The 72,089-nt window shown below is 43.9% G+C and overlaps 1 protein-coding gene and 1 pseudogene across 1 annotated transcript; one reads left to right on the top strand and one right to left on the bottom strand.

The window, feature by feature from the left end:
- The first annotated feature begins 45,741 nt into the window (after positions 1-45,741).
- LOC118604420 lies at positions 45,742-45,841 on the top strand (annotated as a pseudogene).
- An 11,533-nt stretch (positions 45,842-57,374) lies between these two features.
- Positions 57,375-71,250, bottom strand: PIRT (phosphoinositide interacting regulator of transient receptor potential channels). Its single transcript, XM_036223136.1, has 2 exons — positions 71,137-71,250; positions 57,375-59,942 (listed from the first exon to the last, which is right to left on the bottom strand). The coding sequence occupies exon 2, from the start codon at positions 59,793-59,795 to the stop codon at positions 59,388-59,390; it is 408 nt and encodes a 135-aa protein (XP_036079029.1). The 5' UTR covers positions 59,796-59,942; positions 71,137-71,250; the 3' UTR covers positions 57,375-59,387.
- Positions 71,251-72,089: the final 839 nt, after the last annotated feature.

Below are 72,089 nucleotides of genomic sequence, written 5' to 3'. Positions count from 1 at the left end.
TTACTAGGTTTTCTTCTTCTGTCTTAAAAAGGAAAACCTTGAAGAAAATTGTTTGAAACTATTAGAGCGAAAACCTCATGCTCTTAATTTCTTAAGGAAACAACTCTGTGTGACTGTTAACAAAGTATCTAAAATCTCGACCTCATGTCATTTCCACACCTGCTTGCTTATCACACTCCAAGCCCTCCACAGCATCAGTGTCCAGTAAATGAAAGTGAGTCACGGTGTAACTGCACATTTTCTACTAACGACATTTCTAAAAGTAAAGCAACACAAATGAAGTTAATTTTAATAATGTATTTAATTAACCCAGTATATCCTAAACAACGTCATTTCAACGCGTAATAACATTTTTTAAAGTATTAATTTTTCACATTTTTTTCATACTAGATCTTTGAAATCTGATGTATAGTTCATACTTACAGCACATCTAAATTTGGAAGCTAAATTTTCACCAGAAATACTTGATCTGTATTCAGATTTCATAAATTTACAGTTAAAAAGTCCATTTTTAAACTCCGAATTGTTTCAAACATCACAAAGGTTTTCTTTCTGAGCCATAGAGCAAACACGTTTTAATTAAATCACAAAGATAAAAATCTCTGGTTCACTCTTTAAATCCAGCAGAAAGTATGCCAGAGAGGACAATTTTCCCAGGGAGAAGAACCTGGTAAGAAGTTTGTAGATTAGAACACCAGCAGGAGTGGGGAGGAGAGGAAAGGGGAGGGGGGTAGGAATGGTCATCTTCGTGTCCCCTATTAAGTCTCTTGCAGAGAAAAGAATTCTCACCTCCCAGGTTATGTTTGAAACTTGGAATGATTGTGTCAGTTGGCTGATCTTCCTCTAAAGTAGGAATTATAGAAATTAAAATGGGGGATGGGGTAGGGAAGCCACTAGAGGGAGTGGAATGCTAGAGATATTACAGATGCTGCCATAAATGCATGACTGTCAGCTCTTCTCTTACAGGTCCCTATGGTGAAAGCCACGCCCCGAGTCCTCCGATTTCTAGTCATTTTTATGCTTCCAGCCAAGGGTATACTCCTTCCTGAAGATTGGAGCCTCAGTTTTGCCATGTCCTTGCTGCGTGCCCCTGGATAAGTTACCTAACCTCTCTGAGCCTGGTTCCTCAACCATAAAACAGAGATCATAGTCAACCTTACCTTTCAGAGTTGCTGTGAGAAATAAGTAAGGCTGTCCAAGATGACTTTCTTCCTTTCCTCCTTCTTTTCCACCTGGAGGCCCTGCTCTCCCTCCTAGCAGCCCTCTTGACTGGGTACAGAGCCCAGTTTTCTGCTGCCTGGGAGAGGACTTCAGAATAGCCACTACAGAATCCAGCCCTTTCGGATGTAATGCAAGATCTTCCTGTTCCTTCCTCCATCATCTTCCCACAGGTCAAGGCTGAAACATCATTGAGCCCCCTGTAGAATGGAGCTCTGTTGGCCTCTGCCCGCCAGATCCTGAGCCCTTATGAAATCTAGGTCTCATCACCAGCTAGCAGTGTGACTTTATGCAAGTCTCTTAGTTTTTATGAGTCTTGATGTTCTCTTCTATATGAGGGGTGGCAGGGAATCAAATAAAATAATGGCGTAAATTGCCACCCCATACTATCTTCCCATTTCCCACTTCCCTGCAGGTGTTCTCAGGTGCTGTCCAATAGAATCACTTGCGAGCTATAAAAATCTAGTGACGCTATGCGGGTCTCCCCGATCCCTTTCAGACTCAGTAGAGGTCCTGAATAAGACCTGGGCATTGGTATTTTTTCAAAGTTCCCAGGTGATTCTTGCATTGCACCAGGGCTGAGAAGCACTGTGGGCTGCTGAGCCAGCAACGCTGCCCTCTGCTCTGGCTGTTGTCACCCGTCCAGCTTCACTACCACCCCCAATTCCTCTCACCTCTTAGAGATGTGCTAGACATCTTGTAATTTCCCAAAGAGAAGACACTCTCTCTGGCCTCTCTGCCTTTACATACCCTTTCCCTCCACCCCCAGAACTCTTACATCCTCTCCTATTCCTCCTTCTTGAGCCCCATCTCCTCCCAGGAGCCTCTCCTAGACCCTCTCTCAGGGATGGGCACTCTCAACGCCCTTTCTCACTTCCTCCGATCCCATCTTGATGCATATCTCTTGGGGCCATAATTATCCATTATGCATTTGAGGCCCCTCCTAGGTCAGAGCCTGGCGTATGTCTGCTTCTAGCTCTGCCCATCCTGCCCTTCTCACCTCCCTTTTCTTCACCCTTTCCTCTTGATCTCTTTCCCCCAGTGTTTCTCAAGTTTAGCATACATCAGAATCACCTGAAAGGCCTTTTTTGTTGTTGTTGTTGTTTTCCTCCCAGCTTTACCTGAGATAATTGACAAAATTCGTATATATTTAAGGTATACATCTTGACGGTTTGATACATGTCTACACTGTGAAATAGTGCCACAATCAAGCTAATTAACATGTCCACTTCATATAGTCACCATTTTCTCTCATTTTTTTTTTTTTTTTGGTGATGAGAACACTTAAGGTCCACCTTCTGAGCAAATTGCAAGTATACAATATAATATTGGTAACTATATTCATATTATTAGATCTCTAGAATTTATAAGGGGTTAATATCCAAATATATAAGGAACTCATTCAATTCAATAGCCAAAAAAAAAAAAAATCCCTAAATAATTTAATTAAAAATGGGCAAAGGACATAAATAGGCATTTCTTCAAAGAAGACAGAAGACATACAAATGGCCAACAGGTAGATGAAAAGGTGCTCAACTTTACTCTCATTGGAGAAATGCAAATTAAAACCACAATGAGTAATTACTCCATACCTGTTAGAATGGCTATTTGTCAGAAAGAGGAAAAATAACAAGCTGGTGAGGATGTGGAAAAAATGGAAGGCTTGTTAAAAGATTTCTAGGTCCCATCCCTATTTTCTGATTCAGCAGGGAGGTGGAAGGGGCCGAAAATGTGCAAGTCTAACAAATTTCCAGAACCATTGCTTTAGAGCAGAGTTTCTCAACTTGGGTACTACTGACACCTAGAGCTGGTAATTCTTTGTCGTTGGGCTATGTGGGAGGCTGTCTCGTGCATTATATGGTGTTTAGCAGCATTGCTGGCCTCTTCTACCCACCAAATGCCTCCAGACATTGTGATAACCAAAAATGTCTCCAGATATTGCCAAATGTTCCCTGAAGGGTGGGGTGGGTGGATTCTGTGAGGGGCTTGCAGATTCACTTCCTCTACTTTCCAGCCCACCACCATTTTTTATAAATAAGGACTAATTGGCACATAGCCCTACCCATCCATTGACATTTTATTTATGCTGCTTTCTTGCTACAATGGCAAAGTTGTGACAGTCTGTCTAGTTTGTAAAATCTAAAATATTTACTATCTGTTCTTTTATAGAAAATGTTTGCCAACTCCTGTTCAGACCCTGAAGGGGTCTGGTAGACTGTGATGAAGTGGAAGGACTCACGCCTGCACCATTTCCCCAACCCCCGAATGTTAAATAAAAAGGGTAGGCACCAACAGGGGGCTTCTGAGCAGACAGCCTGTGACGGTGATGCAGGCCCTCCAGCCTATAGCTGGATCAGGGTGAACTCCTGCTCTGAGCACCCGCTTCCAGAGTTTCCTCTGCCAGCCGAGCATCAAGGCCTGGCAGACGGGACCCAGGCTGGGGATTTTCCACTTCTGCCTGGTTCATGACCAAGCTGTGCTCACCTCACTTTGACCAGACCTGGCCCCTGCTTATCTACTGGGTAAACAAGAGTTCTGCACACAGCCCTGAGGGAAGAAACCAAGATGGCAGATTATGCAGTCAACAGGTCACATAATGTTGTGTATACACAGCATTCGGGTCTGATACTTCAGTGGGAAGAGGGCCATTGGGGCCACTTGCAGAAGGAAGTACCTCTTCATTCATTCATTCAATATTTGTGGAGTACCCTCTGAGTGCTAGGCATCATGTGAAGAGTCTACAGATTTTCGGGAGACAATCAAGGAGGAAATGATTACCCTGGGAAAGCACAGGGAGCACAGAGGAAGCATCTAAGCTGGTCCTGAGGAGAGGGAGGGTCAGAGAGTGCTCCGAGGAGAAATGCCTAATATCTATTTGAGAGCCGTGACTCTACTCTGTCCCCTTACTTGTAACATGACAGCTTCAAAACTCCTCGGATCTGTTTCTAAGTGTTCCAGACATTAATCAGTTCAGATCTGTGCCCTGATCTCCACACCCCCTTGGGCAGAGCCCTCTGCACCTGATTCTCTTGCCCAAGCCATGAGACTGCCAGGCTGACTGTAGTGGTGGAATAGGCCAACAGAGTTGCAGTTTCTGTGAATCGCTCATGCCAGTGCCTCTGTCAAGTCACCACCCACCTCCTTTTTCCCAGCCCTTCTCAATCCAAATCTTCCTTGGAAGGGTGTCGAAGACTCCTTGGTAACCCAGTTCCTGCCCACCTCCCAGGCCTCATTTCTTCTCACTTCCCCCTACTCTTCTGATAGTCTTGTTTCTTTGAGTTCTTTTATATGTTCCATGCTGGGCCTCACTTTGGAGCTTCTACTCACCCATTACCTTCTGCCCAAGTTATCCTCCCTTTTTTCTTTGCCTCTCCTCCCCACCTCATTCTTCAAGACTCAGGTCATCTCCGTGGGTTATGTCAGAGCCTCCTCTGTGCCCTCAGTGCACTTTGGGCATGATGTTGGCATCTGTTTAGTCATCTATGCCAGTGTGGGGACTGCCTGTCTTGGCATCATGTATATTCCCAGACTCAAGCACAGGCCAATTGAATCAGAGTTTGTAAAGGTGGTGTGGCAAATCTGCAATTTTACTTAACCTTCCAGTTGTTTCTTATGCTCATTAACATTAACGTTAGACATTTACTGGTCTGGAGACTGTTCCTCTAAGCTACAGGCTGTGCTATTGATTCATGTACACTCTGTGGTGATAGCTGTCCAACATCTCACCCCCTTTCTATGTTTGGGGATTCTCTGCCATATTGTCCTGATAGGGGACAAAACCCACTTCCTCACATAAGTCAAAAGGTCTAGGTACTGCCTTCACAGCCCTCTGGCATAGTGGACATGGGCATGTGGCTTGGTCTCAGCCATGTTGTCTTATCCACCTGAGACTTTGAATCTGGAGCTGGTGACCCAAAGAAGCAGGCGCAGGGCAGAACATACTTGGGTGGTGGCACCAACAAGATCCAATCCCCAGCACAGCAGAATTAGCTGGGGAACCCAGTACATGAGTGGCAGAAGCCATGTGACCAGCTCTTTGGCATGACTTTGGCTTGGCATTCCTTTTAGCTGCCCCTTTCCAGAACTTGGCTCTCCAGTGTCTGTGACCATTCTGATGCCCACTCGACGTCCTCTCAATGAATTACTTTTTTCCTTAAATCAACCAGAGTTGACTTCTTTTGCTACTTGCATGTACAAACCCACAGACACACCATGCTCTTGCAACCAGTAAATGTGTGCTGATACATGGGATCAATCACTCTGAGACTCAAAGCTGCCATTCCAGATTTTATCTTCATCTCTTTCAAGTCCACTGTTAGACCTCACCCTGAGCACCCAGCAGCCAACCCTTGATCTTGGCCATTGTCCATTCAATGAGGCCTGAGGTTGTCTTCCTTAGGGAGACAGTTAATCAGGATCTGTCTTCAGAGATGGCTGTGGTTAAGGGTGTGACAAGTAGGCATGCTGGTGGAGGTGGCGAGAATATGGCTCCCAGTGGAAAAGGGGTAATGGATTCTGGCTTTCAGTATTTCCATGCAAAGCACAGAAAAGCAGCAATTAGAATGTTCTCTGGCTTTGGCTTGCTAACGAAATGTATCCAATTGTCCTCTTAGGGCAGGGAAAACACATTTTCTCTTTGCTAATGATTGTCTTTCCACTTTTAAAGATCCTAAGCTGAGCGGCTGAGATCAGTGAACAAAACTTAGGGTTCCATCAAAAAGAGAAAGCAAATAGGCCCGGTGAAGCCTATATGGCAGCTGCAAACCACCTTGTGGTAATGATGGGGGATGGTGAAAGGATAACGATGGGAATAACGTTACCATCAGGCTCCGGCAGCAAATGGGAAGCGCCCGCAAATGGAGAGATGAAAGATTGCTTATTGAAGGGACTATTTACCATGTGGACAGCATTAAGATAAACCAGTTAAGAGAGCTGATGATGATGACAATAGTCAGGGGCAAATCCCTATCACCTATAGGCCTAAGGGACAAGGAGATGGAGCTGAAACCAGAAACTAGGGAGTGGCGGTGCTGACAAGAGTTGTGTCCTTCAGTGGTGGGACATCACATGGCAAACAGATAGGGAGAAGGAAGCTAAACACTCTGCCTGACCTCTTTCTCCCACCCTCCTGTTCCCATCAGCACTTCTTGTTGACTGAACCCAACTAGAAGCTAGAGGACGAGAGAGCACTGACGTGGTCCATAAAGGCCAATCTCCTGGAGGACAGAGCTGGGCATAAAAGAGTGGAGAGGGGATTAGGGGGGACAGATAGGAAAAATCCAGCACAGTGGCTTATGTAACACTTCTATGAGCTGTATGAGCACATCGCATATAGAGCAACTCATGTTGCATACATGCAACTCGTGTAATTCTTGGAAGAGGCTAAGGTACTATCATTACACCATTTTTCAGATAAGTAAAGTGAGGTTAAAGAGCTTGTCCAATGTTGGTATAAGAGTAGCAGCAATTCAAACTCAGACGATCTGAATTCAGACTGTGTTCTTAACCCTTATGAACTGTCCAGTAAGGTAGCCACTAGCTACACATGGCTATTTAAATAAGAATTAATTGAAATTAAATATTATTAAAATCCACTAAGTCCCATGAGCCACATTTCAAATGCTCACTACCCACATGTGCCTATTAGCTACCATTTTGGACAGCATAGTTATAGAACGTGTCCATCCTCCCAGAGAGTTCTCCTGGACAGCTGTGCACTAGAACTGGACACTTTGACCTGAACCCCTTCAACCACCTAATTCCCTTTAAAACACACGTACATACACTCCCTTCAGAAGCTGTGGTGTTCCTGGGGTGGAGAGGACAGGTATCAGACTGATTTAGAGATTCTTAGGACATTTTGTTGCCTTTCTGATAGCTGCCAGATAATGTGGTCTCAACCACAGCTCCGAGAGGTCAATCTGAGACAGTTTTATATAGGCCATGCCCTTTTTCACATTCTAAAATCCCTTTACTGTCTTACCTACCTTTACTGTCCTGTCTCCTATTGCAATATCAAGAATATCCCATAATAAGCAGCAGGATATATATCAAATGAGACAGAAGGAATGCCTAGTGTATCAGCACTCTCATCGCCACCCCATTTTGGAGATTTTTTTTTGGGGGGGGGGCTTTTATGAGATGCTGGCATCCTGTGATATACACCATTCTTCTATCAGCCCCCAGGAGACAATCCTCAGTTAGATTTAATGATCCCCAAATCTTGATACCAATATATCATCTCCTAAATGTCCAGCATTAGCAGATGAAATGAATGCGGAAGATGATGTATAAATCCTACCTGTCAAATAGGCCAAAGGTGATGCCTAGCTCTGTCTAGACTGTTGGAACATTGCAAAAAGGAATGTGAGTCAATATCAGATGAACTTCTCTACACATAAGGAGATGCAGGGTCTTAGAAATCTATAAAAGCACTTTTTGGGAGAGGACTCAAAAAGTTATAACTCTAAATCACCTGTAATTCTACCTCTCAGCAAACACTAGTGCTTGCATTCATATATACATTCTCTCACATGTGTCATTATACACTGACATACATGGGGTTATACTGTGTGTGATCTTTGTTTAGTGTATCTGTGAACATATTTGCATCTCACTAAACAACAGTAGAATAGAAATCATTATTATTCTTATTTTACAGATGTGGAAACCAAGGCACAGAGAGATCAAGTGTCTTGTCTAAGGTCACACAGCTAGTTTAGTGGTAGAACTAGGACTTTAACAATTCTGTCTGACCCCCAAACCCATGTCCTTTCTCCCATGACACCATTGTACAATAATGTTTGGCAAACTGATTTAGCTCTGGAATGCATTCTTCAAGGGAGTTCTTCCATAAGCCTTATATGCGAAACAGATAGAAGTGAAGCTGAACTGGTTGAAATGAGGGTGGAAATCCACAGTCTCACCTGTTCGCATCTCCTAGTCCTCTCCCCTTCTTACAATCCTCCCTCCCCCATCACAGGCAACAACCGAAGCAGCTCAAGGAACCCCTGGGACTTGGAAAAGGCCAGTTAGGAAAACACCGCCTACATATCCTTTTATCAAATTGCACAGTATTCGCCTTTACGGATATAGCATCATTAATGCAACCAACTGCCTCCTGCTGTGATAAGCAATCTTGATGATACGTTTTGTATACATACGTCGTTTTTTCCTGGCTAAATTTCTAGAAATAAAATGTTTGGGTCAAACGTGTGCCAGTCTTAACACCACATTCTCCATTGGAAAGATAGTATCACATAAACTTTCATCTGCAGAGCCAGGTTTGGACATTCTTCCCACAACTGGATATTACTATATAAAATTAATTTTTGCTAATGAAAAGATACATTGCAGTTGTTTTAATTTACTTTTTAAAATTTACTAAAAAGTAGACATTTAAAGTTTATTAACTGCTTGCCTGTCTTCTTTTGTGCATGTCATACCCTTTGTTGAATTTTGCAGTTAATATTCTTTTAAATTTTTTCCCTACCAGGGAAGTGCTCTTTTATTATATAGTTATAAAATTTATTTATAATGTAGGTTTATTAATCCTTTTTATGTGATATAGAATGTAGGCTGTCATATATTCATATATGTTATATGTGATAAAGAATATGTCACATTGAATTTTACTTTTTATTTATGGAGTTTTTGGTTTACAGAGTCTTGATTTTTAGACCATGGGGTCAGATAAATATTCTCCTATATCTTTTAATTCTTTAATTTTTTTTAACTGTTGATTCTTTAATCCATCTGAAATTTAATTTAGTATGTAAGGAAGTAGATTAACTTCCTCATATAACTACCTTTATTTCATTTTCTTATCTGATTGTAATGGCTAGAACTTATAGAAAGTGTTAAAATTTAGCTAAATTGTTCTCAATGCTATGTGATTTTCCTGTAGGGAAAATTCGGCAATGTGTGGAGACGTTTTTAGTTGTTACAACTTATGGTAGAGAGGGAGGTGTGTGTGCTATTGGCATCTTGTAGCTAGAGGCCAGGGGTGCTGTTATACATTCTATAATGCACAGAACATCCACCCACAACAAAGAATTTTCTGGCCCCAAAATGTCAATAGTGCTGAGGTGGAGAAACTTCATGTTAAATACTAGTGGAATTAGCCAGTCCCCTTTATTTCTTGTACTTTCCCCACTGCAAACAAGAGCTTCATATATTAACAAGAGCTTGCCTTGATGTCTCTGTAATGATTCCTTTGGCACGCATCTGAAAATTTATTGTCTAGCACAGACAGAGTGATGCAGACAGCGGTATAAAGAATGTAGTTGCCTAAGTCATCAGTGAATAAAGAATAAAGAAAGAAAAGCAATGTGGACAACAAATAGCACATTAACAGAGTATGATGATTTCCTTGTCTTGAGGCATCTATGCTCCCTTGACAAGGATGTGGAAGAGCCTCTTCAGCTCCGCTCCAATTGATTCTCTCCTGGAACTTAAGACCATCATCAGTTAGAGCATCATAAGATGTACTCTGCAGAAACATGAACACTGGAGTCATAAACACCTGGGTTCAAATTCCAGCCCCATCACTGTCTGTGGGCATGAGGCCCTAGGTAAGGTCCTTTCCTCACTTAGTCTCTGAGTCTGTTGCCATATAACATAAACTTACCTTCATAAAGTGTGCATTAGACTTTATATGTAAATATCCTGCTCACTATCTAGAGCATAGTAAGTGCTTATTATTCATCCTTATGGAGTCCCAGGCACATGCAACTGATGCTGGAGATATCTTGCCGCTCAGTTCTGAGAAAGTTATGACAAGTAACCATCGCTCCTGAACAGCCCCTGGGAGCCCAGGAGCCAAGAAAGGAGACCAACCATGAGCATCTGGCCAGGATTTTATGTCAGTTACCTTTCAAATGTTTGCTACAAACCTATGAGATATGTAATTTTATTATTGCCATTTTATAAATAAAGAGATTGAGGCACAGAGAAGTTAATACCTTGTCCAAAGTCACTCAACTAGTAAATGGTAGATCGGGTTTTAGAGTCCTGCGCTTAACCCCTTACTCATGCTGCCCCCACAAGCCCGCTCAGCCCCAGCACCCGCAGCAGCTCAGCTGAAGGACCCTGGTCTGGCCACCTCCACCTCCGAGGTTCTTCCTGTAACTCCTCACAGCAAGGGCACCAAGCCCAGGTGCTTTCAGCTTGAGCCCCAAGGCAGCACTGGATGTTTGGTGAGGAGAGGGGTGTGGCATTTCATCTGCAGTTCTTGCTTAAAGCAGCTGCCGGGGCCCACCAGTTGACAGAAAGAGCTCTCTGCTTCAGTGCCTTCCCCAGAAGGCCTAACACTTCCCTGCATCCCGGAACTGTCCCCGAGGAACCCTGATGGCAGCCTGACTGGCTTCCTGATCTTGGGAAATGCACTTAACCTCTCCAGGCCTCAGCTGGCATCTGGGAGGAGATTCAATTACATGGTAATGAGCCTGGATCCTGCAGGGCCTTCCTCTTAATCACCAGCCGGAAAATGCAACCATCTAAGAAACAGGCAGGCCACCCAGCCACGACCTCATTAACCTAATCCTGTTAAACTCCTCTGCTCTCCTCAGTTCAGCTATAGGACTGCTGGCAAGGGTGACTTTCAGGAACAGAGGGCTCCTAGTCCAGGGATGCTGCATCTGGGTGAACTGTGCCATGGAAATGATGCAGGTGTGGCCCACCCATGGCAGGGGTAGGGCAGAAATTCTCATTGCTGGATTTAGAGAGGGTTTGTGAGACAGCTGTGGGCCCAGGTAGCATGCTGGGCTCAGCCACATCAGAGCTCTGAAACTAGGCACCGTACCCCCAGAACATATTATTTAATCTTCACTACAGTTCTGTACATTCCACATTTTACAACCTAGGGAAACTGAGGCTCAGAGTAGCCAGGTAGCTTTCTCAAAGACACATAGCAGCAGAACTGGATCTAATCTCAAATGGGCTGACTCCAAAACCCATAGTTTCAGAGCTATCTGGGTATATCTATAGTCTGTTCCTGCAAAGTGTCCATTCTTCTAGATTAGAATCTGTATTGTGTGCCAGGGGATTGTTAGAGACTTGAAACCCTTCTCTACCTAGGACAGAAGACACCTCTCAGAACTGAGTGGGGCTCTGGGCTCCTGCAGTGCCTGTGGAAAGAGCGCAGTGCCAAACTCTCTATCTCTTAGGGGACCTGGCTTTAGTGAGACAGTTTGAACAATGGCTGCCCCTTCATGTGTGCATTTGGGTCCCTGCCAGGCAGATAATCACATCGCCTCTTTCTGTGTGGCAGATTGTATTTTCCAGAATGATCACAGCCATTTCCAGTTCCACAAGTGCTTCTAGAACCTTGCCACTCACCCTAATGAGGAGGTGGGGGCTTTTTCTCCTCCCCTTGAAATTACTTCAATGGCTAGAATACAGTGGGAAAGATGTGATATGGCTTCCAACACTGGTCCTAAGAGGCAACACAGTTTCTACCTGGCTCTCTCTCTTGCGATGCTTGGCTTTGGAGCACAGCTGCCATGCAGTGAGGAAGCCCAGGCCACAAGAAGCTACTTGGATGTGTTCTGATAGATGGCTCCTGCTTTGGCCTCAGCCAACATACCCATGTCAGGTGATGCTGGCCCTCTGCCTAAGATGTCCCAACTGATGCAGAGTAGAGCAAAGACAAGCTATCTCAGCTGAGCCCTGCCAAATTTTCGGATCTGTGAAGAAAATAAATGATATTCTGGTTTTAACACTAAGTTTTGGAATGGTTTGTTATGCAACAAACTGGAACATCCTGAACTCACTGCAACCCAGGACAGCCCATTATAATCATATATGGGCTGCCCACTGAAGTGATACATGTTGTGGCCTGTGCAGGCCTGGACTCAGCTCACCAAACCGGCCCTTAGTTCTGGCACAGAGTGCCTTTTTGTGAGTGCTCAACTTTTCCTTTTGCCCACAAAAGCACTCTACAGGCAAGCTGCCTCCCTGCTTCCAGATCTTAAATTCCTGGAACATTTTTTCTTCATTTTGAATGAAGTCTCCACTTCTAAATTTCCATTCATTTGTCCTAATTCTATTGCTTGGGTCCATGTGGAATTAACCTAGTTTCTTTCTGGTGTTTGGATTGTCAAAGTCATCCCTCAATGGCCTCCCTTCTGCCTGTCCAGCTAAAGCTCTCAGTTCTTTTGGCCTTTCCTCTTGGAAGGAAGGATTCTTAGATTCTTCACCATTCTGGTTACCTTCCCTCTTCAGTATCTCTGGCAAAGTCTGCTTACATTTAAATCGGGTATATCTCCTTAGATTGGATCTGGCCCGCATCTGAAATGAGCACTCAGAAGGCTCTGTTATGTTGTTTTCCCAGTTTGCTTGAAAGGTCGGTTTAATCAGGTGTTGACCACTTGCTCTGGGCCTGTGGGCAGAGACTCCTTGCTGCCCAAAGGACACAGACTCACTTTCTGTGACCAGGAGGCCAGGCCCGAATTTGCCTATGACGTCAAACTCTGCAATCAGCTTTGCCACAGCTCTGCAGCCACCAGCTCTATCTAGCTTCAAAATATTTTCATTACCCCAAAAGGAAACCCTGTGCCCATTAGCAGTTTTTCTCCATTCCCTCACCCTCTAACACACTGATGTGCTTTCTGTCTCTATGGATTTGCCTATTCTGAATATTTCATACATATACAATGATAAAATATGTGATTTTTTGTGTGTCTGGCTTCTTTCACTTAACATAAATGTTTCAAGGTTCATTCATTTTGTAGCATCTATTTCTTTCCCTGGTCCAGTCAGAAATGCTGGTCCTGGTCCACTGTTCCTGCTTATCTGCCTTCTGCTCTGGGTAACCCTAGAACTGTTTAGGTCTAGATGTTTGGGTCAGCAAATCTGGATACTGTCAAGAAGGCCAGACCCTAAATCTATTCTTCTGTTCTGGGTGAGGAAGATAAACGAGGAGCGACTTTTCTGATTTCAGAGTCTCCCTTGGCCCTTAGAAGGGATTGATGGGTGTCTTAGCCACTGAGTTAGGGCTTGGGCGAGGTCCCGATAAGAGGCTAGTGTAGGGTGAAATCCTCCCTGGCTTTCCCATCCAGCCTTCTAGGTAAGGTAAAACCCAAACTTTGGAGTCCCAGCTAGATCAGAAAAGACCCTGTAGCCCCTTTGCTTCCTGGGATCTTTGCCTTCCAACACCCAATAGGAAATGGCCCATCAGAAGAAAGGTCAGAGCCTGTGGGACACGTCCAGTTTGGGATGAAGCCAGGTGTCTCCTGGGCAGTGATGAGCATTTTGTGACAATAAAATGGGCAAAGCTTGTGCAGATGTTCTGAAGTATCTGGTGGACCAAAAGAAGAGGCAGAGAGAAGGAGATGGAGAGGCCCTGGAAAGAAGACCAAACATCCATTGGGGGGTTTAACGCTCTCTCTCCTTTGCTGTCCTCTCAGAGATAGACTTCTTTATATTTTTCTTCTTCTCTTTATTTTTCTCTCCTTTTCGTTTCCCCCTTTTCCTCTGCAGCTCTTCTATCTCAGAGAAAAAGCCAAAGGTCTTACAAGGCAGACAAGTCCCTAATGATCTGCTTCCCCTTCCTTCTGAACTCATCTCTTTACTGTTCCTTAAATTCCCTGGGTTCACTGCCACTTTAGGGCCTTTGCATCTACTGTTCTCATCTTCTCCCAGATATCTGCATGCTGCCACTCTCACGGCCTTCACGCCTTTACTCAGACATCACCTCCTTTCTCATCCTGTCTTAAATTCCAATACAGCATCCTGTCCATTTCTTACCTTATTTTCTCTTAACATTAATTGCTAGCTAATGTGTATATGTATCATTTTAAATATAATATAATATTATATATATATATATGTATATATATTTGTATGACCATCTGACTAGTCTGAAACTTGTATTAGGGCAGGGATTTTTTCTGCTTGGTTCACCACTCTATAGCAAGTCCTGGATAAATGTTTGTTGAATAAGTGAATGAATGAATGAATGAATGCTATGCACTCATGCCCAGGAACCTGAAGTCTTGGTGAGAGTGCTGTTTCCTAGCCCTGGGCATGAAATTGAAAATGGACTGGAATACACAGCTACCTCTGCTAACTCCAGCATCACTGGCTTCTGTGAAGGGTTGGCAATAGACATGTCCAGTTTGGCCAGACAGATCTGAGGGGTGACAGGTGTATGACTGAAGACTTGACTTTAGCCCAGTCTTAACCAAGTACAGAAAATATTCTGTGACTTGCCCAAATAGAACTGGTTGACTTGAGCTCTTTCTGGATGCTCTGAGCAGAAATAGCAGGGAATGGCTGGGGGTTGGGTGATTTTCCTGACTTTATATATCTGATACAAGTGACGAATAGCATTGGATAAATGTAAAGGGGGTCTTGTAACCTTGGAGGGAAATTCAGGACCCTTGGAATCTCCTTTAATATTAATAATCTCTTAATTATTTGGAAAAGAAGTTGAGTTCTAATCCAGAAAAGCATGTGCCCCTTATATATTGTGAAGTTGTCATGTATGTGTGTGTCTGTGCATATGTGTATCTGTGTGTCTCTCTGTGTGCATGTGTCCTTGTGTGTCTCTGCGTGTGTTTGTATGTATGTCTGGACGTGTCTGTGTGTCTTTGTGGGTGTGTCTGGATGTGCCTGTATGTATTGATGAGATACATATCAGAAGGGCAGTTCTGGATTCTGCCTCTGCGACAGTTGAGACAGTCTCTGGCGTATATAGTGTTTCAGTGGCAATATAGCTTTCTGAGACTTAAGCATAATAACTTTATCTACTTCTGTTTTATTTCTCCAACACAGTGGTTTTCAAGCCTGTCTTCACATTAGCCTCATCTGGAGAGCTTTATCAAATGCCAATGCCCAGGGATTACTCCCACTGATTAAATCAGTTTCTGGATATGGGACCTGGGCACTGGCACGTTTTTGAAGCTCCACAAGTGACTCCAGATGCAGCCTGGCCTCTGCTTCACTGCTTTAATATCCTGTGAAGTGTGCATTGAGAGGCTTTAGTTGGGTCCAGAAGAAACCTCACTGAACTTGGTTGGACCCAAAAGGTTTCAGTACTGTTCTGTCATTACATCACCTTTGACCTTTCTGGTCCTCAACTTTCTTTCTTGGTAAGATGAGGATCATCACACCTTCCTGCCCACTTCCTGTCCCTGGTTTTTGTCATTTATGTGAAATTGTTTTGTAAATTCTGAAAGGCTACATGAATGCAAGGAAATATTATTGGCATTATATGTTAGCCCTTTGTAAAGATCAAACAAATGAAGCCAGAGGCAGGTGTATAATTACAGCAAGGTCATAGTGAAAGAAAAACTGCAGGGCATGGACTGTTTTTGTATATTGGGTCTGACTCCTGGCGACCCTATGATTTCCATAATGTTACTCACTCTGTGGTTTAGCTTTGCAAAAGTAGCCAAATCCAGTAACGCCTGCACTTGTAATTCCAGGAGCTAACAGTAGGTGGTGCCTGATCCATGGCACGGACGGCTAAGACATGATTTGAAGATGTTTTGGCCTTTTGATTAAAATAAAATTATTTACTGACATAATCATTTATATATCAAGACAAGAGTTTAAATATCCTTCTCACATTGTCTTTGCACAAGCAGGTGGTGGGTTTCATTCTGCCCAGAGGGGCCTTCTTAGGTTCTTCCCCTCCTGAGGCTTCTGGCTATTGTAATACAAACCTTCAGTCTGGTGCCTGAAGTTGGTTCTGCGGCTCAGATTTCGGAGCCACATCAAAAAGCTTTGCTTGCCGGCAGGGAACCAGGGAGAGGCCCACTTGGCTCCTCTGCAGACTTAATTAGCTCTTGAGCTGCTCTTCTGTCGATCTGGCCTTTTCTGCTCCTCCTCCCCTCTTCGCATTTAAAGGAGGAGAATCTCATTTTCTGCTCCCAGGGGCCCATTCTTTGCAAGTCACTTCAGCTTTCTTTACTCTCTGTGATCAGGAGAGTGAGATGGAGATGTCATGGTGGGTTATTGTAAAAGGCGACTGACACTTTTTTTTTCCTGCAATTAAGAAAGAGTGTCTTTGGTAACTAAGCTAAATCATTCATTCCTGCTGTCTTTGAAACTCACCCCTGTGAACAAGTTACTTTGCATAAATTAACTCAGTACTTTCATAGAACCAACCTACTAATTTTTATTAGGTTTTCCTGTAAGAACCTAGGTTGTTTAGTTTTGTTGTTGTTATTGTTGTTGTTTACCTCTTCCTCTGAGAGCACATCTGAAATACACAGTTGTGGATGTTATGGCTCAGTTTATGTAAATACACACAAAATTTTAGTGACAACACACAAGAACCAACAGTGATTGCCTCTGGGAAGGGGACTAGGTACATGTTCTCATGTAAAATCTTCTAGGGCAGGGAAGGCTTGGGGATTGTTTAGCTGATTTGGCGCAGTCTTATTTCATTCTACCGAACCCCAGAGAATAGATATAGAGGAAAGGGGAGAGCTTTCACCTTGCTGTTTCGCCAGCAGTCCAGGTCTCCAGTGGCCCCTTTCTTAGGCTTATGGGAGGTTGAGGTCATAGAAAGTGGGTTTTTCCAGAGAGGTACACAGATAGGGTCCAAGTAAAGAGGTCACTGGGGAAAATCGCTGAGTGTTGCCCACATGTAGTCTTCACTGGCCCCAATAAGATGGTGACTGTGTGTAGGCAAGAGAGTGGCTTGGTTTGAGTGGAGGCTGGGGTTCTATTTGTACCTACGGTGGGACTCTATTCAGTTTCTGGATTCTAGAACAAAGCCCTTTGCTGGGGTCTTTTGTCATATTCTTCCTACCCTCGGCTCTTCCCCTTCTTGGTCAATTTCCCCAGATCACCACCCAACTTCCTGCAAATCCCCTCTTATAACACCTTCCTTTCTTCCTTTCTTCCTAAAACTACCTTTTAAATCTCTGAGAAATCCTTCTTTTCCACAGAGGCAAGTCCTTTCCTCTCTCTCCTTCTTGTTCTTTCATTGTAGACCATGGTGGCCCATCAGACCTGATCTTCAAACAATCAAACACGAGGTCTCTCTTCTTCCATGACAGGCAGGCCCTAACCTTTCAACCTTTTCAGTAGGCAGAGATACATAGCAAAAACAAAAACAGTTGAGGTTTCATCTTATAATGGTCTGACCATTGATAACCTACCTCTTCATTTTTAAATAAAAACATATCTGAATAAAACAGAAGTTTCAAGTCAACATATACTAGCTTTGATTTTTGTTTCAACCACAGCGAGCAGCTTCCTGGAGCAAGCTTTTCTGTCCCAGTTTTAGGACTTTGCACATCCTTTTTCCTCTGCCTGGAGCACACTTGCTTTCCCTTCTGTGACCCTTATCTTTTTATGGAATTTCCTTTGGACATCTCTTCATCCCATAAAAGTATATTTCTCAGACAAAGTTATTTGTTAGCATGTGCCAAACTTATTCAGCTTATGAATGAGGTGTGGTAAGTAAAGGTCCCCAATTTATCCACACCTTGCTGTATCTACGCCTTTCCACCCTGCTTGTCCATGACATGCTTTGGGCAATGAGATGATAACAAATGAGATAAAAGCAGAGAATCTAAAAGCACTTGAGTATTGGTGCTTGCTGTCACTTGCTACTCTTGGAATCCAGCATCTACGATATGAAAAGCTCAGGCTAGCCTGCTGGATGATGAGATACGAATGGTCTATGGGGCCATTTTAGATCCTTCGGGTACCAAGTTTTCTGCCAACTAACTACAGATGCATAAGCAAACCCAGTAGAGATAAGTTATGCCATCCCAGACCAGAAGCACTTCCTAGCTAAAACTCAGAATTGTGAGTTAAATAAACGATTCTTGTTTTAAGCCACTTCTTTGGAGTTTGTTACACAGCTGAAGCTAACCGATACATGAGGGAATCAGCAGAAAGAAAAGTAGCTGGTTCACTAAAGATGTAGAAATTGAGATTTATACAGTAAATGGAAAAAAATACTGAAATAAAACTGCAAATTCAATGTAACACTGGTTAATATCCAACAGGACAGTAAAAAGTAACCGTTGGAGTTATCTTCAGTCAAAAACTTAGAGATGGTAGTGTTTAGGAAATAAAAGTAAAAGTTTATCTTCAAAGAATGTCAGGGAGTAAGGTTTCAGAAGAGCTGGCTTGCCAAATATAAAACATGATGAACATTTAAAGAAAAAAAGTGCTAAATCACCAAAGTTGTCAAGTTTTCATTAGCTTTTTCATGGCAAAAAACATCAGCTTTCTCAGACTATAGTCATATCCCCAAAGGTCATGGAATAGCTTCAGTTTTCAGCATAGCAAAATTCAAGGATAAATGGATTTTCTCAGGTAGTTCAGTTTTATGGAAAATAGTCAAGTTTTATAATATACTAAATCAAAGCCAGGCAAGGTGAACCTATTATTTTTGCTTTATTTTTTTTTCTTTACTTGAGGTATATCAAGAACTTAATCATACTAGAATTGGAAAGTGTTGGTGTTGATGTCAGTTTTTATTTCTACACTTATTTATTGGATAGGAAAAAAAATCATCTCTATGAGTTTTGTACATGTTAACTTCTAATTTTATATCTAGGCTTTAATCAAGAATTTATCAAAGATACATTCCCCAAGAGGGTCAGATGATCCTCAGGTGGGATTTTTGGAAAACTCTCCAGCACAATATTAAATGGCCACACAATCATCTTTTGTCTTATTTCCAAGTCACAAATAATTTTCCAAATAGACCCTTTTCTGACCTTTGTGCTGCCATGGCACCTGAAACCACTTATCACAGTCTACTTTTATACTGAAAATGTCTGTTTGTGAAATTTCCTCCTCTAAACTATGGCCTCCTTGAGGGTGGGGATGTGTGTTATTCACCTTTTGGTTCCCAAAGTTTAGCACAATGCCTTGTACAAATATCAGTTGAATGAATGGATCAGCAAACTGTTTCCTCACAGAACCAAGGGCAACGTTTCCCATACTTAGCAGCACCAGAATTTCCAGGGCTGCTTTTCTAAGTAGCTTCCCAGGTGATTCCTGTAAAGTGATGTGCGGAAGCTGCCTGGCACTGGCTGGCAAGAGCCAGCTCCGCACTGTTCTTCCAAACTCTGGCTCAATGACATCGCATCAGGAGCTTAAAATTGGGCATGGTGTAAGTATTTACACCATGGGAATCAGCAAATGCCATAAATTAGGGTTTTGGTTTATGAGAGCCAGTTTACCCCACACCACTCAGTTTGCTCGTCTCTGGTCCAAGAAATAGTATTTGAGAGCTGTTGACCTAGGATGGAACCAGCAAACTATATCCTCTGCGCTGAGCCCAGCTTGCTGCCTGTTTTTATACTGCCCATGGACTAGGAATAGTATATATATTTTTAAAGAGTTGTAGGAGATGGAGAGAAAGAAAAAGAAGATGAAGATGGAGGAGGAAGAGAGGAGAAATGACAGATACCAAATGTCCCTGCAAAGACTAAAATGTTTAATATCTGGACTTTTTTCCCCCAACTTTTCTCAAATAATCTGATTTTATTTTATTTCTTATATTTTTAATTATTATTTTTATTATTTTTATTTTTAATTTATTTTTTTTATGGTGACATTGGTTAATGAAATCTAGTAACTTTCAGGTATATAATTCAACAGTAAGGCATATATATATTTTGCATTCTGTGTTCACCTCCTATAGTTATATTTCCTTGTATCACCATATATTTGACCCCTTTTAAACCCTATCTACCTCCCCCCCCCCACTACAATACTCTGGTAACCACTAGTCTATTGTCCATGTCCATGATAATATCTGGCCTTTTATGGGAAAATGTTTGCTCACCTCTGACCTAAGGGAACTTTCTAACTATGATTGCACATTAAAATTACCTTGGAAAATTTTTAATACATTCTAATGCTTGGACCCCATGATGCCTAAGGTGGGGTTTGTGTATTTAAAACCTCTCCAGGGGACTCACCTTTTTTTTTTTTCTGGGGTCCTAGGTCTCCTGGCTCCTACTCTCCCTTTCAGCTTCCCCAGCTCACCTCTATTTCCAATTCCAACCTGGTCCCAGCCACCCTGAGTATTCCCTGTCCCAGTGTGAGGATCTCTTTAGGGTTGCCATGGGCCCGAAAGGCATTGTTTCACCTGGAAACAAATGAGGGGAGTGGGCAGGGCCTCAAGGTGAGCACGACCACAAATGGGGGGTCGGGGAGGGGCGGTTTGGGAGGTGTGCTGATAGCTAAGCTATGTTTTGCTCACTCCCTCACTCCTACCCCAAAGCTTGGATGAAGCTCACCAAAGACTTTGGGCAGAAATATTATTCCTAGTTGTGGGTAAACTGGGTGGGGGAGAAGCAGTTTATCACCAATGTCTGAGGCAGGAAGAGTATTTAGTTTTTTTTTTTTTTTTTTTCATCTCATTGACTATCCTTGAGAATGAAGAGAACAGGGTCTTAGAATACGCACCCCTAACTTGCTATATATGTGCCTACTTGCTTTGAGATAGAACTATAATGAATGTGAGGTGGTTTTTAACCAACATACCAGATCCAACAACACAACTCCTGAGACTTGGGCAGACTACCTAATCCTGGGAGGCTGCCATTACTTAAGCCGTTATGAAACTTCCTTTGGAGCCACTTCCAGAGCCTGCAGCAAACTCTTTTGAATTTATTAGGTGTCCAGGTCAGCTAGGTTCAAAGCCAGCCTATGCCACTTACTAGCCCAACAAACTCCATCAAGTTACTTAAATTTTGTGCCTTATTTTTCATATCTGTAAAATGAAATCATACAGTTACTTCACAAAGTTGTGAAGATTAAAGACATCATTAACACATATAAAGACCTCAAATCTTCATTGTTATCATTGGAGTCCAAGTGTGGCACATACTTGTTTGGAGGCTATTAACAACATCTAGAAATATTTTAGGCCATGCAGCAGCATGATTTTATCAACCTTATAGCTCCCCACCTTGGCTATTTCAGAGGACTCATTTGGATGCATGTGTGGTTACATTAAGGTGCATTTTCAAAGTCTTCCTTCTCCTTGTCACTTGAAGAGGATGTTGGCTTAGCCCATTTTGCCACTCCACTGTTGTTCCAGGCCCTCCCTTTCTAGAAGGATTCTCTTGAGCTTTATAATGAGATCAGGAAGCAAAGGACTCAGAGAAAGGAGTTCTGGGGCAGTCACCTGTTCCAGAATTTCCATATGGGAAGAGCTTAGGGAGGTTGAAATGGTTGAAAGTGGGGACCTACGTCTTGGCCAGAGTAGAATTTTATTATTTACTCTTAATTCAGAGGGTCTCAAACTTTGGTGTATGTAAGAATCACTTGGTGGAGTTAATATTAAAATGCAGATACTGAGGTTTGGGGAGGGATCACGTAAAGTGCATTTTAGTATGGTATACTGACCACAATCTTAGAAACACTGACTTTAAACTTTCTTCTACCTTTGGCCTGCAACTGTAGTGTGCTCTGTAGATCTCAAAGTGCTCTGGAGTCAGGTAGCTTGGTTCCAGTCCGACATCTGCTTGTCACTAACTGTAATCTTAGACAACTGTCTCAACCTCTCAGGGACATACATCATAACGCCCTTGTGGGGTTATGATAAATATTAAAGAGGATAAACCATGTTAAGTGCTGGTGGTACCTGATAAACACTCAATCAACGCTACTTATTATCATATGTATTCTCCCACTTGATGGTTATAAGGACCCATTTTACAGATGAAATTGCATTCTCTGAGGGAAATTTAGTGACAAAGTCATCTGGTTAACAATTTGCAGTGTTAAAACTAGAACTCAGGTCTGACTTCTAGTCCAAAGTTTTCTCTACTTCAGTTGAGTCTGAAATATAGGTGAAGGGTCACCAGCAAGGGAGAGGGACCACAGGTGAGTATGAATGTGTGTGTAAGGGTCTGTGAGTATATGTGAGTGTGTATATGTGTGAGTGAGTGTGTATATGTGTGTGTTTGCAATAATGAGGGGAAACTTTGCATTACACTTTGTGCAAGGGTCAAATCAGCTATTAACGTTCTACTTTGTGGGGGTTACCACAAACTGTGGTGTTTTATATTATGCTATGTCCTAAACTACACTCCAGATTAAAATCCCTGTGCTGGAGTTCCGTTTGTTGATGTCTCTTGTGTGACTCTTATTCTACCTCCAACATTCAGGAGATTGGAAGTATGTGTGTTGGGATGGGGGAGGGAAGGACTCTGGATTTATAATCTGGTTCCTTTGCTGGTTCCTCTCTCAGTTCTACCCCACTCCCATCTGCTCTAGTACAGCACATTCAGAAACTCTTCAAGCATAAAGCTATTTATAATACAGAGTAGAATCTATTTATGGATAAGATATGTAGTAAGACAGAACCTCAGGCCACTTGACTGGCTTATTTAGTTCAAGTCTGAAGCATTTAACTGCCCATTCCAAGTAATCTATGTCTTCAAGTGCCCTTTCTTGCTTTTACACTTTAATTCCATCTCCAGACCTTCTCTTTGTAAGCTTCCTTGCCTTATGTAAGAATATATTTTTTCTGCTTAGTATCAGTCTACCAAACTCATTTTAAAAGTTACGCATAAAAAGCATGAAGACTTTCACTATGTCAAGTAGGCCAAGAGGAATTCGGAATAAAGTTACAGTGGAAATACAAATATTAAATACAGAACTACATTGATTAGTAAGTTTGTAATTAATTAGGGTTTTCTAGTTTGAATCACTTGTGGCATAGGGCATGAAGCCTGTGATTTTTAGGTATTTACTTATTATGGAGGTTGGTCTAAGTTCACCTGTATAATTGATCCCTGACAATTGGCTTATGTCAACTGTAAATGATAGGAACAATAAATTGATTTCATATCAGGAGTCAATTTCAATGGGCCATTGGTGCTCTGGCAGTCCTGGGTGAAGGCCATGGTGTGCCCAGCTGTACCCTTATACGAGCCTTGATTGCTGACTTCTTTTGGCTCTGGAGACATGTGCTGGGTGGTGGTGGTGGTGGAAGTGGTAATTCATGGGCCAGGTTTGCCATCATTGTTACAGAGTCAGCTTCCAGGGATTCCCCACACTTCTCCCTATGGGTGTGCTAGGATGCTTCAAACAGAGTGAGAGAAAGGAATGAGTGGAATGAACCAAGCTTTACCTGTCTTCTCAGCATGGATGGATTCAAGAGCCACTGCCCATTTTGTTTATACCTTTCCAAAGCCCCTTATGTGTGATACCCAGCATATATCTTAAACAATCCTCTGGAATCTATAGTGTTGGCACTAATATTCCCATTTTATAGAAGAGGCGCAGAACTGTTACCCGAACACAATCTGACTTACCTGGCTTTTTGACCAGGTGCATCAGCTCAGTCCTTGAGAGGGTCCTTGTTTTGCTGTCAGTCTTTTGCCTTCGCCCAGAGACAAGGAATGAAATAACAGAAAGAGTAGCAGGTCAAGAGTCAGAAAATGTGGGTTCCAGTCCAGGCTTTGTCAGTAACAGATTGTGTGGCCTTGGGTGAGTTGTTTAACATCCTGCGGCCTCAGTTTTATTCACATGGAAACACAGAGCTTGGACAAGAGTGGTGCTTCTTGATCTTAAGTAGACATGTTTAGACATGGACGGACTTGCCTGGCCACTGGCCAGGGCAGACATCCACAAGTGGAAGGTCGAGGAGCCTCCTAGGAGAGAATAACTACTAGCTTTGGGAATTCCTTCTCAGCTGAGCTGCATGGCCCTCTGAGGGGTCCATGCCATTGTGCTGGGGAAAGTAAACCCATGGGAGAAATGAAGCCAATTTTACTTGAATATTTGGAGATATTTACAAGTAGTAAACAAGCACAAATGTAACATGGAATATAAGGCAACATTCATGCAAATTTGGAAGATAAAAGGGGTCTTCAAAAATTCCTTGTTGCAGTATCTCTCTCCCAGCTCCATGCTCTGCCCTATTTCTTCTCTCCTCTGCCCTAAGATGCCTTGGATGACAACTATCATAGTAATCAAGAGGCCCACTCGGCCTAAAGCAGTAGTAAAGCCCTAATCATCAATATGGGAAGAGGAATCCACCACTTGATCTGTCTCCAGCTCCACTCTCTCATAAATTTGTGTCTAAAGAGGGGGCCCATAGGGAGGAATGGGAGAAATTATTTTTCTAGCACTTTGCACCGCACTGTGGCCCCGAGAACTGTGTCTTTGAGATTGCTCTGATCCAGAGGAAGAGGGCCTCACTCCTATACTCTGCCACAGACCACCTGGTGTCTTGTGGGACTCTGTTGTCTTTAGTGGTGAAGACTGAAGACCAACTCATGTTTGCAAGAGGTGGAGGTGGGGTCTGGTGGAAATTATCACTCTGGGAAAGCAGGAGCTCAAAGGAGCAGAAGCAGCAGCTGCCAGCCCTCAACCTCACCTGGTTTAGTTTATGAGTCTATGAGATGCCCTTTGGGGATTGCCAAGAACAGGGAGGGTGGAGTTCGTGGAAGGGGCAAAGTCCTGAGTGGGCTTAGGGTGAGGGGAGAGTGGAAAGAGCCTGCAATCACTTTGTTTATTGTGTTACTGTTTGCTTGTACTACCTTTGTTCACACAGGCAGCTGAGGTCTGGAATCTCATGCTTCATTTGTTCCTCCCCAGATCCCTAGGGATTTATGGTAGTTGTAATGGATTATTTTAAATGTTTCAAAAACTCTAATGGAAATCATAATACATCTGTTTTCTGTTTTTTTGCATACCCAGTTATGGATGTGTTTGATTAATAAATCATTGGAGAAATGAATTATTTTTTAATGATATCTCTTTGGCAGACAACATATTTCAAGACAAGGGAGATTTGGAAGAAAAGTAATAAAAAATCATCTTGATGTTGAACTAGTTGGGAAGTTACACAGGTCAGAGGCTCCTAAGGTTTCTTTCCAGCCCAAAAACTCTTCCAGGGAAAGGCTACACAGTCTAGAGCTGTCAGAGGCTTGGTGGTACCAACGGTACAGCCAAGAATGATAGAAGAAGAAGGATATATTATAATCATTTCTTTCCATCTCTGCAGATTCAGAAAGTCATTAGGTTAAGAGCAAGAGATGGTCTGGGTGAGAGTCACATTAGAGAGATCCAGTCTCTCTCTTCCGAGTCACTGTGCCCAAAGCAGAAATTTAAAAACACAGAAAAAACCCAGAATTAAGGGCCAGATTTATCAAACTATAGTGTGTACCAGAATCACTCAGAGGGCTTTTAAAAAAGCAGACCAATGGGCCCAACTCCGAGTTTCTGGTTCAGAGGGCGTTGGGTGAGACCAAGAATTTGCATGTCTAACACAGTCCCAGGTGATGTTGCTGCTGCTGGTCCAGGGCCCACACTTTGACACTTTTAACCCATTTGCTCCCATCTCAGTTTCTCTCTTATGTGGCTTTTCTATCAACCTCACCATCTCCTGCACCCCCGCCCCATTCTATCTCACTTCCTCAATGCCTTCCACCCCTTGTGCCTCCTCCTTCCTTTTTTGTACACCAGCTTCAGCAATCTTCTAGTCCTGCCTTTCTTCCTAAACAATGGGAAACTTGATTTTCTTGAAAAGCAAAATGCAGGTGAGACAGGAGAAAAAACCAGTCCATCCCCCAGGCCAGCAAGGAACACTAGTTGCAGGCCATTCTGGACAGTATGGGCTGGCCAGGACTCAAAGTTCCTTACAGTTGACAGAGCCTGACAGAGCCTGACAGAGCCGCCTGGGGCTAGTGCGGCCCAGCCAAGACTCCGCATGACAACGAACAAGCTTTGCTTTCCTGTGTCCTGGGAAACAGTGGGGGAGATGGGGTCACCCAGAGGGCAACCTCCAACCATAAATTCAGCTTCAAAGGTTCTTTCCAGCAGAGTTTCTAAGACTTGAGTGTAAGTGTATCAGAATCCCCTGAAGGGCTTGCTAGATACATTTGCTGAGCCCCACCCCCAGAGCCTCTAATTTTGTAGGTCTGAGATAGGAAACCCGGGGACCCAGGTGGGCACACTGGGATGCATTAGACACCTAGCCCAGGGCCAGAAACTTTGTCCTTCCAAGAAGTTCCTGGGTGAAGCTGTCACTGCCAGTCCCAGGACTGCACTTTGAGAATGGCCGCATCACTGTTCCCAGGTACCTGCAGAGGCCTAGAGTTGTGCAATTGTGGCTTGGACTCTTTAGAGTGAGAGGCTGTGAGCAGGGGCCCAAATTTAGACTCTGGGGAGCTGCAGCCAGAAAAGTAGATGTGGACTTGAGAACTTTGACCAGAGTCTGCGATTGATGGGGACAAGGAGAGCTGGTCAGAAAGATGGGGTCGGGGTGAGAAGACATCTGAACTGAGGCCTTGTGTGTGTGTGTGTATGTGTGTGTGTGTGTGTGTGGTGGGGGGAGCATGCCCCAAGGAGTAGAATCCAAAGGGCCTCACCCTCCTCAATGAGGGCTAGACCTGTGGCTTGGGCTGGAAGTGAAGCAGATGAAGAGAAAAAGAGCTGCTTAGTGGCTGGGGGCTAATCCAGGAGCAGTCAGTTTATGGAAGGAGAAGCAAGGAAAGAAAGTCATGTCACCTGGGCACCTGTATTCGGAAGCAGGGACAGGACAAATTTAGCAAATACAGAGTCCGTATGTTAATTATTTCTTTATGTGCTGACTCAGGGAGTTTTGGAGCACACAGATCACCAATGCAGGACACTGAAGAGATGGGAGTGGGTAGGAATCTCTACCTCACCTCCCCCTCTATTTCCTGAAAATTACCAACTTCAAATGCTAAGGGATCTCCCAGTAGGGGTAGTCTTTGGAATGCAGGGGTAGTGAATATTCGTTGAATAAAGAAAAAAATGAGAATTGTGGCTGCTCTGAAGTCAGTGATAGCTACCACTGGACTTTCCATGTTTAGTCTCTGGCCACATAAACCACACTTTCTCACCAAATGAAACCTTGGCATTCCCAGGTTGGTATAGGTTTTCCCCAATATCTGAAAGTAGAGCATTCCTATAAAAACTTTCATTAGCCCAAGTGGCATGAAACGAAGAAATGATTACCATTAATTTACATGGAAAAATTTTTGAGTATTATCACATCCTAAAAATAACCTACCAAATCATAAAAAATAATACATAAAACATAAAATAACACTAACATAGTAAAAGCAGGAATATAATAAAATATATAGCATGTATAAAGTAGAAATAATGTATTTACAGTGTATTTTCACCTGTTAAAACTGATTTCTCTTTAAGTATAAGATAATGGAACACCACACTTCGTATAGCCATCAATCCACTCAGGCAATAGACTTTTCATTTTATCCATTCCTGGATGCTGACTAAGAGACCACTTTGCTACTAGCAGAACCAATAGTAACTTTGGCAACTTTCAAGATTCTTTCTGCATGTAAATAGTCTGAACAGTGAATGCGAGTAAATTCAAGGTTCACACAACGTTTTTATTTCATTTGCCACTATTGAAACACTTAATTACATCCATTTTTATGCTAAGCCTAATACCTTATGAGCTCTCTTAGGCTTTTTTGATACCTTAGGGCAGCAGTTCCAAACCTTTATGGAACCAGGGACCAGTGCTCCTAATGCCTGATGATCTGAGGTGGAGCTGAGGCAGTGATGCTAGTGCTGAGGAATGGCTGCGAATACAGATGAAGCTTCCCTCGCTAGCTTGGCAATCACTTCCTGCTGTGCTGTTGGTACCTAACAGGCTGCCACAGGGTACCAGACAGAGGCCCAAGGGTTGAGGACCCTTGTCGCAGAGCAGCTCTTGCTAATAGATTCATAAATAGATCGAAATAAAGCACAGATGCTCACAGCCTCAGTTTAAAGCTAGGGACGCTTAATGCTGAGATGCTCAGTGTAGTTCCCAGGGAAAGAGCTTGGCATTGCCATTCTCACTGATCCTGGTGTGCACTGCCTCTACAACCTCTCTCTGCAAAAACAAACATTGTGAAAGTGGGATACTGAGCCTTTCCTACAAATACCTCTGACAAAGAGTGACTTCTACCAGGAACTAACTCCGATGCTTCCAATTGGACCCCAATATTACAAGCAGGGTTTTACCCCAAAAGTTGCCTAATTCTTCTCATTAGCTCTTCTGTCCTGAAAACAAGTAGAGATTATTGAAAGATAAAGGAAGCTGAGCATATTTGCATTAAGTTGCTGTTAACAGGCCAACCTTGTCTGGCTGACTTTCTTTACACTTAGGGTTGATTTTTACCTAGAAGGCTTTTTGGTGCCTCATGCAATGAATTTTGAGACTGCCTCAACAGTGGTGGACTCAGCTTGTGATCCAGTCAGGATAAGCTCCCCTTTCTCCAATACACTGTAATTTCACCGAGAAACGAGTTGAAGCCTAGAAACTTCAAGGCTACTGACTGGGCAGGCTGCAGAGCTGGGGGAAGATGACTCACCCTTTCTCCTAGTATGTCCATCTTCTTTTGGGTTTGTCCTCTCTGTAGGAAACTGTGGCGACACAGTTATGTGAAGAGTGGACTTGATTATTAGTGGCAGACTTAACTTTAAATAGCTTTTAAATAATATAGATCCTATAGCCCTAGAATCATTAGGAGTGTGAAGAGATAATCTAAATTGTACAGCTCCATGTTTGGAATTCTACAAAGGAAAAATCATACTTTCTAAGGAATTTGCCCATTCAGGATGTTGTGGGGTTCTCAGAAGGCCAATGCTAAATCACATTTGATCCTGTGACTGTGATGTCATAACTACTATCCTTTAATAGGCAAGGATCCTCTAGAAGGTTACTCAGCCTATAAGTGCCACAGTCACCTGAATTCAGGTCACTGAAAAAGCTCAACCTCCCTCCAAGGGAGCAGATAGGAGGAGGTGGCTGCAGAGATGGCCCTGAAGAGCAGTAGGAGGTTCCCTGGGCTCAGCCTCTTGGGACAACTTTCTGGGAAGATGAGCCCAGATCATCCCTAGCCTGGCACCCTGTGGCCCTGCCCAGTAGAAATGCATTCTTCCAGTTTCCTCCTCCTTTCTGTCCTGCCTTGCCTTGTGTGATGGGCACTCATGCACTCATGGCTCTGGCATCTGCAGTGACACGGAGCAGCATAAAGGCCTGGTCAGAAGCACAGCCAGGTTGAGGCACGATGGTTTATGACTCACCTGCTGCATGAGCGTGCCTCACCTCCCTTGGCTGCTGCCCTGCTTGTTTGCTTGCTCTGCCTGTGGCTTAGCAGAGCTCTGGAGAAGCCAGTCATCAGTTTATGCAGAGGAAAGAGAACTTGACTGACATCCTGAAGACCTGGAGACGTGGGCCCCAGTTCTGGATCTACTGCTTTTCAGCTGCTTGAATTTAGGAAAGTCACTTCACCCTGCAGGCTTCAGCTTCTCCATCTCTAAAATAATGGGGTTGCTCAAGACCCTTGTTCTTCTAAATGTCATAGGGACAGCAGTAGTAGTGTTGCCTGGGAGCTTGTTAGAAATGCAGAGTCTCAGGCCCTTCCGCAGACCTACTGAATCAGAATCACTGTTTAACAGGATCCTCAGGCAGTCTGCTTACAGTTTGAGTAGTGCTGCTCTCTTAATCTCTGAGATTGAATTCCTTGCTTGTGGCCTCTAGTTTTGTGCCGTAAGGGGTCCCTGAGCATTGTTTTTGCAGCTACTCAGTCGCAGACTAAGCTTTGCTCCAGAAGGATTATCCCCAGTTTCCACATGCATTGCCTAGGTGTGCCTTCTCAGTTTTAGCCCTTAATTGGGGTTCCCAGATGGTTGAAGATAAATTCCAGAAAGCCCTCCTATGTGGACCTATCTTTACTTCCGGGGTTCTAAAGCAAGGGCCAATAAGTAATCAGCTGGAATTGTGTTCAATTCATTGCCCACTTCTATTATCACAGATTTACTCTATACTCATTCTCCAAAGCAGAGGGCAGATGCCCATCCTGCAGAAGCATGCTCTGTAATTAAGGAGACAATCCAGGAGTTGAACGAGTTAACTACTGTACATGCATTTAAATTTCACACTAACATTCAGGTGAAAGAGAGAGAGGAAGATGTAGGTAATGAGAAATTTCCTGGACTGAGTGTGATGTGGGAGGTTGTAATTTGCGGCTGCTGCTCAGCTAATCTCAGTTCCTCAGCTCTCTTGGATGAGAACATATGCTCTGGGCTGAGTGCAATCCTAGTTTTTCAAGATTTGCATATTTTGAACAATGCTGCTGCTTTGAAATAAAAGCCAGCTATTGCACTTGGTTCTCAGCCAAAAAAACGGAAATCTGTTCCATTTCTAGAACAAAAAAAACCAACTGTGTTGGTCTCATGAAAAGAAGTTATGTGGCCTTCAATACAATGTCTTCCTAAGGAATTGTTCAGAGTGATTTTGATTCTATGTGACTTTTCTTTCTGTGCTAACATTAGAACTTCTAGTAAAAGGAAATGCTTTTTCATTGTATGCAGTCAGGTTAGGAACACGAAGAAATTTTTAAAGGGGAAAATCAACAGGATTATGAGTGATGATGGTCAAGGAAAGTTCTGAGTAGGAGGGAATCTTTTTTCTTTGTTTTTATGATATTTTTTCAAGTTTTCAAGTCCAGCCTAGTTCTGAGAAGCCAGGCTAGTGGCTGAGCACAGAACTTCCAAAAGATTCCATAGCGTCAGGATAACCATGTACTGTCTGCATCATGTCGGCCTCTACGCATTCCTTCCAGTAAGTACTGTACTGAATGTAGAATTCCAAGATTTGCATAGAGGCAGGCTAAACTATTGGAAAGAGGATGATAAAGCTGGGAGTTTGAAAACTGTTATGAGATTACATAGACACAGAAACATGTTATGTCATTTTTTAATAAAATGCCAAATGAATTCTTTATTTAGGTAACTACCACATACCATAAAAGATAGGAGACAGCTTATAAGAAACACACTTTTAGGGTAAAAAGTACAAAATTAGGTCAGAGGAGATATAAATTAGTGGAACAGGTTAAGCACAGGTAATAAACATAAGCATGGTCCCATCTGATTAGGCTCTGAAAGTTGACCCTCATAGTTGCTGTAGTTAGGCCATATTTGACAAGATTCAATTAAATTAAGATAAAAATAGAGAACTGAATGACATAGGGACAGCATAGCAGAGGCTTTGCTTGTCAAAAAACACGTCCAGAGGGTTTCAGTTGACTAAAAACTCGATGTGAGCCACCAGGGAGGCTGGCTGTGCAAATGAGTGGAGCTGTGTTAATAGTACTCAGTGTCCAGCACCGAGGAGGGTTGGCCTCTCCCACACAGTATTGGCTATGCATCTGCTTTTGCAGGCAGCATGTTGAAATCTGCTACTATGTGCCAACTGGATGATACCAGAGACGGATAAGGTGGAGCCCTCTGGGAGCTCACACGGTCTGTTCAAAAGCTGAAGTGGGGGCATAGCAACCATGTGACATGTGCTTGCAGGAAATCCCGTGTGGACTTTTGTGCTTGGTTCCAGTTGTTAGATTTTAAAAGGACTTTGATAGAGGAGCAGCAGGAGACAGGACTTCTTTTTGAGTGTCTAACCCCACAGCAGGGTTGCTGCCATAAAAGCTCCAGTGCAAGAACTTTAGGGTTTCCCAGGCCTTCCTAAAATGACGGGGGCACCAGCAGTTCCAATAGTGGCCTGGTACAGGGGTGGGTGCTGGACTTCGATGGAGCCTGGAACCTTGCAGAAGCCTGGCATCCAAGGCCGTTCATGGCCATCCCTGTGGCTGCTTTGAGGGCATTTGCCTCACAGCCCCTGGTTCCTCCTGGACATTGTTAAACAATGGGCTGCAAAGAGAGGTATCTTTTTGCTTTTCTCCTTCTCCATTGGAAGGGACCTGTGTTGAATAAATGAAGATGAAATGGATCAGCCCAAGACTTGAATACATTATTTCAAGCCTGTGTGTGGTGAAACAAGCATGGTTCTTGGAGCTGCCCCTCGACTGCATCATTTCCTTGAGTTAATTGTGAAATTACTTTGAGACTCAGTTTCCCACCTGTAAAATGGAAATTCGAATCCTTAACTCATGAGTTGTAAAGATCAAATAAGATCATAAAATAAAGTATTTTGCCAAATAAATACTGAGGCGCTCGTCAAATCTTAGTTCCCTCTCCCCACTCTTCCTTGCAGGCAAAGTTAATCCCTCCCTGGACTTTGGGTTCCAGCCCCACCTTCACCTTGAACTCCTCCAGACATCCATCTGTTTTTATTCCTAACTTCAATATTCCCCTTTCCTTTCTACTGACTCCTCTCCTCCACTTACCATCCTGTTCAATTTTCTGTATTCCTTCCTCTAAAAAAAAAAGTCAGAGCATTACACCAGTCATTTCATCATCAAATATTTTGAAGACTAATCTGCATTCCTCATATGTCTTAGCAGCCACTCCGTAAGTAGCACTGGTCTCATTGTTGTCCCCATCATTTACTGATAAAGGCTTATTTCCAAGTCCAATAAACTTTCCTCAGGCCATAACCTTCTTCATGGCTCTGAGGCATCTGATGGTCAGTTACCCCCCACTCTTGATATCATGTCTTCCTTCATCCTCTTTGCCACCTGCCTGGTGTAGCTCCCTTATTATTCCTGAGGATGTCTCTTTGGGCTCCCCAACCTGCCTTTCTTCTCCCATTTCCCAAAAGCAAACATGGCTCAGTGTTCTGATTTCGGCTTCTATGAAAAGTAACCATGGCTAGGCCAGCAGTAAGCAAACTATTTCTGTAAAAGGCCAGATAGTAAGTATTGTAGGCACAACAGCCCCAATGCTCTCCATTGTAGTTACTCAACTTTGTCATTATAGCATAGAGCAGCCATATGTGAATAAATAATCTTGGCCATGTTTCAATAAAACTACTTATATAAACAGAAACAGCTTTGGCCCATGGGCCATAGCTTGCCAACCCCAAGTCTGGTGGAAAGGGTATGAACAATTGGGGCCAATACACCGAGTTTCACAATCTGGCTTCATCACTCACTAGTTCCATTATGTTGGACAAGCTACTTAACCTCTATGCTCTTGACTATGCTTATCTGTAAAAGGGGAATAATAATAGTAACAACAACTAATAATAAGAATCATAATATTTTCTTCACAGTGTCATGGGTGGGATAATGTACAGTGCTTATTTCAGTGAATTTCAGGGTTCCTTTCTCTATCTTTCTTCCTTTCTTCCATTCCCCATTTTCCCACACTGTGTTTTCTTCTGCGTTCTCTCTACCTTCTCATCCTCTACAATCTCATCTACACTGATCTCCCTTCCGAGTTTAAAATCTGCACATTCAATGCCAATTGGTTAGTTCTGCTCATAAATACTAATACCAGACATCACTTGTAAAATTCTTAATCTCTTAGCAGGAAATGAATCCAGACATCTCTTGCAGAGTTCTTAATCTTTTTAGGAAACCTTAATTTTTCTTCCCTCCTTTCTTTTAGAAAAAGACCCTCTCCCTCAAATCTTGATAATTCCCTGAAACTGGTGACTCAGATCCTCTGGCTATTGATAAGGTTCATCAGCTCATTGTTAACAGGAATATTGTTAGACCATACAGGACCCTTAGAGTCCGAGAGGGGAGGGGACTTTAGGCCAAAGGTCTTTTCTTTACTGTTTAAGAAATATATTAATCAAGCCTGTTGAAACCCCAATAGGCAAGACCTATGACCCTCCTCAGCAGGAAGCAGATATAGAAGAGGTCTCTCAACATCCATCCTAATAAAAAGGGGCTTCATGGCTCTTAGAAAAGAGTGAGACAGGAAAGTTAGGGGGTTTTGGGTCTGCCTGCAAAAACATTGAGTTCAACCTATCTTAGAAGTGGTCCACTCTAATCCACCCACAATTAAGCAAGCCAGAAGGTATTTTTTAGGCTAAAATTAACTCATACAAAGAAATAAGCAAGCAGAGAATTAGGACCAGTTTAAGCCAGTTACTTGCACCTGCACAATGAAGACCCGAAGGACTTCAACTCACCTGAGTTTCATTGTTCCATCACTATAATATGATGCATATGCCCAGAAGTTCATTAATATTATAACAGACTGAATTCTAGGAACGAACATGCGCAGAAAGCAAATGATGAGTCACTGAGTCCTGTCGATCTTAATTGTCAATCAAAGAAACCCACCCCTCTAAGAAAAGTGACTACTCACAGCAAATAGGGATAAAAACCCCAAAGGCTTTGTTACAGGATTTTTGAGCCAAGCTTCTCTTGCTCAGGCTCACTTCAGTGTCTAGAAGTGTACTTTTCCTTCTAATAAAGCTTTTCTTTTCTGCTGTATTTTGGTGTCTTGCTCAATTTTTTTGTTCGAGACATCAAGAACTTGGACAATGCACCGAGAGAGGATTCCCACTCTCTGGTAACAATACCATTTGCATCTCAAACTCTGCATGCGCAAAAGAAAACATCATTTTAACCAAACCTGTGCTTCCTCCTGACCTCCCTCATTCCAGGGATGGCAATGCTTTCTGGAGCCTTTGCACCATCATTCCCCTGCAGGAGCCAGGACGGGGCTTCTACTGGTCTCGTCTGTTCTCAACTCATGCTCTCTTGTTCTTCTCTCCTTTCCATGGTCATTATTTCAGTTCAGTCTGTTATCACCTGTCACCTGAACTTTCTGAACGGTCTCCACTGTCTCTGTGCTACGTCTCTCCAATCCGTTCTGCACTTGATACCAAGTTATTCTTCCTCAAGCAAAGCCTTGTCCTATAACCCTCCAGTCGCTACAGTTATCTAAGGATCCTCCTTGCTTTCCAAATGTCAGAATCCTCATCTTCCTTGAAAGTCCTCCAGGAACTGCTGTCATGTGCCTGCTCACTCTTTTTTTTTTTTTTTTTTGACTATTTAATTCTTGCCATCTGAAGGAAGAGCCCTTCCCTCAGGCTCTTCCCAAATCGTTTACATGTCTGTCTCTTCTTACCCGTTCCTCAGAACCCAGGCCCTTCCCCACCCAGTGGGAAGATCACTTCCTAATCTTGGCCTTCAGAGCTCAGTGCAAGGCCATGCTTATCTCAGGGCATGAGTTTTCCATTTTCCATGCACTTTTGTGAGGTGGTGCGTACTTACTTGCTTTCTCTCTCCTTCTGGATTACAAGTTCCTCCAGGGATTAGAGAAATGTTTGGCTCTCCACGCAGAGAGCCAAACAGGTTTTTTACCCGGCTCCCCTCGGAGCAGGATTTATAGCTCCCTGAATCCCCTCTGTGGGCAGAGAGGAGTCTGAATGTGGGAAAAAAGTGGATACTTTCCAGAGCTTGGAAATGTGAGCCTTCTATGCCTTTCAGCTTTGATTACTGGGGCGTGATGTGTTTATGTGAGTGTGTGTTTGCACGTGTGTAGTAGGTGTGAGGGTATATGTGTGTGTGAAGAGAGTGGGTGTAAGGAGGCTATGTGAATGTGTGGTTTTATGTGTGCGGGGTGTGTTGGTGTGTGCATGAGTACGTGTATGAAGAAGGGGAGGGATGCATGTGTGTGGGGTTTTGATGCATATGTAGGTGCAGATGAAGAGAAAATGAGTATGTAGTGGATCTGTGCACAGAAAGCATATGTGTTGGGTATGTGGGGTGTGTGTGGGCAATGGGAGAGGTAGGTGAGCATGTGGGGTATGTACGTGTTTGTGGGAGTGTGTATGTGTTTATGAGGTATATGTGAAGGGAATATGGGTGCGTGTATATGAGGGGGAATATGTGTGGGGGGAGGGAGGTGATATGTGTACGGTGTATGTGGGTGTGTGTGTATTTATGGGGAGTGTAATCTTACACCCTCTTGTTATAGGACAAGAGTCCTCACCTGACTTTGCCAGGGAACTTTATCTGAAAGAAATACCCAGCAAATGGAACACAGAGCAAACAAAGCTTCAAAAAATATAGTGACTAATGATAAAATCAGACGGCACAATGTCTCACTTGGTACGCAGTCAGGCTATTAAAACAAACCAATCATTCCTGAGACTCCTGGAGGCCCCTTTGAGGTTTAGTAGTCAGGTGGTCTCCTGGGAACCTTGCAAGCTACAGGCCAAGGGCTGTGGGGAGCCAGCCCCTGTTCTGTCCTTACTTGAGTTCTGAACCACAGTGGTCCCCAACACATTTGGCACCAGGGACTGGTGCTCCTATGAGAATCTAATGCCTGATCTGAGGTGGAGCTGAGGTGGTGATGCTTGTGCAGGGGAATGGCTGCAAATACAGAAGAAGCTTCACTTCTCACCCCTTCTTCTCACCTTTGGCTTAACAGGCCACGGATGGGTACTAGTCCACAGCCCAGGGGTTGGGGACCCCTGCTGTGCCAGATCTCATGCCAGGGATGTAATCTGCTTATCTCTGAGGTAAGGTGGGTGGTAGGACGTCTTAGCAAACTGGACTCTTGAGACTCCAAAGGTCGAGCTTGGAACAGTAGCATCAGACTCAGAATTCAAGGAGCCTGTGTTCTTTCCTTTTATTCCACTCTGAGAACTGGAGAACTGGCAGAGCCCATAAATCATGAATATGGTCAGAGAGTACACCCAGCCCAAAGGTCACAGAAGATAAGGGGACTGAGACAAGTTGTTTTCAGAACTATCTTCACATGAAGACCTATGCGAAAGTTCAGTAGATAAAAACATGGAAAAACAAGCTGTTCTGGGTGCATGTGTGTGTTATGGGTGGATAGGGTGCTGGATTCCTGCCTGCTCACTCTCTCCCCACTCCAGCCCCATCAGGGGCCTTCACAGAGCACAGTTTACAATCTCTCCTGAGGACCAAATCTCCAACTCTAAAGAGAAGTAAAATGACTTGCCCAGGGTCAAATAGCAGGTGGTAGGCAATCCCTACAGGTGAGCAGACCCCTGAACACCAGGTTGTAGCCCACTGTCACTCTAGGCCAGCCCCTGACATTGCAGGGGATAGGGGTCTGGGGGATGCTAGAAAACTGGGCCAGCTGGTTTTGAGGATCCTGTGGAACGCAGAGTTAGGGACTGAAAAGGTGAAAGTGACATTTGTATTTAATGAAGAATACAATGGATCTCACAACTTTTGAAGTCTCTCTGAGCCTAGACAAAAGTCTGGTGTTCTAGGACAGTTCTCACTCTCATATATGCTGAAAAATCTTAATGCTGTGCACTGTCTTAAGATGGATACATAATGCTTTAGGAATATCAAGCCCGGAGGACTGTCTCACCCCTCTTTAATGCACCAGCTACCTGCATGTGACAGAGGTTTATTTAATCATCACCGGTACAGTGCTGTGCACATATTAACCCACCTAATCTGGGCAACATCCTCATGAGTTACATGTTATTATTAGCTTCATCTCTGAAATAGGGGTTATTATTAGCACTATCTCCATTTTGCGGATTTGGAAATTAGGGCATAGACAGGATCACTTAGCTGGTAAGGAAAAAAACTGGATTCAAACCAGACAGTCTGGGACTTGGCCTGTGCTCTTACCCACTGGGCTATTGAACTTTTCATTGAGGGAAGGATGTGCAGGGGGAAGGAGCCCCTGTGTTGTTGGGGCAAATGACTTAGCTACCAAAATGGGCTTGAACTGGTAATCGTCGTCGTCGTCGTCATCATCATCATCATCATCATCATCACCCTGCTTACATCTCTTTAATAGCTTCTTATGGTTCTTAAAATAATGACCGAAATCCTTCAGAGGGCATTCAAGGCTCTGCCTGATCTAGCATCTACCTATAGCAGGGCCCTAACTCTCTCCTGCACTTGCCCTCTGCCCTTCATTCTCCTTGCTGTCTTTTATTTCCTGCTACCTCAGGACTTTTCCTCAAGCCATTGCCTCTCCCTGAAAGAATCCACCTTCTGGGCTAGTTCGTTGAATGTTCCCATGGAGAGATGTTCCCATCTTCCTAGTCTTCACCTGACTCTGTTACTATACCTCTGTTAGTGAGAGTATTTGGTTAATGTCTGTCTCTCACCTGAGGGGAAACTCCCAGAGGGTAGAGACCTCTTGTGTCTGATTCTTCTTGGCGTTCCCAGTGCCCTGTGCAGTGCCTGCCACATCCTTGTGAATGTGTGGGTCCCTTCTGCTTTGATGTTTCATCATGCTAACTATAAAGTGACTGTCACCACTACCAATTTGAGGTACACCAAGATACTCCCAGTTGGGACTCTGGGGGAGTTTACTCACCCCATATTATATGTTTAGTAACAATACTTGGCACGGGTAAGAACCACATTGCTTGCAGTGAGCCTCTTTGTACCTTACCTATTTCTGATCCTTGCAACAGCAACAAGGGCAGTAATACTAACCTCATTTTACAGATGAAAATACTGAGGCTCAGGGCACCATCAGTCTGTTCAGTGTCACCCAGTGAACAAGTGGAGCTGCTCAGAGTGGGACCCAGGAGCTCTGACTTCTCATCTTTTTCTTTCATCTGCCAGGGACGAGTTCACCTCAACTTACTGAAACCACTTTAATTTGCTGCTCTTGTTTCTCAGTTCTGAGGGTCAGACAGAATTCCTCAGAAAAGACATGGTGATTATTTCCAATCCAGCACTGACCTTTGCTCTTACACCCAGCACTCAAAAGGGAGTGCCTGACCGTGCCTGAGTGCCACTCCCTGCATACCTGGGGAGGAGGGGACGATGAGCTCAAACCAACCAGGGCTTTGATTTCAGTTCCCTGGGAACAGCTGCCCATCTCTAATTCAGAGTTTTAGGGGCCACACCAGCTCGATCTTTTGGGCTCCTTGTCCATGTGAAAAAAAATCTTACAATTATTTGCCACCTTGGTTACATGTAATCAACCAAGCTGCTGGCCTGGCTAAAAAGCACAGTTCGGCCAATTAAATGGTCTCTCGACTTTGGGGTCTTCCAGGCCAGCTTGGAGGGGTGTTGATTGTACCGGGGGGTGCGTGAGGAGAACAGGGTGGGGGCACTGCTGAGGGAAGAGGTGGGTGCACTGAGAGTGCGGGCAGGTCCTGACCCTGCCCTACATGTCCCACCTGGGCAGATGTAGGGAGGAGGCTAGTGAGAAGGGCCGGTTCTGGGTGGTTCTGCTCTGTTTCCTCCTCCTGTAGCCCAGCTCGCATCCATACAAGGGCACAAACAGCCGCTGGGAAACTTTCTGTCCTATCCCAGTGCTAAAAGCTTTTCTCCCCAGCAGGGAGTCTCCCCAACAGACAATCAAGATTCACTCTTTCCTCCCAAGATCTAAGCTGAAGGGCTAACTTCTTCTTCTGTATAGCAGGACCCTTCATAGAATATCAGAAGTAGAAAAAGCTATGGAGACCCCTTTTCTGGTTTCCATGAGAAAGAGTCCTCGGGGGACAAAATACCCTCCCTGTGTTCTGGCCAGCCAGAGCCAAGTTGACAGACCCTGGCTGGGTGCAATGTTCTGGCCACTTGCTCATTCAGCCTCTGAAGACCCATGCCTCCCCCGGTCATCTGAACCTCTCTGACCACCTCCAGGCAGATCTCATGTACACTCACCTGTTCCCTTAGCAGGACATTCCAGGTGGGAGAGGCAGCATGTCCCTGCTCCTTTGCCCACGGCTCCAGGTCCACAGAAAGCCTGCATCCCTCTTCTTCTGCCCATGTTCAGACTATAAGTCCAGTTTCTCAAGAGGCAGCTCAATGTTGAGGGAATACCAGGTGATCCAGAATAGCAGGCTAAAAGCCAGGATCAGGGACCCTGTGTAGACCAAGAAGTCCCAGTAATCGAGGGAGGCAAAGATGCCCAGCAGCAAAAGCACCAGCCCCACTGCGTCAAGCAGGAGGGCCAGGACGAGGAAGAGTGCACACTGCCCGGGGTGGCATCTTCCCCACGGCCTCCCCAGGAGCATTGCCCCAGAGTGGTGTGAGGAGCCCAGCTGCACTCCCAGAGGTGATTTGCATGGGAGGGTGAGCAAACTAGTGAGCTGTCTTTCTCCTGCTGCCTTCTCTCCAGGCTGGGTGTGAGCAAATGAGTGAGCTCTCTGTCTGGAGCCACAAGGAAGTACACGTGGATTTACCTTTATGAGCACGGCAGCCAGTGGGGCAGGATATTTCTTAATTATTTCATGGCTCAGTAATGATCCTGACCAAAAAACCCTGACATCACTGTTCATGGGACTGTTCATCACTGGGGCCAACCAAGTTACATGGCAGAGGAGGAGTCAGGGTGCTTTTGGATGGACTTGCAATGTCCTGGGACTAGGAATACTGAACTTGTGGGCTGGAAGAGGGGCTGCCCTGCACCTTGTTCTCTGGACAAGGCCTGCCAGGTTTCTGGGACATGATTTCTTCAGCTCACGTGGTAGGCTGGGTTTTCATAACCCTTCTCTCTTCTGCCCTACTCTTCCTGATGGGCACAGGAGGTTTTATGTAAAAGGTTGGAAGAGAGTTTGCTGACATAAAGAAATGCACTGTAAGAATTGGTCAGTATTAGCAAGAAAAGTTTGCTGTACTTCATAGAATCTCTACACTAGAGACCCAAGGACCTGTGCTTCCTTCAGTAAGGCTCATCACGAGGTCTAAAAGACTGAGATGACAGAGGGGGGACAGCAGGGAGAGAAGGGACTTTTGGCCTCTGTCTATGGTGAACTGGTGTGGACTGAAAGGCAGCTCTGGCCAAAGGCAAGAAATGCTCACCTAGTTCTCTGACTATGTTTTAGATTGAGAAACTTCACATTTGCTTTCTGTCTCAGGGATGCTGAGGGGTTATGTATAAAACAGGTGCTCTTATCACCAGGCCACTCACAGGGTGTTCAGAGTGAACATCACCCAAGGAAAATGCAGCAACGGTCTTCAGCCACCTCCTCACAGCTACAGATGGCTGTCCCTGTCCCAAATAACTGGCTTAAACTGGGCACCAAACCTTTCTGTGACTCATTTTCCCCAAACGACTGAAAGAGATAGTTTCCACTCTTCCTTTTGCCTTCTTCAGGGGGTGAGAATAAAAAGATGGTTCAAATTTAGTTTCCTACATGTAAAATAAGCCAGGATGAATGAGGAATGTTCAGAAACAGTATCGAGGAAGGGGAAAATTGTATAAGCAGTGGATTTAAGGATCTGAAACATTGCAAGACTTGGCTCAAGCCAGGTGGCCAGTCCGGAGTGTCTCCAATGAGAAGCAGCTGAGGCCAATCTCCCACCCCGTATTCACCTCCTTTTCCTGGTGTTTCTTCAGAAACAGTTAGGTACCTATACAGGGACACCACCCCACTCAGTACTGGAGAAGCCATGGCTCTTCCACTCTCTTGCCCCCCAGCTTTGACTAGGAAAGAGTTTCTTGGGAAGGATAGCTAATGGACAGCAATGCCTCTGCAGGGGCAAGCTGAGCACCCCTATGATGGCTGTGCAGGCTGACATGTCCTGGCCTGGCTATCTACAGGTTTTCAGGTTTCTTTGCAGAGTCCTGTGTGTGTATATTTTAACAGCAATTTAGTATTCAAATTTCTACGTGCTGGAAAGTCTCTGAGTCCTGGGCCAACCAGCATGGTTGGTCACTGTACTCTCATCTGACGTAAGATGATGTGTCAAAGAGAAGCTGGTAATAGGGAGTCTTCTCCCCGGCACCCCACTTTAGGTCGGCGTCACTCACTATAGACCCTCAGCATTCCAGAGAAACACTGGTCCCTCAGGTTCTGTATCTCTTCAACATTTTGATTTTGACTATTTACACACAGAGACACGTTTCCAGCTGGAAAAAAAAAAAAATGATGACATGTTCACCAGCAAAAGGAACAAAATTGAAACTATTTACAATTTCAATCTCCAGAGCTAATCATCATCCAATTTTTGGTGTTTGTCCTCCAGAAACATAAATATCCCCTTTCTGTCTTATGAAAACGGGCCACAGTGTGCACTCTGTTCTGCACCCTGCTTTTCCCTTCTCACTATCCATGGCTGTTCTTCAGTATGGCTAACTGCAGCCTCCCAGAAAACAGCCCAGGCTGTGAGGAGCCCTCCACGTCTTCCTGGTGGGTCTTTCTTGCTCTTGTTTCCTGATGGTCTGTATCCTATGTGTGGAGGCAGTCTAGATATTTACACAGCTGGGAGAGACAGAGAAGAATGGCTGCTGAAAAGCCAGGTGAGACTCAAGCCCTGGAGTGAGGCAGGCTGGAGGAAGAGGTGGGAGACAAGAGCAGCAGGGAGAATGACTAGAAGTGTGGGAAACAGAAAATGGCTGGGGTGGAGGCTGGCCTAAACCAAAGGCCAGTCATCAGCAAAAAACATTTGACTCGACAAAGGTCAGTTTCCTCTGCCCAGTTTTAACAAGAAGGATGCCACAACCCTCTTTCTCCCACAGAGAGCCTTCATGGCCCATTCACTTGTCAAGCCTAGCATCTACTGTTGGAGATAGATGCATGAGGTTCCCAAGGCTGCTGCAACAGAGAACCCCAAACTAGGTGGCTTGAATGACAGGAATTGATTTCTGTCCTAGTTCTGAAAGTCAAAAAAGTCTGAGATCAAGGTGTTAGCAGTATTGGTTCTATCTGTCGGCTGTGAAAGAAAATCTTCTCCATGCCTCTGTCCTTGCTTCTCGTGGTTTGCTGGCAATTTTTGTCATTCCTTGGCTTGTAGTTGCACAACTTTCATAATCAAGTATCATTCTCCCAGTATGCATATCTCTGTGTCCAAATTTTCCCTTTTTATAAGGACACCAGTTATGGTATATATAAGTAGGGGCCCACCCTACTCCAGTACAATCTCATCTTACTCATTACATCTGCAATGACCCTATTTCCAAAAAGGTTACATTCTGAGGTACTAGCAGTTAGGATCTCTACATACGAATTTTGGGGACACAATTGAACCCATAACAATAGCTAAAAGTGTTGTTTGTTTTTGTACATCCTTTCTTCAGCTTTAGCTATAGTATAGATAGAAAATTTAGACAAAAACAACTTTCAGAAACAACATAATTACAAAGTCTGTACCCATTAAAGGAGGCATAACATGACACCAGGCACCAGGAAGAGTGCTTCAGCCCCTGCAACACTGAGATGCTTGGTTGTCCCTGTGTCACTGGGAGACACGCTAAGGAAGCAGGGCTTCTCTGCGCCTGGGCTCTGGCTGGCTCCCACCTTGTTCACTAAGTCAGGGAGCTCACCCTCCACAGTGACACAGTGACCCCGGCGTGGTTAGAAGATGGAGCCAAAGCAGGGTTTAAAATTAGGCCAGTATTATTGAGCGCCTGTTATATGTCAGGCAGCAGGAACAGAATCAAATACAAAACCTGACATCATGGAACTGACATCGGAAGGGGGAGACAAATAAGTAATACATAAATGATGTCATTTCAGATTATGTATTTTTATAAAGATGATAGAAAATGTTACAGAACCAAGGAAATGTAAAACAGTAGACACGTGCTTTTTGAAGCACGAACACAGTGTGTAGGGCACAGCTGGGTGCCTAGCCCCTGGCCTGTGACTTTCAGGTTTGGTCCCTTAGAATCCCTCTGCTCCTCTACTTCTGAGACTTCTCAGAGCTCCTGGGGCTATCGGCACCCCAGTGGCTCAGAGAGGTTGGTCTATCTGCTCCTGCCTCACAGTTCTGCCTCCTCTTGGCAACTGAGAACTTGTCACTCCCATGACAAAATCGTCAGAATCTGTCATCTCCTGTGATGCCACAAGGATGACAGCCTCTCTATGACATAGATCCTAAGGGGCAGGCTGAGACTAAAACAGGGACAGGCCAGTCAGGTGCTCAGCTGACCCAGAGTCACAGTTCCCAGGCCTGACTACATGAATGATCAAGGCTCTGTCACCTTCTGAGTGGTAGTCTCAGGTGTTGGGTGAGTGTAGTCACACCAGCCTTTGCCACTCACTAGCTGTGCTACCTTGGGCAAGCCTTTTGCCCTCTTGTGCTCAATTTCCTCATGGGAAAAGAATCCTTTGCTTGACAGGGTTACTGTGAAGGTTAAGTGAATTCATAGGTATAAAGTACTTAGAACCTGCATGCTGTAACATAGTATTACTATTGTGATTGCTGCTAATACTTTACATTCTTTCCTCCAAGATACTTCTGTAGGGAAAACCCTAGATGGGAAGGGACCCTCCACTGGCTCTCCTGCACCACCATTTTCTACCCTTTAACAATCTTGGCTTTACCTGGTTGCAGCTCCCTGTCCCCTTGCCTTTCCTTAGCCCCTGCCTCCCCTGACCTCCTTGGTCTAGTTAGAACATGCTGAACCTTCTCTCCATCCTTGATGGTTACAAATCCATCCTTGACATATACAATTCTTTTTTCTAATGAAATGTTATTCCAGTTCCCAATCCCTCATCTCTGCTGAAGCTGTTCTTTGTCTTCATCATTCTCAAATCTCTTGACTTTCCCTATTCTCATAATTCAGTGTTTATCAAGTCTTGTCATATATGTACTACCCCCAGGATTCTGTCACAACTGCAGTCTACTTCTATTATATATTATATTAATTTGTTAGTACGATAATACTTTGTTAATTCTTTCTTTACATAAATTTTTTAACTAATTCAATTAATTATTGTTACCATCTGTGGAAAACTGATATCACTTATAATAGACAACAGATATTTAAGAATATGTACACTGAAAATAAAAATATGTAAACCGGATCAGAAATTCTCAAACTTTTTCGGTAATGGGTCAGATATTAAAGGTTTTAGACTCTGTGGACCTATGATACAACCATTCATATCTGATGTTGTAACATAGTAATTATAGACAATATGTAAATGAATAGCTGTGTTCCAATAAAAGTTTATTTACAAAACCAGGCAGTGGGCCAGTCTTGGTAACGCCTGAACTAGACACTGATACCTATTGAAGTTACAAACTGAGAGGACTATTTTCACTTTCTCAAATAAAAGTGTGTGATTCACAGATTTCAGAGGGGATAGATTCATGGCACCAATTGGAAATTTTGTCTTGGAAGTCATAGGAAAGACTAGATGAGAATTAAAGTGACTGTGTCTTTTAATGGGTGCCAGCCAAAATCATTTCACATACCCCCAGGGATACAGTACCAGAATTTAGAAAAACATTGACCTAGATCAATGATCTCTAATCAGTCTTCATGTACTCCCCCACTTTTTCCCAGGCTGGGGCCAAGTTTCAGTATTTTAAGGAATATATTCACTCTTTTCTTAGGAGCATCTGACAATTTTCAGCTCTCTTTATTATTCTTCTGTTAGGTTACTGAGTTGAGGGGCTCTTGAGAGTTCCCCAAAGTGTCCCGTTTGGCCTCTAGAATCCATCTACTTGTAATTCAGGGGCTCCTCCCTGCTACTCAGCGCACCCTTTATCCCTTCCTGCTAGTCTTCCTTATTCCCCACAGAACTGCTCTAAACCTTCATTACTTTTAATGAGACCCCAAGATCATGCCCCCATGGCCACCTCCTCCTTGCTCATCACCTTCCCTCTCAGCAGGTTGATGCTATTGCCTCCTGTTTAGCAGGGAATCCTATTCCCACACACTTGTGTTGCACTTCCATGTCCAACAGGCTTCCTTCCTCATTCAGCATCAACCAATCTCCCAGCAGCCCTGTTCCTACTTTAAAGCTAAGAGCAGCTGAGAGATTCAGTTCCTTTACCCAGCAAGTAAAGGAGTTGTGGTTACAACCTGGTCCTGTTGGTAGGTATGCACTGCTTACAAATACTACTTCTCCCTCTTTTTATGCTCCCAATCATCATGCCAGTTCTTCCCAACATCCTTAGTGAATCAATTTAGTTTTTTTCTTATTCCCGTTTAATTAAAAAATAGATATATTAGCATTTGCTTCAATAGCATGTATACTAAAGTTGAAACAATACAAAGATTAACCTGGCCAATGCACAAATATGACATGCAAATTCACGAAGTATCCCATTTTAAAAAGTTGTTTTTTAATTATTTAATTGTGGTAAAATATGCACAAATAAATTGATGATTTTAACCATTTTTAACTATATAGTTCAGTAGCATTGAGTACATTCACTACCATCTATCTCTAGAACTTTTACATCTTCCTTAAATGAGAAGCTGTACTCATTAAAGGATAACTCCCCACCCCCTCTCTCCGCAGCCCTCCCTGGCAACCACTATCCTACTTTCTGTCTCTATGAATTTGACCACTCTAAGTACCTCATGTGAGTGGATTTATCTCTTTGTAACTAGGTTATTTCACTTAGTATACTATCCTCAAGGTTCATCCATATTGTAGCATAATTTTCTTCCTTTGTAAGGCTGAATAATATTTCATTGTATGTATCTACTACATTTTGTTTAGCCATTCATCCATTCTTGGACACTTGGGTTGATTACACTTTTGGATTATTGTGAATAATGCTGCTATAAACATGAGTATACAAATATCTGTACATGTCCCTGCTTTCGATTCTTTTGGGTATATACCCACAAGTGAAATTGCTAGATCATGTGGTAATTCTATGTTTAATTTTCTGAGGAACTGCCATACAGTTTTCAATCACAGTTACACCATTTTACATTCCCACCAGCAATGCACAAGGGTTTCAACCTCTCCACATCCTCACCAAAACTTTGTTTTCTGTTGTTTTGATAATGGCCATCCTAATAAGAGAGAAGTGGATTCCTATTTAATTTGATAGTTACTTTTAAAACAGTACCTGTTACATTTAAGGAAGTAAATGTTGAGTTTCCATCTCCTTCACCAGGCTGGGCATCCCTTTCAGACAGGGAGCAGCTCTGCCTTCTTATAACCCAACACCTAGTGTTTATTCTCTAAGGTTTTTTCACCGGAGTTCCTCCAACTCTACCAAGATACATTCAAAATCCCTCTGTGTTTTTCCTCTCTCCCTTCTCCACTCTGTATCTGAGGAAATAGTACCCCTGCAGCAACCTTTCCAAAGCAAAATGCTTCTACAATACCTTGAAGTCTAATCACTCAGGGAAATGGTCTTCTGGATTTTTGTGTGTGTGTGTGTGTGCCATACCCATTTGGTTTTGTCATCTGTTTCTACTGGCATTCAACTCTGAATTCGTTGCTGGGCACATAGTAAGAGATGTCAGAGCTACAACTCCTAAGGTGTCATCCCCCGGATATCTGCTGGGTCTGGAGCTAGGATCTTTCCTTGTCTCACTATTTTTCTTGCTGTCACTTACCTGCCTCAGGAGCAATCAGCTGCACAGCCTGTTTGCAAGATCCTAGGGTTAAGCTGCACAAGGCTCTGCTGCCTGTAATCCCTTTCCTCTTCCTGCCTGTCCAGGGCCAAGCTCCAGGGTCTCTACTTGGTGCCTCCATGTCCCTACTCTAAGGTAGAGCTATAGGACTAACTGCCTCTCCACCAGTAGGCTCTGCTGGGGCCCAGGGCTCGGCTCTCTTGAGCTGCTAAGTCAGCTCTAAATGAGTGAGAGAAACACAGTGTCTGCTTTCAGGGAGCTTAAGTGGTTAGAGGAAGGCGGAGAAAGGACATAGGGAAGCAGATATTAATCAATCAAGTAAATGAATATATAAATACGACAGACATTAATGGTCCAAGGTGAAAAGCTTCTATCCTATGAGAACATGAAAAAGAAGACATGGACCAAAGCTTCCCAGAGGAACTGATGTTTAAGTTGAGATTTAAAGGCTGAGAAGATGAAACTAGGTGAAGAGGTTGAAGATGAGGTGACAGCTTTTTAGGCAGAGTCAGGAGTATGTTCAAACTGTGGCACTGCTGATATGGCTGAGACAAGAGGAAGAAAGGAAGTAAAGAGCCATCTTTCCCATAAGGGCATTGGAAAGTTGTTGATGTGTTTCAAGCAGAAGATCATGTGATCCATATTTTTAAAAGAGGGCTCTGGTTGCTGTGTAAAGACATGTGACAAAGCAGTAAGCATGGTTGCAGTAAACCAGGAAAGTGATGCAGTTGGTGACGGTGGTGATGGAAAGAAGTGGGTCAATCTGAGAGATAACTAGGGAGTGAAATTGACAGAACACTGTGACAAATTCAACATGGAGGTAAAGGAAAAGGAAGAAGTCCTTGACGAATACCAGGTTTGTGTTTTGTAAAGCTGGGTGTTAATGGTGACTTCTGAGACAGGACGTACTAGAAGAGAGCCGGTTGTGGTGGAAAAATCACGAGTTCGATTTTAGATGCAGTAGGTTTGGATGCATTGGTTGGGAGCTCTAGCTCTGGGCTACAGATATGAATCTGTGAGTCAGCAACAAATTGCTAGTAAGGATGAAATTATTCAAGAGTTCTTGAGATAGAGCACAATATGAGAAGAGGATCTCAGATGGGTCCCTGAGAATCTCCCACATGTATTGGCTGGGTAGAGGATGAGCCAGCAAAAGGGGCAGTAAAAGAACATCTACAGAGAGGAGGAAACCATAAGCTTGTTGTACCTTGAATCCAAAGAGAGAGAATGTTTTAAAAAGAAATGAGTGGTCAGCTGTGTTGAACGCTCTTGAAAGGTCAAGTCTGCTAAATATCTTTCCAGGACTAGAGCAAGTGGAGGGGAGTGCTCTGAGGAAATGGCTTTGTCTTCTCCTCCCTTCTCCAATGTATTTGCTTGTCGTTCCTCTAAGCCCATGTTTGTTGAGGCTGCAGGCAAATGGCCCAAGGGAGGTGAGCAAGTACCTTGACTCTTCTAAGCCTGGCCAGAGGAAACTGGAATGGGAATGTTTTCCTCGTAGAGTGAGTGAGAGCTGGGGAGCCAAAGATGGAAAGTCCAGGACAAGAATAAGAACCCCAGAGACCTTGAGAAGAGCCTGATTCACAGAGATCTGGGGTGCTAGCCTTGAGAGAGGGGCCATAGGGGATAGGGGGTCAGGAGAATCCAGCAAGAGAGTTAATACCCTTGCTTGGAAGATTTGGAAAAAATCCCACTACCGTGTGATTTTAAATATCCCACTGAAATTTCAGAATTTAATATATCATAACCAAGCATATTTAAAGACTTAGAAGCACTAAATACTATTTTAATTAATTAAAAATTTAAATCATTAATAATTTTTTTAGTGTAGTGAAAACATGTCACATAAGATCTACCCTCTTAATAAATTTTTAAGTGCACAAAATGGTATCGTTATCTATAGGCAGTGTCATACAACAGAGCTCTAGAACATATTCATCACCGGAACTTTATATTTACAAACTTTATTTAAAAGCTACATACTATGTATCTTAAGATATTAGAACAAAAAGCAATATAAACTAAAGAAAGTAGATAAAAGGCAGAAATTAAAGATAAACGCTGAAAAAAAAAAAAAACAGAAAAACAGGAGAAAGAATTTTATTTTGCCAAATTTGGGGAGGCAGTGAGAACATGGCATAGAATGTGTAAAGTATAGCATGCAGTATAGTATATAATACAGAATATAATACATAGTGTGTATATATATATAATATATTATCTAGTATAGTATATGTATAATGTAATGTAGAGTTGGTTTGAAGAGTCCCATTCCTGAGTGGGTTCTCAGCTGTGTCAATATAGACCAGCACTGCCCAGTGTAATTTTTTCTAGTGATGGAAATTCTCTATAATCTGTGCTGTCCAATACAGTAGCAACTAGGCACATGTGGCCACTGAGCAACTGAAATGTGGCTGGTGTGACTGAGTAACTGAATTTTTAGTTATATTTAATTTTATTTTAATTTCAATGGGAACAGGCAGTATAGCTACCATATTGGAGAGCACCACCCATTTCTTAGAAGCGCTGGGCCTTCCCTCTTTGGCTGTATCCAAACTAGCTCTCCTGCGCACCCTGGGACTCCAAAGAGGGAGCTTTGGCATGAGGATAAGAGATTCGCTTATTAACCAGGGATCAGAGTCCAGCCCTGTGGCTTACACTCTGCACTTGTGCCTGTGGGCTCTGAGAGGTTATAGGGCTCTCCCATGGTGATGAAGTCTAAGGATAGATGGATGGTTTCTCAAGGAGGAAGTTGGGAAAGTAGGAAGAGGGAACAGTGGGGAGCAGAAAGGGACCAGGGCCTTTGCTCAGACCTATCTGTAGTGGCATTTACAGAGCAAGCTGCTGCCTACCCAGTGGGAGGTTGATCCTCAGCTTCCCTGGGCATCTGTACAAGACCTTGAACACTGGGTTTTTGGGGGCTTACTTTTCTAAACCCACAAGAATTGTGGAATGTCTCTTTCCTCTTTGTCCTCAGCAAGGTTTGTTGTCACTGAGCCAAACTGCTGCTTTCACTTGCTGGAGAAGGAAGGAGCATGAGGAATGAGAATAGAAGGAAGGTCGAGGTTGGAGCAAATTACTCCCTGGTCCATTTTCCCTCTGTACTAGATTGCTCATAACCTGGGTGGGTCACTGAGTATCTCTAATTCTCAGTGTCTTCACCTGTCAAATGGAAGCAGTGTAGTTGTAAGGACAAACTGCTACTACTCTTCACTTAACAAGCATTGTGTACCACAGAGTTGTTCAATGAGAGGACATGCTAAATGTGAAGCAGAACAAATCAGCAAGGCCTGTGTCAGAGAGGTAATTATAGCGTGCTTCAAGGAAGACTTCTTGGAAATGGTGATGCATGGGCTGGGAGCCAGCTAGATGGAAAAGGGGATCCAAACAGTCCAGGCTGAGGAAGGAGCATGGGGAAAGATGCAGAGGTATGACATAGTGGGATGTACTAAGTTGTAGGTCTGGAGTGAAGGATGAGTGGCAGTGATATAGATGAGCCTGGGATAGGAGTGGGATTCCCCAGGAAGGCCTGTGTCAAATGGATAAGTGTGGATTTCATCTTGTTACAGAACAGGAGCAAGGGCAGGGCTAGGAGTGGTGGCATGATCAAAAAAGTGCTGTTGTCAAAATAGGAAGAATAGATTGGAGCAGCACAAGCCTGACGGGAGGGAGAACTGTAAGGAGGCTGGAGACCTAACCCAGGGGTATTGGGGATGGAGAAAAGGGAAAGGACCATGGGACTTATTTAGGAGAGACTGAACACAGAAGGTGTGGGAAAAGAAGGTTAGCCCAGTGTTCTGGACTGATTGTCGGTGTCACCCTCTGCTAACACTGGGGACTCACAGTAGATTTGGAGGGGCGTTGTGGAGAAACACAATGAATTTATTTTGACACTGGTTTTGTGTGAGTTGAGGGCCATTGAAATGGAGCTGTCAGGACAACCTACATTAAGATGTGTTGTTTGGAGCTTGGCACATTTTTCAACAGCATCTGCTGATTTGAGAGACACTAATTGAAGCCGGGGTTGGATGTGGGCAGTAGGGATGGCTGTGGGGTGACTGGAAAGGGTGACTCGTGCAGAGGGATAGAGGGTCGAATGGGCACAAGGAGGAAGAGGATCCCGGAAAGACCTGTGTGATGGAGGAGCAGGCAGAATAGCAGCAGAATGAGGAGGAGAGAGGCACCACCCAGCAAGACTGTAGGCCCCCTTCAGAGCAGGGTAAGTAGGAGCCACACACAAAGGAGGAGAGAGGGATGGAGTCCTCAACGCACCAGTTCCTCCCTCCTCAGAGAGGCCTCCTCAGCCCTTGCTTCTCAGAGACTCCTTCTCAGCCCTTGCTGTCTCCTTCCCTCTGCTGACCGCTCTGCCCCAGAAGGGCCTCCTGCAACTGAGGTTTCAAATAGCACCATCCCCTCCCCCATCCTCTATCCTCTCACCCTGTTTCTTAACTTCACAGCCCTCCTCATTCTCAGACACCATCAAGTCGATTTGATTATGTCCTTGTTTATGGTCTGTCTGCTCCTCCCAGTATGAAAGCTCCAGAAAGCAGGAATTTTTGTCCATTTTGTTGATTTCCTTCTCCTTAGCACCCAGTTCAGCATTCACAAGGCGCTCAATAACTACTTGTTGCATGAATGAATGAATGGAACAATGTTGTCTTTCACAGTCCATCTGGGAAAGAGCTTTGCAAGCTATTCCAGGCCTTTCCCACCCCTGGCCTCAGCCTCTGGCTGTCCGTCCCTTCCATCTCCTGCTCAGGCATGCCTCATTCTTCAGCAGCCTGTCTGGCCACACCCACCCCAGCCTGTCTCTTCTCACCAGTACCACTTTCCCGGGAGTCGGCCTCACTCCCTTTCATCCTTCTGTTGGGGTGAACCTGCCAGCGGCTGCCCTGGCCTTGACCATGCTTGGGCACACATACTTGGCACCACGCATGGGCAAACACTCTTGGCGCCATCATTAGTCTGCTTACTCTTCGCAGGCCCTGAGAGCAGCTACACGCTCTCCTCCAGGATGGGCAATTACCACAGGCTGATGCACGGAGCTATTCTTCCCTCTCCCAGTGAATGAACACCAGTAGAGTTTGGCTGCTGTCCCCAGAATTATTCACTTGGGGTTCTTACCTGAATTTGACGAGGTTGTCACCAGGATTCTAAGTGAAAATGTGCACATGTGAGTTAGTCTGGGAAGAGGCTCTCTAATAATCACAGTGATGCTGCAGGGAGAGTCTGTACTTGGTTGCAAAAATGCTGCATTTCTTTGAAAGCAGATATCTAGGGCCTACCTGACGAGTCTGTTTATGGCTTTATATGCTCAAGTGTACATTTACTGTAACTAGAGATTTAGGAATTCCTGTATTATGTCTGTTGCCTAAGATTCTATTTTCCTGTGATAAAGATAGTAATAACAATATCTGCCTTTTATGAACATCTACTGTGTTCTTTTAGCACTTTGGAAAACGATGGCAAACAACACCCTGAGCAACTACTGTGTATTATCAGCACTTTCTTTTAACCTATTTACTCCTGACAAGGACCTAATGAGGTAACTAACATTCTCACACACAACTGGAAATCTGAAATAGAAGTGTAAAAAGTCACATAGTGTAGAAAGTTAGCTTATAATCGGACTTTGAAACCAGGTCTATTTAGTGCCAAGGCCTCTGATTTTTCCATGACTGTTTTATCCAAATAAGTTGTCACTTTTCAAGCTGGATTTGACTTGGGAAACTGTGATATATGATCATAAGCAGTTTGATGGAAGGAGAAAGTGTGATGGGAAACAAGAGAAGAGTGAGTGGGAGCCAGATAAACCAAGAGGCACTGAGAGGGAGGATGTTTCAGGAGGAGAGATCAGAGCTGAGTGAAGCGCAGAGATGAGGGAGCGAGGTAGGGATGGGATCTGAAAGACGTTCCGTGGGGATTGAACTCTCTTGCTGCTAGGGATCGTGTGAGAGGAGATGAGTCCTCAAGTGGGGAACACAGACTGTGCAAACGGACAATATGGAAGGAAGAAGTTTATCGAGACTTTGCATTTGGGAAAAAGATCATCCTGGTATGGGATGCAGAATGAGTTGGAGAAGAATAAGACAGAGGGAGGAGCAGAGTTAGAGAGTGGTTAAGTAATGAAGAAGATGGATTACACAGCCTCCAGTGGAAGCAGTGACAGTGACAATGTCACTTGTATAGCTGCTGTAACAAGCAAATCCCAACATTTCAGCAGCTATGCAAAGTAGAAGTTCATTTCTAGTTTATGTACCAGTCCAAGGTGGTGTTTCTGATCTTCACAGGGCTTTCCTTACTGTCCTAGTCAGTTCAAATTGCCATAACAAAACATAACAGGCATTTATTTCTCACAGTTCTGGAGGCCGGAAATCCAAGATCAAGGCCGAAGTGCTGCAGATTGGTGTTTGACGAGGACTCTCTTCTTCAGTTGTAGATGGCTGTCTTCTCCCAGTGTGCTCACATGACACATGGGTGTGTGTAGTGGGGAGGGAGGGGGAGAGAGGGGAGGGAGGGGGAGAGAGGGGAGGGGCTTTCATGTTTCTTCCTCTTTTTATAAGAACATTAATCTCATCATGAGGAGTCCACCCTCATAAACTCATCTAAACCTGGTTACCTCCCAAAGCCCCCATGACCAAATACCATGACATTGGGGGTTAGGGTTTCAACATATGAATTTCAGAGAGACATATTCAGTCCATAATACTTACCTGGATGACTCAGAGTTAGGCTCCTGGCATATTGTGGTTCAGCACAGAGCTAGAAGAGACTGTGGAGAAGAACTTCCAACAAGACCCAGCCTAGCAGTCACATTTCACCTCTGTTTCCTTAAGCCTGGCACATGCTCACTCCTAGACACAAGGGGTTCTGGGGCATGTGGACCTGGTGGGACAGAGACTTCACTCCTCACTGTGGAGGGAAAATATGCATTTTATTAAATAATGAGTTGTCTCAGCCCTAAGAGGAATTGCCAATGTTGAGAGATGTTAAGGTGGTAGACGCTACAGACCTTGGTGATTCACTAAGGATGCTTGGGAGGCAGAGGAAGAGGGAGGAGTCAAATATGTCAGAATAAAGTCTTTGGCTGGTATCAGGCTCCTATTCTCCAAACTACAGAGTATATAGTAACTTCCCACCCCCAATTCTCTCTCCCTTTTTTTTACCTAATCATCTCACATTCAGTTGTACATACTTGTAGTCTTTCCCTATGTAAAACAATTTAGGAGAATACCCAAATCTTGCCTAGACTCCCTTATGTCATCTGTTATATTAATAATAACTACTATTCAGGGCTTACTATATAAAAGCCTTATGTGGGTTATCTCAGCTAAAGCTCAGGAGGAGGTAGGCACTTTCATTAACCCCATCTACAGTTGCGAAGTGAGAGTATGGACAAGTGAAATAGGTTGTCTAGTTCAAAGAGCTGCAGAGGCCCAGGTGAAATGCAAGCCCAGGCGGGCTTTCTCCAGAGTCTACACACTCAACCAATACAGAATGCTAGACTTTAGAGAAGTTTAAGTTGCCTTGATGGTGACAACTGTGGAACCTGAAACCTGGGAGAAAGACTGCTGAGCATCCAGGTGTCTCCTCCAACTGATGAGGCTAGTTTTATACAATCAGTTCTTTCCTACCACCCTGTCCCACCCACCCCTGTCTCAGCTCTTAAAACGGGTGGGGCAGCCTGACAGGTCACAGAGAAGGATGAGTGCCCTGTGTTAACACCACTCTTTTCCCCTTCTACCACCCATGGCGGTGGGGGAGAGGGGGAGGGGACAAGAAGTCTAGGACCTTCATGGTCATGCTGCTCTTACCACCTCCACCTCGTTTCTTTCTCAGAAACTCAGAGAATGCTTTGAGGTGGAGAACAAATAAGTTGCACTGATTTGGAACTTATTTATGATAGTCTTCGTTCCAAGTTTATCAGTTCTAAATCTAATAAAATTGTTTTTGGGCCTAGAGGAAGAAAATAACTCTTTCCCCAGACTTGTCACCTATATATGTAGGAATTATATTTGGCTACAAGTAACAGACCTCAAATAATAGACTTAATATAAGACTTTAGTTATATCTCCTGTAAGAGATGGGGTTAGGCAGTCCAGTATCTCCCTAGATGTCACCAGCATCGTAGGAGTCTTCTAACAATATGCTCTGCTCTTCTTGACAATGGGTTCCATTCTCGAGATCAGTTCATGGTTCCAAGGTGGTCCCAAGCATCAAGTCTAAATTCAAAGAAGGGAGGGCGAAGGGAAAAGCGCTTATGGCAGATGAAGAGCTTCTCTTGCCTCCACCTAATAATTTCCATATACATCTCATTGGTCTATTCTTGTCATAAGGGAGGCTGAGGAAAGTCATAATTTAGCTGGGCATACTGCTGCCTCCAATAAAACAGTCTTATCACCAGAGAAGATGGGGGAAAGGATACTGGATAGACAAGTAGTGGTCTCTGACATTTTTCTCAGAGCACCAGATTTCTGGCTTGGGCAACTTGCTGAAATAGTGGCAAATGGTTGTGTCATTCCCTGAGACAAGTGACAGAGGAGGAGGAGGATGATGAACCCCATTTTGAGGCAGATTGCATTTAAGCTGCTAGAGGTATAAAGGTGAAGGTTTTTGTGGCGTACAGATTAATGCCTCTCCCATCCAGGATATCTGGGTCCTAAAGCCAGAAACTTGTGAATAGGTTACCTTACACAGCAAAAGGGAATTTGCAAGGAGTGAATTGTGTCTCTTCCACTCTCCCAAATTCACATTAAAGTACTAACCTCCAATACCTCCGAATGTGACTGTATTTGGAGACGGGGTCTTTAAAGAGATAATTAAGTTAAAATGAGGTCATTGGGATGAAGTCTGATCCAGTTACAAGAAGAGAAGATAGGATACACACATGTACAGAGCAAAGACCATATGAAGACACAGTGAGAAGGTGGCCGGCCATCTAAGCCAAAGAGCAAGGCCCCAGAAGTTAATAGGATTTAAGACATAGAGAAGCAGAAAGGCTGGACCAGGAGAAAAAAAAAAAAAGGGCTTAGGAGAAAGAAGGAGGACAAAGAGGGCCTGGGAACTAAATTGCCACTTTTTCTTGTGCTTGCTTTCCTGAGCTTATGGGGACATTAATTGACAAGCTGACCTTGGTATAGCTGCCTGCCTCACCCTGGGCCCCTGATTCATTCTGGAAGATGCTTTTTTTCTTATCTCTTTTTTCGGTCTCAGTGCTGGATTTGTGGGGATGGAAAGAGTCAGGAGCTTCTCTTCTGTCTGCCCCATCAGCATCTCAGCATGGGGTCATCAGCCCCTATGAGGCATCTGAAGAACCATACATGAAACCCACACTGTCCCCTTTCTCCCAGATGGCTCCCTGGGGTGGCGGAAGAGGAGAACGTGTGGTGATGGGGGCAGTTTAAAAGGATAAATTTGTGGATACAGTCTTGGAATGTCTGATGAAACACAATGAAAACACAGTAGACACTGTTAAATAGAATAAGTAGAATGCTGAATTCAACATTACAACAATTGCATTAGACCTCAGATTAAATCAAACTCTCACAGACAGAATAGCTGTGGGTAGGGTAATCCAGTTAGCTGAGCACACTGGTCCTGTCCTTGGACCCACAGGCATAAAAGGAGTCATGGTGGTGATGCTTTTTTTCCCCCAGAAATGTGGCAACTGACCTGGGCTACATTCACAGATCGGGCACACCCATACCTCAGTTTTCATGTAGTAATGGTTTTTGGCAAAAGCCCCTCAGCATGATGTAATGTGTTCCTAGGCCCATATGCATATGGAGATCTCAGTGGGGTTAAGTGATGTTTGGGGATTCTTTCCTCAGACCTCTCTCCTCACTTTTCTTGCTGAGAAACTAGCTTGAGGAGCAGGGGTGTGAACAAGTGCTGTTGCAGACTACAATGTGCGTCCAGAACTTGAACACTTTCTAGTTTCATGGCAGTCCCCAAACTTCCTTCCACTGAGACATAGGTGTCAGCAACATCCACCTGGGTCCTCCTCCCACAGCTGTGCTCAGACGACAAGCATTTGGGCAGGTCAATTGAGACACAGAAGTGGGGATTGCCAATGAGCTAGCTGGAAGTTCACCCAGTTTTCTCCCACGTAAGAATCAAGGAATGTAGGAGTGATATTACAGGGCTGATATTGAATCTGCCTTCATGCTAGAGAAAGGAAATAATGACCTACAAGTCTTGTAACTTGAGGCCCTGAAACTACGATTAGTGACATAGCACTTGTTACACCCCCAGAATTTATTCTGACCACGTATGTGCAGGGGACAGATAGGACCAAGCCACGATGAATAAATGAGAGGCACGGCCATTCTGGGTGAAGCTCAAAGGCCACAGTCTCCTTGAACTCTGGCTCCTTAGGTTAGAGGGGTAGGAGATGTTCCTATGTGGTGGATATTGGCCCCCATGGAATTTCCCATAATGTAAAGAGTACAAGGTGAGGTTCTGATGCTGCATATGGAACTACCATGAAGGGTGGAGATAACCTGAAGGTCTCTTAGAGAGGCTGCCATGGTGACCAGGAGGCCAGAAGGCTGAGGAGTGAAGGGAGTCAGCTCAAGCCAGTGGTTATTACAGTGCAGGATATCTTCCTCTCACAGTTTGTTACCAAATGCTGGCCACTGGTCCTGGGGCCTGGCCTATGGCAGCATGGTGGCTAGCTTTCTCACAGATGTCCCTCCTGGCCTGTCACCTAAGGGCTTCTGGCTACTACAGAAAGCCCCAGGTTTTGGGGGCACCTACTTTATGTGTGCTTTCTTCTTGGTAGGCCTTCTGGAAACCCTCTTCCTGTTTCTCCCATACACCCTAGGAGGTCCTCTATGTACACCCTGGAGAAGCTGCACTGAGGCACTTGGGGAAGCAGGTGAGAAGGAGGCCACAAAAGAAGATAAAAGGAAACATTTTGGAGGTTAGGAAAGTTGCTATGCAGTTTTCTAATTTTATCATGGTCTCCCTTCCCTCGCCCAGTTTTTGCTTCCTGAAATACCTCTCCTTTGTCCTCTTTGAGAGCTCAATTCTTTCCTTTTGTTTCAAGTTTGGATGACACAGCCTGTGGCAATATCTTTCCTCTCCCAAGTCTGTGTTAAGGCTAGGTGCCCCATCTGAGTTCTCACACCCACCCACATTTCCCCAGTCAAGCACTTAGCACAGGTTACTTCAATGGCTTGTTGGCCTGACTGTATCTCTCACTTCAGAAAGAAAATGAGGCAGGGACCATGTCTGTCTGCTACGAACCCAAGGCCTGGCCCAAAGCAGGACACTCAATAAATGTTTGTTTGTTTGATGGGGTTGGTGCAGGGAGAGCATGAGTTGGAATTTTCAAAAGTGAATTCCATCTCTGGAAACGTACATACAGGCTATTCAAATGTGGAATTTAATAGTCCTGGTTTTGATTCTTGATGGAAGTAAAGGAGAGAGCAATCGTGTGGAATCCCTCTACAGCTCTCCATCTTGGTGTTCTAGAATCAAGTGTTAAGGCAAAGAGAAAGTTAGGGCAACGTGCAATTGTCATTGGCTAGCTGGCAAGTTCAGAGGGCAGAGTAGTCAAGGAGGAATTAGAAGGTCAAGAGGACTGCCTCTGGTATAAATAGTATATAACTGAGACTTGAACTTCCTTGGCTGGCTGACTCCCAGAGCCATGTCCAGGAATGTGCCTTCTTGGAAAGTGTCTTTTCCATCACCCTTCACCATTTACTTTTTGGAATGTTTGATACTTGTGACCTGTCTGGTGTCTTGCAATGCATCAGTATCTTGCCCACAAAGGAAGCTGGGCTGGCAAACTCAGTGGGTAAGAAGTCACCCCTTCCTCCCCTCTGTGAAGAACCTCTGTGGGTCGGTTTGGTTCTAGAAGGATGCAAATGTGGACTCCAGCTCAGGCACTCAGATATGTAAACATGAGGTTCTCCTTGGGGCACAGCCCATTCCAAGGAATTTCCCAACATGCATAGTACTTGGTAGAAAGAGTTAGATGAGTGATGCCTGGATGCATGACAGGGAATGAAAGCCATGTAAGGGGATGGCTATGGCCAGTATCTAAGGGAAGCATCAGTAATAACAAAGAATAAATGAGATACATTCAGCAATGTGCCCTAGCTGCATGGAGGGTGGAGTCTTGAGCTCTCTGCTACAGGTACGGGAAGAGGGTTTGCCTGGATCATTTTTATGGCAAGCCCCACCATCAAGGAGATGGGAGGTTGGATGTTGTTCATCAGATCTCCTTCTCCTGGTTGAGGTGGCAGGGGATGAGGGTACAGAAGATGAGGCCGCCTTCAACGATTTAAGAAGAAGGACTTGAGAGTCTGGAAGAACATTGACTTCTGTCTCTGCTTCTGTTTCTTTTTGATGATGGGTACCCACACCAGCCCACACACCAACATCATGAGTCCCAGGGACAGGAAGGCAGGCCCTATCATCTTCAAGACCTTAAAGCTTGTCTCACCCAGGTTCAGGGTGTAGGCCAAACAGGTGATAGCCACGCCGAAGAGGAGGATGGCACCACCCACGGACATGATGACGATGGGCTTGCGGTAGATTTCCCAATTACTTCTGGGAGTAGTGGTCCAGACAGACTCACTTCTGGAGCTAATGCACAGGGAGCTGGCAGTCTGGCTGGGCAGCAGGTCCTTGGATTCTGGAGACTTCTCATCGACCTCCAGCACCTTGGGAAGAGCCTCCATCGTCACAGCTCCTCGGGACTAGGCACCTGGTACCCACACAGTTAGAAGCAAGGGCTAAGCCGAAGGAATCCTCAAGCAGCCTTCCTGTTCTCAACATGCGTCAACTCCAGCCTGGCTCTCAGTGGAAGGTAATACAGAGTTTTAGTGCTGAAGCAAAAAGGAAAATTAGATGAGATCCACATAAATATGAAACCATTTGAGCTGGTATGTTTTTACTTGTAAAAGATAAATATTATCTCATATTTATTTGATATTTAAAACAGAGAACAGTGGTGCCCTTTAAGCAAATAAAATCTAGAGTTTATTGAATGCATCTTATTTTCAGACTCAATTGCTTTATAGCTGTGTGATTTTGAGTGAGTTACTTAATGTCTTGTACCTTAGTTTTCTTGCCATAAAATGAGATAATACTACTACCTATAGGCTTTTCAAAAGGGTTAAATGAGTTAAGACACATAATGCATTGGAACAACGTCTAGCATATTGCCAACACTCCATAAATGGTATCATTTGCCCATTAGAGTAGTGATACTTTATACATAAACTTGTGTGTGCATGCACACTGTGTGCCAGGCACTGCACTAAACACTTCCTTCATCAAACTGAAACCTCACAATATCCTTATGAATTAAGCATTAGTCCTATTTTACAGATGAGAAAGCTAAGGCTTGGAGAAGTGAAGCAATTTGCCATAAGGTAATAAACTACAACAGGTTGGATTTGAACCCAATGTGCTCTTCTTTTAAAACACCAGGCTATGTATGGGCCAGACAACATCTTTTAGTGCAGCCTGAGATTTTATACGCTTTGTAACATAGGACAGTGATGCCTCAGGTTCAGAGTGTGATCTTCTAATATCTAAATGCCCCTTTCCCCACTCCACCACATAAATTACATCAGATTCCCACCTTCCCATTCTTAGGCCTGGAAGTGTACAGAGTCAAGCCCAACCGTCTATTCCAGTTTCTCATCTAGAGCCTCTCTGTGTACCTCTCAGTCACCAGAGTGGTCTCATCCCCTGGTCCCCACACGGGGGAAGCAGATGGTCGCCTGTACGGAACAATTTCAGACCTGCTGATTGGTACTACTTCTTTGCCAAATAGTCTACCGAAGCCTTGCTGGCTCAAAAGCTTTTAAGGTGGGCTTAAAATCTTACTTTCTGTAATTGAAAATGTAGGTTCAAGTGCAAACGCCTACATATTTGCAATAAGGCAATAAGAGGTGAATGACTGATTTTAGGTACTTTCTTGATATTAGATACTTTATCTGTGTGAGAGGAAATGGAGACCAGGAGAGCCCAGATCATCACCCTAACTCATCTTTGCATTATTTCCAAAGGGTCTAGGACAGTGCTCTGTGCACTAGAGATCCTGCATAGCTTTAATTGAATGAGTAAGTAAATGAATAGCTTTTCTTTCCCCTCCCTCTTCCACATCATCCCTCCTTTTCTCCTTCTCTCTCCCCCTCCCTCCCTCCTTCCCTCCCTCCCTCCCTCCCTCCTTCCCTTCCACTGGTCACTAACAGTATATCCAGCTCTCTTTACAACAGTGCTTATACACTGCTTATACTGTTCTTCCTAGTAGGAGCCTAGTGCCTCCCCTGTGTAAGCTCAGGTAGTCACTGCTCTTTGGGACCATGCTGGCCACTCTCTCCTGTTTCCTGAATCCACAAACTCTCTCACTTTTTTTCTGTAGGGCCCGTGCCTGCCTATGACAACTTTTCTCAAGCCTTGCTCTCTCAAGCCTCTGTCTTTCTCTCTCATCTGATTAACTGCCTTTGGTCCTTGGCTTGCACTCCCTTTCTTCCTCCAGGTTTTCCAGGCTCTTCCTCTGGCCTCTTCTTTCATGTTTCCTGTCAGGCTACCTCAAGCCTCACTCGAATAAGCATTTACTAATATCTTTCTTGTGAGTAAGAATGACAATTTGTTGGGAAAGAAGGTAGCCTATTCTTCCCAGTCACATTGGATCCCCCCCCCCCCCGCCACCTCTACTCACCCCAAATAGAGTGAAGGCCAGACTCAAATATAGAGAAGAGGTGCATTTTTGGAACTGTGGTGCTAGCACTGAAAGAAAGATAGCTTGGGACAAAGATGATGATGTCTGGAGCTGGTGGCTCCCAAGCCCCGACCCTGTGGAACCTGCTGTTTCTTCTTTGCCAAGGGAGGGCCCTTTAGTGAATGATTTCTCTTTCAACACTTGCTACAATGGTAATTTCAAACTGATCCCTTTAACCCTCACTCCCTGCATACCTCACAGCAGCTCAGGCTTCAACCCCTGGACTGGTGTTCCCACTCTCACCGAAGCATAATGCTCCCACTTTCTAGAAGAGCATTTTCACAGCCGTCCCCTTTGACAGCGGGGAAATAGGAATTGTTACATTGCCATGCTTTTAGAATGTAGATATTCATGTTTATATATACTCATCCAGAAAGAAGACATTTGAATCTCTGTTTCCAAAAACTGAAAAATATGATGGATGTGCTTTGTAAGTTTAGGCACCAGGTGTTCACTTCTCTTTTGATCCTGTGGTGTATTTCATAAGCTAAATAGTTATTTTAAAGTGACCTTTTTCCCTGTGGGCTAGGGTTAGGGGAGGGATCATAAAATGCATTATGAAACCCTAGCTGGAAAGTTTGTGTTGTTACTGCAACCGTTTTCTTAGATGGACATTCTGACATCTTCAGTAGGATTTTCAAATTGGGTAGCCATTTTCACTTCTTTGTGGTAAAGATTAGGGGCAGAAGGACTCGTGGCCTTCAGATGCTGGAGATATTGTGATGGAGAAGTAGGAGTGCCGCAGATCTCAGTTATGTCAGAGGAGAGCAGGTCTAGAAGAGGAAGAACCTGCTTCTGTGAGAGCCACCCTCTGGATGTAAGGTGGCCATCAGGTCATGGAAGCGGGACCACTGCCAGAAATAATGAATTCCTGGACTCCAAAAGAGGGAGATGAGACTAACTGGGCCATACCAGGAGCACCTCACCCACGCTCTTTGGATCTGAGAGGATGTCATTCATTTATTCCCATTTTTGAGGGCAGAGCCTGGGCTCAGGGAGAGTGGTGGAAGTACCCCCACTTCCTATGTGGCTGCGCTGGGACTCATGCCAAGGTCTTTGGACTTAAAGCTCCTTGCACTAGACCATACTGATCCAGATGAGTCCTGAGGGTCTTTCAACTATGAGAACGTCCGAGTTTTTCATTTTGGGGCTTTATTCTGCAGTAAAATAACCTTTTACTGAATACGAAATGGCATAGACCAGTAATTGTGTAGTAGCTCACTATAAAACAGAGAAATAAGAACACTTATAAGTTTTTCATAATTACATTTATTTAATTCTAAAGAATATTTTTACTCTGAAATTATGTTCTTGTTTGGCATTGAAATATTCTTTATTTTATGAAATGACAGTGGTGGAAGATGATCATTGGTTTTGTCAGTATCTGTACTTCCTAAGATAAAGGGTTGGCCATCCTGCCTAGATGTCTGTCTATCTACAATCTAGCTATCATCTCTATCTATCTGTCTTTCTATCTATCTATCATCCAAATTATAATAGCCCATGAAATCCCAAGGAAAGGGAACCTTTATTTTAGTTGATGTACTAAAGAATTGGGGTGGGTCCTTGGGATAGTGAGTGGCAGGCCGGGTCAGGCTGTGAAATAAATACTGTACTGGGAAGAATCATTCCTTCACAGTTCGAGCAAGTCACAAAACTTACTTGTAGTGCCTGTATGTGACTGAAAGATCCAGGTCTTTGATATCAGAAGGACTGCTATTTGAACCCAGTTTGCTTCCTCCAAACTCTGGGACCTTGAGCAGGTTACTTAACTCCCCTTGAGACTTACTAGTTCCATCTATAAAATACTAATGATGGAGTATCTGCCTCATAGGGTTGTGGCAACTCTCAAATTTCACAAAACATTACTGCATCATGTGACACATAAGAATTCAAGCAATGTCCCTGATAGCCATTATACATTATAATTGTTTTCTTTTATGGTCTTTTTTTTTTTTTTTTTTTTTTTTTTTTTTTTTTTTTGCCATTTGTGGAATGAAGAAGTTGTATTGAAGGACTGGACTTCTAAACTACTTTAAATAAGTCCATAGGCAGTGAATCAAGCTTGAATTCCGAGATTCCAGGTTTTCTGAAAATCGCCAACTCAGGGGCAGTATGAGTTTTACATTATTTTATTAAAGTCCTAGAAGATTTTATTCTTTTGCCGATACTAAGGTTTCTCAACAGTAGCACTATTGATATTTTGGGCCCAATAACTCTTTGTTATAGGGGCTGTCCTATGCATTATAGGCTATTTAGTAACTTTCCTGGCCACTGGATACAAGTAGTACTTCCCCCCCTTCTATAATCAAAAATGTCTCCAGACATTGCCAAATGTCCCCCGGGGGGCAAAATTGATTTGGTGGAAAATCACTGCTGCCTGTTGGCCTTTCCCTCCCCTCTAACTTGCAAACTGCCTCAAGGCCAAGGCTTAGTTTACTCCCCTTCCACCCAATAGTGTCCAATGGTACACCACCTGGCACTTAGCAGGTGCTCAAATGATTTAGCCCCAGTGCTACAGCTCTGTAAGGGACCTGGCAACACCCGGGGAGCTGGGCCAGTGAGAAGAGCCACACTTTCAGGTTTGGATTAAGTTTCTGGAGGTTTGGTTTGAATGTCTCAAAGTGTTCCTCACTCCCTGTATTGGGTTGAATTGTCCACCCAGTGCTTCAGAATATGACTTTATTTGGAATAAAGGTCTTTGCAGACATAATTAAGGTAAGGGTCTCCAGGTGAGAGACAGGCAAAGGCCAGAGACCTTGGGCCTCTTGGACTAAAGACAGATTTGAATGGTGGCTCAATTTTTAGGACAGCTATTTGAGAAGGGAGAATAGTTCCTTCTCCCCTAGGGGTCATGTTTGGAATGTCAGGAAGCAGTTTTAGTGGGTGGAACTTATTTGTAGCACACAATTCAGAATGCACTGGCCACAGGCTGGCACCTTGGTCTAAGACTATGCAGCAATGAGAAGGAAAGAATGACAACCCACTCGTGAAAACATACATGAATCTTCAAACAGGACGCTTACCAAGAGAAGCCAGACACATTTCTATTTACATAAAATTTCACTTACATAAAAAAGAGATTTCATTTACATAAAATTTAAAAACCTATGAGATGATTGATGCTATTAGGGGTTAAGATAGTAGTTACCTTTGGTAGGTAGTATCTGAAAACACAGGGCATGGTGGAGATTTTTGGGGTGCTGGTAATGTTCTGACTTTTGATTTGGCTACAGCTGGTGACATGGGTGTGTACTATTTGAGCTGTATACTTATTATATGACTACTTTCCTGTGTGTATGTTAAACATCAATAAAATGTTTAAACAAAGATAATGAAAAGATATAATTAAATACAATATGTTCCTTTTTTTGGATCTGACTAGAACAAACCAATTGTTCAAAGACATTGTGGGATAATTTTAGGAAAGTTTGAATATGGATTGGGTATTAGATGACATTAAGAATTTAAAATTTGTGTTTGGTCTGATGATGATGTTGTCGATACATAAGAAAACATCGTTATAGATATCGAGATGCATCTTGAAATAACATACAGAGATGAAATGTTGTGATGCCATGATTACATGAAAAATTAAACTTTAAATCAAATATGAAAAAAATAATAAAAAATAATGAAATCTAATTGATGGATGTATGGCAGTTCATTACTTTTATACATGTTTGCAAATGTTTATATCAAAGGAGAGGCTGAATATTCAGGTAGACAATGGCCTGCCAATATATAAAAATAGAACTCTGACCCACAATATGCAGCAACCAGCCCAAGAAACCAAACCCTACTTCTACAGTTACCAGAGCAGAAGCCAGCCTACTATTTATAAGTCAGAGTTGTAGGAAATCAGACTGCTAGCTCTAGCAACCAGCCTAGCAAGCCAAACAATAACCAAGGACAATCAATTTTTGACAAATACACCAAAATAATTCAATGGGGAAAGGAAAGTTCTTTCGACATATGCTGCCAGAAATACTGGATAGTCATATGAGTAAAAGTGAGGCTTGACCTCACCTCATACCATCAATAAATATTAATTCAAGATGCATCATGGACATAACTTGAACATAAATGCTAAAACTATAAAGCTTTCAGGAGGAAACAGAAGAATATTTTTGTGATGTACAGGCAGGCAGAATTTCTTAGACAAGACAGAGAAGGAAATAATCAAGAAAGAAAAAAAAACAGAGTTCATCATAATTGAAGACTTCTTATTAAAAGTACTAAGAAGAAAATAGGCAAGCTATGCACTGGGAGAAAAATTTTGCAAAATACATATTTGTTAAAGGATTTGTATATGGAATATATAAGAATTACTACATTTTATTAATGAAAACACAAATAACCCAATTTCTTTTTTTTTTCTTTTTACAGAAGAAAGGAATGGCTTTATTAGAAAGGGAAATAAAGCAACAGTACACTTCCAGACTTGGAAGTGGGCCAAGCAAGAAACAAGTGGCTCAAAAGGCTCAAGGGCTCAATGGGGGAAAAGCTGAATTTCGAAAATGGGCAAAAGATTTGGACGAACCCATTTCAAAGGAAGACAAATGAACAAGAAACCCGTGAGAAAGTGCTTGACAATGATATTCAACAGAAAGATGCAAATTAAAACCACAATAAGATACACCCATACATTCACTGGAATGGTTTAAAATTTAAAATTTCACAATACCAAATGTTGGTGAGACATGTAACAGGCAGAGCTCTTACACTGTTGGTGGGAATGTAAAACGGCACTTCCACTTTGGGAAAAGGTTTGATAGTTTCTTATGAAGTTAAACATACACCTGCTCTTTAATTCAACAATGCCACTCCTAGGAATTTTTTGTCCAAGAGAAGTGGAAATGTATGTTCACAAAATACTTGTTTAAGAATATTCATAACAGCTTTATCTATAATAGTTCAAACCAGAAAACAACCCAAATGTCCATGAGCAGAAGAAAAAATAAAGAGCATAATAGAATACTCCTAAGCAACAAAAATAAACTAACTTCTAATACACACACATTGCGCGGATGAGTCTCACAGATTGCTGGGTAAAAGAAGTCAGACTTACAGGAGTATATATATATATTGTATGTTTCTGTTTATTTGACATTTTAGAAACTTCTAAAAAAAATCCAAGGTGACGAAACTCAAAACAGTGGTTGTAAATGTGGGAAGGAGCTCACTGGGATTTTTGGGCATGGATGAAAACATTCTATCTAGTGGTATTGATGTGGGACACATGAGGGGATCCATTTGTCAATATGGTATGCTAAAATTTATGCATTTCCATGTATATAAGTTACACTCCAGGAAAAACAACTGTGAAAGTCTTAACCATTGAGTGGGCCAGGGTGGGAAGCAGGTAGATGTGTAGCTAAACCAGGGATGGCAGTATGTTGATGATGGTTGAAGCTGTATGATCAAACATGGGACCAGGGTAGGGGTGCGGGCAGGAAACATATTACCCAAGACAAGGAAAGTAGAGGTGTGGGTAAAACTGAGGTGGCCCCAGAATAGGGTAGAGATATTGATTAAAGGGAACTCTGTGAGGTGAGTCATGTGGCTCTTATGTGAAAGACTGTGTAACTAATTCCAAGTGGAGTTGATCCTGAAAGGAAGTGAAGGTGCTTCTTGCAGAAATTGGGAACTGAGGACAGGAGATGGGGCTGGGGCTGGGGCTAGGGGTGGGAATAGGGATGGGGATGGGGATAGGGATGGGAATGGGGCTGGGGCTGGGAATAGGGATGGGGAATAGGGATGGGGCTGGAGCTGGGGATGGAAATGGAGAAAGGGAGGGAGGGAGGCAGAGTGGGAGCGAGAAGGGACAAGAATAACAAGAGTTTCATCTTTTTCACCTTATATTTGGAAAGATACCATCCTTGAAGGAAAATAGAGACTTTCAGGAAGCCAGTGTGACCCTGGACAAAGCAAAGACTGGATTGGGTTAGTGAAACACTGCATCTGAAGGGAGGGACCCAAGGGACTGTCTCTTAATCTTGTTAGCACTGGTCTACTTATCTACCAGGTACTTTTAATTGCGCACATACTTGGAGACCCTGCCTACATATATCATTTCAGTGTTTGACTGTTGATCTTTCATCCCCATGTTGCTAAACAGCTCTCAATTAACAGTGCTCGCTGACATTGCAACAGTTTTCAAGCAACTCCTGTGTGCCATCCTCTGCTAGATAGGGAGTTACAGATGAATAAGACAATGTATCTCTCCACAGAGGAGCTCGAGTCACCCACACTTTCTAGCTCAGTGCACACATTCACTCACTCAGTGGCATCTCTAAGAAATGAGGTGAGAACTAACAGGGAGATTTTGGCTTTTTCTCACACACTCATATGTTCATCTCCCATCATAGGATTTGGTGGTGTATGGGGAGTATGCAAGCTAGTGGGCAACAATGAATATCCAAGATAATAAGGACCAAATACTTTTCCCTCTGGTAGATTCTTGAGTGTTTGAAATGCACCATTTAATGAGCGTGGCAATTGAAAATGAAGTTAGTGAATTATTGCCCTGGAGGTGACCAGATAGGTGTCTGTACTTATAGGATCAGAAGTTCTTCATTCCCTCCCAGATTCCTGGAGAAGCTGGGCTTTCTCAACTTTCTATGCTCTTTGAAAAGTAGCTCAGCACTATGCTGAAGTTAGGGACTCAGTGAATACTTATTAACTGATTCAATAAATAGGGAGCTATGGCAGGAGCGTTTATTACTACAACTGTCAAGTTACCATTCCTGCTTCTTTACATACAACTGTTGTCAACAATACACAGTTTTGTTTTTAGAGTGAGAATAGTAGGATGGGACTAGCTAACCAGGGGGCATGAAAGGAAGCTGTAAGAAGGCAGGGGGACCTGCTAACCAGCTCCCTCCTCCTTCCCTCCTTGACCTCTAATGGAAGGATGCCTTGCCAAGACTGGCTGATGTTTTTAAAGTCCCCAAGGCATCCTGAACAGCTTTTCCGAAGCAGAAAAAAAAGTGTGTTGGGAGGGTTGACACTTTTCATACAATAATAATAACTGCCATTTATCGGACTCATTGTGTTCTGGGAACCATGCTGCATGCTTTATCTGTATTGCCTCATCTAACCTTCTGGACCAGGCACTGAGGAAGGGATGCATAGTACCCCATTTTTCAGGTGAGGAAACAGAGGATCAGAGAGGTGAAGTGACTTGCCCAAAGTTACTCAGCAAGTACGTATCGAGCCAGAATCTGAAGGGGAGTTTTGGAGCCCATTTGTTCCAGTCTATCCTGCTCCCCTTTGGGACAGTTTTGATTTTCTTTTCAAACTGGGGAAAAGCGAATGGAGAGGACACATAAAATGGGGCAGTGAATGGAACTGCAGTAATAGCTGTTTTGGGTTAGGCCCAGAACTGCTGGGTGGAGCTGCTGAGCTTGTGGGGCCTGAAGCTGGGGACCCCGGAGCCAGCACCAGCAGAGCAGCAAAAGGCCTGTGACAGAGCGGCCACAAAGTCCCCACCACCATCATCCAGTGGAGCAGAAAATGCCTGGTGCATGCAACCTTCTTCGTGCGGAGCGTCTCTTTTAATCCTCAGAGCTGTAAGAGGCTGGTACTCTCACTATCATTCTCATTTTACAGATGATAAAACTGAGGCTCAGAGCTGCTGGACCCCAAATCCTGGTCTTTTATATAGCATACCTACTGTGCTTTCTCAAGGATGGAGTCCTGCCTTTTCCCCTCTCGTTTTCTTCACTACTCTCCTTCCTGGTCTCCTGCCACCCCTATACCTGCACTTCTTTACCTCAGCACTCATTCCCAAGTCTCCCTTGACTGTGATGAAAAGCCATCAGTATTAATAGGTTGGCAGGTTTAGCTGACAAGATGCCAGTTAAATTTGTATTTCAGATGAATAACGAAGACGTTTTTGTACAAGAATCTTCAAATATTGCATGGGACATATTTATTTTAAAATGTATTTTTTCTTTATGAGAAATTGGATTTAACTGGCATCCTTGTAATATATCTGGCAACCCTGATATTATAAGAAGTCCCTCTGCACTTGGGCCTGGCATTATCTACCCCTTCCCAAGCTTCTCTTTCTTGATAGGAGCTAGACTATTCTGGGAATTGCAAGGACTGAAAGCAAAGGAGAGAGAGGGCACACACTGCTTTAGCATGAGGAGGCTGGGCCCCAGAGAACAGGGTCAGCTGAAGGGAGAAGAGGGGAGGGCAGGCCACAAAATGCGAATGGTGGAAATAACATGATTCATTATTCCTGAGAAAGACCAAGGTGTTCGTTTGTTTGTTTGTTTTTAATTCTTGAGTTGCGGAGGGTCTTGCTATTTGCCCAGTGGCGTCCCCACAGCACTCCGCCCAGCTGTCAATGCTAGTTGCTGCCCTCCCCTCAACAGGACATTCAGTTGGTGACTGCTACCCTCTGATAAGGTCAGTGGGGCCCAGCGCCTGAGCTGATAAAGTAGAGGCCAGAGCATTTCTGAATATGTTGCTGCTGTCACCACGGCACAGTCACAATCTGTCACCTGCTCACAGAGCTTCTAGGAAGGGAAATTCTCCCCTGGACAGTGCCACTCACCTCTGTGTTTGGGCCACACAGCCGGTGCCCAGGCCCTGCCCAGTAATAAGGTGGAAAAGTAGCTCAGGTGGTAACGTCTGCTTTACCTAGGTGTATGGTCCCTGTAGCACATGTTTGCCCCACGTATTTTTACCATATTTCCACGTGCCTGTCTTGCTTCCCCTTTCTAAGATGAAGACTGCCCCAGGAGCATGCTACGCTTTGTTTTCCTGACACCTGCCCAGGGTGCCTGCCACACCTGCATCAGGGAGAGATGGGCAGATGCTGAGGTTTGACATGGGATGCCCAGGAGCACACTCTGGGCACTCCATGATTTGAGAGCAGCCTTGCACTTCACTCTCTGGCAATTTTGCTTCTGCCTCTGCCCTGGTTTGCAAGTGTGGTCCCTGCCCTGCCCTTCCCCTCAATGCCTACCAAGGGTGAAGGCTGGATGCTACACACACACAGCTTCCCCTCTCCCAGGTGCATAGCAGGGGCAGCCCTCTTCTCTCCTGCCACCACTTTCTGCCAGGATTTTCACTGAGCAGTCCTCTCCTGCCTGTTGGCAGCTGGTTCACTCCCTCCCAAGTTATAGCCCCCTTTCCTTAGCCTGTCATTCACATTTGCCTTTCAACTCCAGATCAAAGACTCAACACACTCTAAAGCAAAGTTAAAACAAGCTTGTTCCTCCAGGGAAACAGAAGGAAGGGAAGAGGGGATTGATCCCCTCCTTACTTACTGTCCTGATGTCCCAGGGGGAAGATGGGGGACCTGGGAATCACACACAGCTTGCATAGGAAGGAAGCCGGCAATGAGTTTCTGTTCAAGTTCTTCATCCCAGTTAAAGAAAGCCTCCCTGGCCCCATCCAGGAGCTGGTGCGGGAGGATACCAGCCACTGAGCAGGCTCCAGCCAGGATGAGCTCACCAGGATATGGGCTAATGGGTTAACCCTTTGCAGGCTTCTGGTGCAGGCACTCCTAATGTGGCTCTGTCTCATCTCTGCTCAGCCACTATTAGATGAATCTTGTGAAAAATTAATGAAGCTTCTCTGCAATCTGTCTTCAAGTTTTGGTGGAATGTGCGTTAGGTTGGTGACTGGGCAGGGCTGCTTCCTTCATCTGACCCAGGCTCAGGAACCAGGAGACCTGGAGTTTCTGGGTTGGTGGAATGTGTGATCGTGATGGGTTACCAGAGAGTGGATTGTTCAGGTGCTATGCTAACTCTGTCCAGTTCAAGCCTTGACAACAAGATTTGGGAGCTCCGTTTGTTTTAGATGTGGGAGAGGGCATGTGTAGACTTATTTAACACTCTCGGTTGTAAGATGGCAACATCTGGGAATCTCCCAATGCCTACGGGTGGGCACCACATGTGAAAAATGCCTGGAGCCCACAGCAGAAGGTAAGATGAGCGCAAAGGCTCCCCCACCCCCACCTCCCTCCACCCCGGCCCAGACATCTCTGAACTGGGGCCAAGGGAGCATGCCCACTCTTGCTTCTCCCATCTTTCCTGATTATGCCCCTGTGGCTTTTCATATTATGGTGATAAGAAGAGAATAACGGAAATCACTGCACTGGTGGAGAAGAGGTTTTTGCCTCGTAAACAGTTGGCTATCAAACCGTGCTTGCAGAGACTGGATGTGATGTGTTCAGTTGCCCATTCTCAAGATGCTGAGGGGTACCCTGAAGCCAACA

This window comes from Rousettus aegyptiacus, unplaced genomic scaffold (assembly GCF_014176215.1).
Source record: "Rousettus aegyptiacus isolate mRouAeg1 unplaced genomic scaffold, mRouAeg1.p scaffold_m13_p_6, whole genome shotgun sequence".
NCBI classification, from domain to species: Eukaryota; Metazoa; Chordata; class Mammalia; order Chiroptera; family Pteropodidae; genus Rousettus; species Rousettus aegyptiacus.
Note: the sequence above shows the minus strand (reverse complement) of the source record. Positions and strands in the feature narration are given on the sequence as shown.

Coding starts and splice junctions, on each gene's coding strand:
- PIRT (XM_036223136.1), bottom strand. CDS start 59,795: ATGGAGGCTCTTCCCAAGGTGCTGGAGGTCGATGAGAAGTCTCCAGAA.